This window comes from Pithys albifrons, chromosome 2, assembly GCF_047495875.1.
Source record: "Pithys albifrons albifrons isolate INPA30051 chromosome 2, PitAlb_v1, whole genome shotgun sequence".
Taxonomy (NCBI): domain Eukaryota; kingdom Metazoa; phylum Chordata; class Aves; order Passeriformes; family Thamnophilidae; genus Pithys; species Pithys albifrons.
The window spans coordinates 21,648,487-21,709,434 of NC_092459.1; the positions used below are offsets into that span (position 1 = coordinate 21,648,487).

Sequence of the window (60,948 nt, forward strand, 5' to 3'; positions counted from 1 at the left end):
CTTCATGATCAAAAGAGAAAAAGACCTGGATAAGGCATGATCAAAAGAAATTTAAAAACAATCCCATAATACTTCATTTGAGAATAAATAAATAAATAAATGCAAGTCAGATAAGACTGAACAGACGGCAAATAAAAACAACATATAAATAACAATTAACTTATGACTGTGCTTAAGACCTTTCATGTAGTGCAAAGAATCTACAAAGATAAAAACAGTAGCAAACAGTGGGTTTACTCTTTCTATGAAAATAAAAGCTTTCTGCTTAGAATTGAAAAGATATTTGGTAAAGATGTCTTGTTTCTTGCAATATATATCTATTACAGCTTGATACGCAGAACAATTTTGAGAAAGGAAAACTAACAGAATGGCAGCATCCATGTGGTAGAAATGTCTTTGGATTCAAAATATAAAGGGGAAAAAATGTTGCAATGTCAGTATATTTAGAGTAACATTTTGTACAAAAATATTGATATTAAAATATTATTAAGTGTTTAAGCTCAGCAATTGATTCAGTATTGAATACTATTTCAAAGACTGTGCCTTTGGGATGTATGACAGTGCAGAAGATTTCCAATCTGTAAAGATTTAGGGATACCTTTTCAGTGGGTGATTGTACAGCACTCCATCAAATTTGTAAGTCAGAAAAGTTTATTATGCCTATTATGCATGCCCTAAGGCAATTATAAGGCTTCGAATATTCAGGAATTTATCACTGGAATAGGCCAACTATTAAGTAAATCAACATGAGGTAACAAACTCAATGGCCAGTATTTACTTACTATTTTAAATAATCTCTAATGTGCCCTAGATAATTATCATATTACGACATGTAATTTACCCAATATCAAATAGAGGATCACTTACTCATATAAGTGGTGAAATTAAAAGCTTGGGGAGAAAAATCTCTATTGATTCTGTCTAAAATCAATGGAGCAAATAAAGTTCTCAAGTGAAAAAAGATTAAGCAGTTTAATTAGGGTCCAAATCTGAATCATTCATAAATGGAACCTTCCAATCAGCTATAACAAAAGTTTAGAAAAACTTGGGAAACATAAGTGCTAAGAACATTCTCCTCTGACAGTATAAAATTGGAACTATGGCTGGTGGATGGTTATTACACCTTAGGGTGCAAAACTTTAATTATCATTAGGTTTGAAAAAGAGAGGGAAAAAGCACATATGTTATATCCAGATGGATTAAAGTGGAATGGAAAGTAAATAGTTACTCACACCTTCTAGTCCTGAGCTTCAAAATAAGAACTGGGAAATGCATTTCCTAGGCTGTCCCAAGTGATTTACAGATTTATCATTATTATCTAATATTAGTATTACCACAGAACCCTGAAGGTATGTTTGATTGTTCAAGAGTGTTCAACATCTTCGCAGTTTAAAGGCAAGTAAGGCAGGTAACATTCAGTTAACATAATGCTAAATTACTTATCTACATTTGGCAATTTTTTCTTGCATTTTTAGAGATAAGAACAGTGGATTCGCTTGTTATTCAGCTTCCCTAGTACTCTGCACTTTGCTGGATATAATCTTGCAAAATCTTATCAGTTTCAACTGAAATTTCCTTGGAAAAGTCTTTGTCAAGTTGATTCAGCTCCTCCTGAGGGCAAATACAGGGTAAATTATACTGTGAAACTCAAGGGAAAAGTATTTTGGGGACTTTTTGCTCTGTAAAGATCTGGTACTCAAATGCTTTCACTAAAGTCACATTTCTAAAATGTGCCTTATACAACTTCATGCAAATGTATCTAAAGATGTTCACCTTGGAAAACTTAGGATGTTGCCATTTATACATGCTCTGTAGAAACTTCAGATTTTAACAGCTTTGGGTTGGGTGAGCGTGCTTCAGCCAGTTCAGACTAATGCTTTCTATGCAGGTGATAGTTTGGGTGGCTGTGGGACATGAGGAGTCCAGGATCAAATTCTGTACATCTGTATGTAGAGCATGAGTGCTCTCCCTTGCATTCACTGAGCACTGAGGAACTGTGGGCATTCAAAACAGGAAAAGAAACAAGCTGAACCTAAATGGGTATGAGAGTGTGAATAAGGACCAAAAAAAAAAAAAACACCTGAGGGAAGGCAGTACAAAATTGAAACTAGAAGTGCTGTGGGTAACAACAGTCGCACAACAGTAGAAACCAGAAAGGGAAATCTCAACTGGTTGGGCAAAACCACAGCAAGACAGAGAGAAAAACAAGCCAGGAAACAGGATACAAGTAGAAAGAACTAAAGGGGGTTAGTGAGCAAAATTAGCTGTCAAAGCATTGGGGCATTGAGTTTGGGAAACCACAAGTGGTGAGGCAGTGGGAGCGATCTCAGGAAGAGTGTAGTACTAGAGGGAACCATGGCAAGGCATTTACTGTGCCATGGCTAAAGGAATGCAGGCAGAGGAAGAGCAGGAAGATTAATGAGAAGTAAAGACAGGCCAGAGACTAAGCAAAGAATTGGGGAAAAAGAGAGGATCTGACTGCGCCAGAAGATTCCAAGTGGGATAGATTGTATGGCAAAGTCTGAAGTGAGGAGAATAGCTGGATATTGTCCTTGTGCATCCTAGCACCATGGAAAAGGCAGATGAAGTATTTTGCATAAAACCTACCTAGTCAGTAGAAAAGTCTCTTAGTTATTCAATAAATTACTTAATGAAGATGTCATTTGGCCAGCAGGTAATGCAGTCAAGCATTGAGAGAAAGAATGGCCATTCTTTATGTGGTAATTTCAAAGCTCTAAGCACTGAGAGACTCATATGCTCATATTTTCAATTTGTAAATAAATACTGGACCCCAATACCAAGATGGTGGTCTACAAAATTAAAGTTCACCTTATTCTCTACATCTGGCAGTGAAAAATGACCAGGATGGCTAGAAGAACTTGACGTACTACTTAATCACAAATTACTAAAAGCCATTACTCTGAGGTCGCTAAGGAAAAGATTTTAATTTGAGTTTGATAGGTTTATGGACATGATTACTTTGACATGATCATCAGTAAAAAGAGGAAACAGCCTTAGCAGCAGCTTAAAATATTCTGCACCTTCTGCTTTTAGTAAAATTATACAGAGCTACACTTTTCCATTGAAAAATAACACACCGCTCAAGCTCATGCAGCAATTCAGTAGCAGTCTGTCATTTTTGTGTTTTATACTGGGGATGTATTTATCTTTCAGCATGATACAAAACAAGTTCTACAGAACTGTTCACATTAAAGGATGCCAGAGCATAAAAGTGGCAATGCTGGTTCACATAACAAGAATATAAATAGATAAAATGTATGATATTTCAAAGTATTTTCAGTAGCTTTAAATTTTACCTTTGGTATATAAGTAAGTGGTAAAACATGAAGAAGATAAGGCAATTTTTAGTGCTATAAAATTTATGCAAACTAAATTATTTTCATATATACAAGTGACAGGAGGGAGAGGCAATACCTCACAGATCAAATACATTACCATAATTTTCTACATGCCCTAAGATATCTACACTGACATAGTAATTTCCATTCACTTGGAAAAAAAATGAGAACTGTAGAACTGTTTTGCAAATTTCTCTTTAAGATTTCCTTCAAAAGACTTCATTAGTTTTTCTACTATGTAAAAGAAAATGGAGGTTTTGCATTACTAAGAAATAACATCAGTCTCTGGCCATCTCTATTGGTTTACATCAGTCTGTTTAAATATCCTGGCTTATAGGTTTTCATGTAGGCTGTTAATCTTGCCACTAAATAGCAGACCAAGAAAAAATTGAGAAAGTAAACACAAACTTCCAAATCATAATGTGGACTACATATAGCAAGTAATCAGGAGCCCTTAAATGATCAGATAACAGAAAAAAAATTTGTTCTCTCACCTAATAGTGTCCTAGCAGTTTAGGAGATGCTTGAAGTTACGTAATTTTAAATTGCATCTCCAGTTGTCAAGTTAATGGCATCCTTTTGAATATGGCATTTTACTTAAAGATAGTTTAGCTTTTGGTCTTCATTCAGCTATTGTCACTATTCTAGGGTTTTACCCTTCTTTGTGGCTGCCACTGCAACAAGGGTTGTTTTTAAAAAGTAACATAATTAATTTGCTAAAATGTCTTGAGTAAATATTTTTTAAATATTTGAATGCATTTTTAAAATGAATGCTATTGCATATATTTTCTGAATTACATTTAGGTTACAAAACATATATGTGTGGATAATTACCCTGCTAAGCACTCAATTTACAGTAAGAAAAGGCTGTAATGTTTTGAAAAGCAATTGTTCTATCTTTGCTAAATTACAACCTTAATTGTAACTCTGCAAGTGTTCCTAGGCATCTGTAACAAACATTATGAACAGAATAATACTGATTAGATTTTTTTTCTAGAGATCATATCTTCTTTCTCTAATTCATCTGTCTTGCAGCCCTGACAATTTCCAAAGCAGAGGAGCACCATCTAGTTGTTTCTACATCATAGCTGCTGCCCTTTTCTTTAAAGTATGCACTGGTTTTGACAGTACACCTTTCAAACATTTTTATTTATAATAAGATGTTAAATAATCATAATTGCTTTAGGTACATTTAAGCAGCAATTCCCTTTTTACTGTTTAATATCTATATGAATGCAAGAAGATAACCAGTGAAGAATTTAGCATATTTTATTTGCTTGGCTCTATAGTGTGTGTTTGCAAGTAGGTTTTGGTGGCTAGACAGAGTTTACTTCAGCATTATACATCAGCAGGAATGATCTCAGGAATTCCTTTGCCCTGTTCTCAGAGATATGAGTGAGACCTCCTGCACAGTCAGTTCATCACAGTCCTCAGCAAAGAGGAAAGTAGCAGATCTGTAAGATACAGCTTGCTAGTGTAGGATACACATCAGGCTCTTTGGCCTTTTCTAAAGCAAACTCACCTATCACTCAGGCATGTTTAGTTTTTTCATTTTTAACTGTAGTATTTTTTTACAGCGCTTGGGGGGAACAAAATCAGGATTTTTTTGTCCCAATTTCAGCAGCTTTCCCCTTGTAGAATAGAGGAGAGATATTTTATGCAGACTGCAAGAAATTGCAGAGTCAGGATCTTTGTTGTAATCAGCTCACCTGCAAACTAATACTGCAGAGAATCCAGTAAAAATTTAAAATGGATAATTTTACCTATGAATTCTACTATTTGTCAGCATGTTTCCATGTAGTATAATGCATTAGCAACCAAAAGAAAATAAGTACTTGGCAAAAACTTAAGACCTAAAGAGACCTTTATAAGCCTGCCTATAAAAGAACCTGGCAGGAGAACTAAGAAGGCCATTGTATCATTTTTACAGTTTCCCAAGTGAAAATTATCTTCATACTTAAAAACTTCCTAAGGCTGAATATCCAAAGGCACTTGGAGACCTACATTATATTCTAGACATCAATTTAATAAATCCAGAATGACTGTAATACACAGAAGAAAAACTATCTTGTAACAGGTCTATTTCTTTGCTCTTGGCTGTTAAAAACAAACAAAAAAAAATAAAAGTTGCAAACTAAACAGGCTCAATCATTGGACTGGGATGAATAAAATCCCCTATTCTTGGAGACAGTAAAATACAAGTAAACCAAAGGTGGAAAACTCTGCACAGGTCTATAGACGTAATGAGGGAGTTGCTATGGGACAGCAAGGAAAAGCACAAAGACAAACAACACTCTAACTCATTCAAGGTAGAAGTTTGTCCTAACCTGTTGCATAATTCACTTTTAAAAGTTGGTATCCTGGGAAACAGATTGATGCTATAAATTCAATTCTTTGAATGAACTGTTAGGAGTAGCTTTCCATGATTTCTAACAAGGTCTGATTTAATATAAAATGACCTAAAGCATTGTAACATTAGAAAATAAAATTTAAAGTTAAAATAATCAAAATACATTTTCATGAACTAGTGCTAATGGTAGTGATTTGTTGGCTTTTTTTCTCCAGAAACCAGTAAATTAGAGAAACTGCAGAGACTGACAGAAAAAAACCAGCAAGATGGCATCTCCTTTTCTATTTGGATCCTGGAACTCTCCTGAACTTTCGTAATCTAGATCCTGAAGATTATCCTAACCTGTCAGATAAGTACAAATAAAATAAATAAATAAAGCAAATAAAATAAACACAAATATAAAAGAATTGGTAATTTCACATTTAGAAATGTGAATTTAGAAAAGTTAAAAAACCCAATACACTCCATAGAACTGTATTAGAACCACTGTGCCAATACCTACTGTGCTTCTTAAAGCAAAGTCTGGCAACCCTAAACTAGTTTTAAAAAGCCAGAAAAATAAACAGAGGGAATACTTCAATATCTGTATCAGTCTGACACCCTCACTGGAAGTGAAACTGTGTCAGAATATTAAAACAAAGTCACTGGCAAATCTCCAAGATAACAGCTGTAACATGTCCCGCAAAGTCATACATCATAATAAACAATCTCTATAGAAACAGAGACCATCTAAATGACACCAAAAATGGTTAAGATTCTCTGCTTCTTGGGAAGATCTAGAATGTTAGCCAACACTTGGCTAGGTTGCCCTGGATGATCAGCCCCAGCCATGGTGCTCCAGATCACTATGTGCTTTCTGCATCCAATAAGTCCTGACTTAATCCTATTGAGTAGGGTGTCCTTTTACAAGCAATCTCTTTCACAGACATCTGCAAGATACAGAAAGGCCTTCCTATTGCTTTGTCAATCCTTTTTTGTCTATTGCTCATAAAATAGTTGATTCACTTTACTGGCCCAGATGCTCCTGCCTTTCACCAGCCACACTGACCACATTGTGTCAGTATGGAAAAAAAGAGGTAATTTATGAGACTGGGGAAAGTTGAGAAAGGATCTGAGCCCCAGGAGACCTTTGTCTAGAGAAAAGCAAAATCCAGCATAGTAATGTCCCATTTTATTTCACTCCGAGTCTATTTATAGTGAAAAAATTATCCCATGCATACCCAATGGGGTGTTAATTGGGTATCTAATGTCAAGTTGAGGAATGAATATCAACCTTGTTGTAAGCAAGAAAAGACTACAGTACAGATATCTCAAGGACTCGTAAATGCCACAAATACTAGAAAAACATTCAAGCCCACTCTGTGAGCCTAGGTTCATTCCAGGGTTGTATTTGTTTTGAGAACTGCCACTTCAGAAAAACTATGACAGAAGAGTCATAGTGTTGAGCGATGCCTAGGGCTACAATTTTCTACCTAAACTATGGATACACTCACCACAAGTGTCTCACTTTTTTTTCATATGATGCAGACTGCTGCAAGCTGCTGTTTTCTCTTGAGTCCACAGAAACAGACTGGCCAAGGAGAATGAATGCTCTCGAACTGACCTCCTCACTCCCACACCTTCCTCTTCTAATGCCCCAGTCAGCTGCTGGCTGAGAACCAACGGGCAGGTATCTGCAGATACTGGCATTTCTGCAGCTGCTGTTCCTGGTCCAAAATTAAGTTTCCACTCTATTTTTCCCCCATTTGTTTATCAAGAGGGAAAACGTTGGACAATGGTGAGGTCAAAAGAGCAGTAAGGGCTGTGTTATGATAGTGTGTCAAAGGAAAGTACACTCAGCATTCTGGCAATAGGGGATAGTGTACTTTGTTAGGGAGTAACACTAATATTTGTAGTTGATTTCTGAGTTTGGGTGGCTTTTTTTTTTTAATGATCTGTACAAATCTCTGTTTCCTTACTTATGACTTACCTATTTGTTTCAGGAGAGATTCAGTTTAGACCCAGGGTATACATTCCAGTGAGCAGAGACTGACCTCTTTTCAGGTGAGAGAGAGAAGTGGTGTTGCTGGTGGGCAAGAAGCATCCAGGACATCGTTGCTGGTTCCTGGTATTACCAGCACATGCAATTTAACACTTTTCATTTCCAGTACTAAGGAAAGTCCTACATTCCCTCCTTTGCATAATAGGGATTTAGGCCAGGCTGGATGGGGAGCTCTGAGCAACCTGATCCAGTGGAAGGTGCACTTGCCCACAGCAGAGGTTTGGAACTAGATGATCTTTAAGGTCCCTTCCAACCCAGGCCATTCTACAAGAACTCATTCAGTCACTAAGCAGTGGGTTTGCTTTGTAAATGTGGTTGGCCAATTCATAAGTGGCTGATGATTCCAGTAATGCTTTTTTTTTTTCCCTAAAGATTTTTCTTTTTTTAATGTTTGTCAAAAAGTGTAGTAGCCAACTGTCATTGTCAAATACCTGCTTCTTTCCTAACAACCTTGCCTAGACCTCAGCCATGTTCCTTCCCTGCTACTCCTCTCATTTCTCTTACGGTCTTGCTCTGTCTGCTTTCTTTGTCTCTGTTGCAAATACTGTTGATGAGAGACTAAAGCGTTCTTCTTAAAAATATGTACTACTCCATCCTGTTTACTCCATACCAGACTGACCTCCTGGTCAAATCAGCAGAACTGCACCATTTTATCACAATAAATTATAGTCTCTTGAAACAATGAAACTTGAGTTGAAATGTTTCTGCTGAGTATTACAGGACATAAGGGCACCTAGGAAAAAAGCAATGAACAAACACTAACTAATTAATTCTTCCAGCATTCCTATGCTTCGGGAAGTAGGAGGGATTAAATCAGACTAGGAAAACAAATGCCTTTCCCAACATCTTGAAAATATATGATTGCAGGTTTCTCACATTAAAAAGTAAAGATGTTTACATGAACTCCAAACTACTTTTGGCACCTGTTTATACTCACAAATGAAACCCTTTGGTCATTATCTATGAATCATTTTGGTTACCCTTGAATTTAGTAAATAATGTCTTTATCTCTGTTGGTCAGATAGCCTACTTTCAGGTCAAGACAGCAAGAGCAATGTTCCTATGATACAAAATCATGCTATGGCAAAAATTTAGAGCTGTGTTTCCTTTTTAGTTTCTAGGTGACTTCTGAAACTCAGCTGAGATCAAAAAGTGGTGTAAAAACAGTTTGAAAAAAATGAATAAACTTCTTTCCACACAGCATTTCAGTTTAATCATGTTCCTGATTTTGTAACCAGAAGCATTGATCAGCTTTGATTCATACAAAGATTATCTTCTGGTGTGGTTTTTTTTCTTGTGATGTGATGGATATAACCTAATTGTCTAAAACTCAGTATGCTTGTTTACTAGCAGAAGTTTTTTCTTCATTCTTGCTCCATCCTGCCCCCTTGCCCCCAAAGATGTACATTTCCTGTGTCCAGCAATTAAATATAACTTTTTTAGCAGTACATGCCTGGCTTCATAGTCAGGGTGTACTGATCCTGATGTTATCATCACAGACAGGTCTGGGACTAGAACATGATTTCCTTTTTCTCTCTGAGGCCAGATATTAATAAGGTCCTGAATTCTGTTCTCATACAACATAGGTTCATAGTCTAGAAAAAGCAAGGATCACCACTGAATAATACAAAGGAGAGAGGCCATGCATAAACACCACTGTCAAAAATGAGGCTGTAGTTGATAATATACCATATTTAAAAATGAAGCAGGCTTGAGAAGTTTCTCATTCTCAAGAGCTCCTTCTGCTCCCCTCTACTTTTTCTCAATCAGATTGAGCAACATTGTTCAAAAAATGAGTCTTGGAGAAGATATTACCTTTAACCTGAATACAGCCAACTATGCACCATGAATATCTGACAGCTTACAGACACTAAGAGAGGACAGAAAACAAAAATGGTATTACTGTGTGTGTATGAAAGGGATAACTTTTTAAGCCGGTTTCAGCCTCAAAGATATTTTATCATGGATATACTGTATGAAAATTGTGTGCTCAACTACTTAAGGTCTCTGCATTTAAAACCAAAGCAGGAAATTGTTATTCTTGGTGTTGTGAAATTCAAAATGCCGTTGAAACTTTTTATACTGAGAAGTATGATGAGTCTAATTAAACTGTTGGAAAGCATACATCATCTCAGTAGTATTTTCTCTATGCTTGTAATAAGACAGACACAAACCGGATCCAAAGCGCTTCCCTTACAGGAAGTGAAAAAGACACAGACTTCACTCAAAAGACACAGACCTATTGTTTTCCTGAGCTTTGCTGCTCCTGAAGTTTCTCTCTGTAAGAACACCTTGTCTCTTCCTCAGCCATAAGAGACATTAAAATCCCTTTTATAAGCCAATACATTGCTAGTAAGAACTCCTAGTTCCAACTGGAAGGCGAAGCAGATGAATTCCACATCACTGAGTATATTCCTTGAGCATGAATCCCTTTACAATCCCATTTCAGACTTTATATAGTACTTTTTATTCAAGCAAGTGCAGTGATGCAACTTTTTTCCCAGTAATATATTCAATTCCTTTTTGTCTGACACAATTTTGCTGCTATCTGCAAGTCCTACATGAGAGTGCAAAGAGCTATTTCTTTGCCCCAATGTTCTGCCATTTTTGAAAATGATAGGTGTAGGCCTCATTTTTCCAAACCAATTAACAGTTTGAGATGTTCAATACAAAATTCTCTACATGTCTTGTTTCAGAGGAAGGCAGATGGCATTTTCTAAGATTATCAGCAATTTACCAAGATAAAAGAAGTTAAAATAGGCCATGACCACAAAACGATTTTTTTTATTCAACTGTAATAATTCATGTACATATTTTGCCTCTTGTAAACATTTTCTTGAGTCAGTGAGAAAGGGTAATCAATCATTCACTTCCTTCTAGGTAAGATCAGGTACTTTTTGGCAGCTATCGAACAAGCTGCTGTGCTACAAATTAACAGATAATGACTTCTCTATAGGTCCATACCTTAACAACAAAAATGTTCTGTTTAGTAGCCTAACTGAAAGTTGGGCACCCAAAATTACCATAAAAAGTCTAATCATGGGTCTGGAGCCTACTACTCATGCCCAAAGTGTTTTTATAGCTAGCCACATCCTTGTGAGTCTCGGGCCCTAATTTCCAGTCAACAAAAACTGATGTGAAAACTTCAATTAGTTGAACAGAAATCAGTTTTGGAAATGTTATGTAGTGCTGCTGGGCTTCATGAAAGAACAGATTTTTAACTTTATTGACAGGCATATGGAAATGTAATATACATGTGGCAAATTAACATAATACAGCAAGAACAAGGTAATCCCTTAGTTCACATGGTGTCTAGCTTTGTGTTACACTGTACCAGAACTGCATTATGTGAAAGAATACAGAAAATAAAGTAGTTAGATAACCACCTCAAGATCTCATTCTTGAACTTTGTACAAAACAATCATTGATCTAAAATTTTAGGATGCTTTCTAAAACTCAAATAACAATCTGTAGATTTCTGGTATTTTCCAGTCTGTGGATCTCTATAGCTTTTCCAGTAGATCCATATGTCACTTTAAATTTTCACATCCATTGGGTTATTGCATAACAAATACTGTTCCTATTGCAAATGCCTAGTAAGTGATCTATGTACCTGTAGCTCACTCAACTGCAAAGCATCTTTTTATCTTGTTTTGTTATGTTTTGAACAGTCTGACAGAGTTGCTTACTCTACTGATAGATTCTGTTGTATTCTGATGATCCAAATATATTCCACCTCTGCCTTGATGAAAGAGAAATTAGAATCCAACTTCAAACAACTGAAAAGCAAATGGGTTCATCTGTAGCGTTACCAAGTCTGCCATCTGCCATTTATCTTCTTCCTCATAATCCATTCCTGAATTTTATTCCATTTAATATTAGATGGCCCATATTCATTACTGGCTTTACTAGAATTGCATAAATTAGTTTGATCCCTGATGACCAAAAACATATGATGAGCAATCAAAACAATCAAATGGATTTGTACTACGTGAACATAAAGGGCATTTATCTAACATTTGTCATTTGCTCCTTTGCTGCTTGCCCACAACCTACTTTCATATGTAACAACACTGAGAGCTACACTTAGTTCTTCTGCACTTCTTCCACCAAAACTGCACATAGTAGTGTGGGGGCTACACCACTGCAGTGTTGAGAAGGAAAATGGCCACCTTTGACAGCGATGCTGTGCCTGACACAACCCAGGACAGAGCTGGCCCTTTTGGCTGCCAGGGCACATTACTGACCCCTATTCAACTTGCCATCAAAGCACACCCCCAGATCTCTTTACACTGGGCTACTCTCCAGATCCTTGAGGGAGTTCACATCTCCTTCTAATTTAGTATAATTGTCAAAATTACTTAAAGTACATTTGATTCCTGCATCCAGAGTATTTATGAAAACATTAAGAGCACTGTCCTTAAAACTGAGGCCTGGAGAATCCCACTGGTCACTGGCTGCCAGCCTGATGTAACCCCATTTACTGTAACTTTTAAGTGGATCCATCAGCCAATTGCTTACCCAGCCTATTATGGGCTACTATACTCTATGCTGGACATCATATTCAGAAGGACACTGAGAGAGATGTATCAAAAGCTTTGATAAAATCCCAAACTACCTTATCTACTGGCTTCCCTTGGTCAACTAGACAGATGATCTTGTCACAGAAGGAAATTAAGTTGATCAAGAAGGACTTTCCCCTTGTGAACTTGTGCTGGCTGTGACCAATGACTGTATTGTCTCTGAAGTGATTGTCTAGGTTTGAGGGGAAAAACCAAAATGTTTTACCCACAAGCAGGGGAGGGGGCCTCCTCCTCAATAATCACACCACTCTTTATCAAATTTAAGAAAAGGAATTTTAATACAAGAAGGATAACTGCTATATATATATATATATATGTAAACAGACTAGTGCAACCCACTTCCCCAACACCATAAGAGGAAAAAAAAAAACAACAACAACAAAACCCAGCAGGTTTTCCTCCGGGAGAAAAGGTTATACTTAAGTGTCCTTGTCACAGCCCGCTGGCTGCAGAGTGAGTTTCAGTCCCTCTCCAGCGAAACAGACGAGCAGTGGGCTTTCAGATGGACTCAGTCTCTTTCCCTTGTGTTCCCCGTCCAAGAAGCAGAAAAGGTACGAGCGACCAGCAGCAAATCCAAGGCAGGTAGCAGCACGGCAGGAAAAAGTAATCCGAAGTAGGCAGCGGCAAGACAGCCAGGGAAAACCCCAGCAGTAACCAGCAGGGCAGCCTGCCTCCTTGGAGCCCCCACTCCCCCGTTCCGCCGAGCCAAGACTGAGGAGAATATCCAAAAAAAAAACCAAAAGAGACAAACCTGCCCCCACCCCAGCGATCACAGTTAACTACTTCTTTTGTCAACCGCTGGCCTGGGCAGTTAAGTGGCAGGGGAGAGAATTTACATAATAATCCCAAACTACAACATTATCCACCCCTAAATTCTCTTCCATGCCGATACTCTACATTAAACTTAAATTTTCTTTCAAATAATTAAGTGTTTACAAATACAGTAATATGAGTCGTTTACCCAGAGATAAGTTCCCCTTGAGGTACACATCGTGTCTCTCCATCTTCCTGCATCACCCACCAGGTGGAACCAGATCCTTGAGCAAAGACAACCCCACGAATGGGTTTGCCTTTGCCTGAGGCAGGGTTGATCCAGACTGTTTTCCCTAGCATACCTCTCAGGTGTATTACAGGGACTTTGTCTCCATCTACAGTGTGAAGGGGTTCTGATTGGGCAGGGCCGGCTCGATTGACAGAGCCTCTAGTGTTGACTAGCCATGTAGCCTTTGCTAAGTGTTGATCCCAGTGTTTGAAAGTCCCTCCACCCAACGCCTTTAAAGTGGTTTTCAACAGTCCATTACACCGCTCAACTTTCCCGGCAGCTGGTGCATGGTAGGGGATATGATACACCCACTCAATGCCATGTTCTCTCGCCCAGGTAGCAACTAAGCTGTTTTTGAAATGAGTTCCATTATCTGACTCAATTCGTTCTGGGGTGCCATGTCGCCACAGCACTTGTTTTTCCAGGCCTAGGATGGTGTTCCGAGCAGTGGCGTGAGGCACTGGGTGTGTCTCCAGCCACCCTGTGGTTGCTTCCACCATGGTGAGCACATAGCGCTTGCCTTGGCGGGTCTGTGGCAGTGTGATGTAGTCAACCTGCCAGGCCTCCCCGTACTTATACTTATCCCAGCGTCCACCATACCACAGGGGCTTCACTCTCTTAGCCTGCTTAATGGCAGCACATGTCTCGCAGTCGTGGATAACCTGAGAGATAATGTCCATGGTTAAATCCACCCCTCGGTCTCGTGCCCATTTATAAGTGGCATCTCTGCCCTGATGGCCCGAGGCATCATGGGCCCATCGAGCCAAGAACAGCTCTCCCTTGTGCTGCCAGTCCAGATCTGTCTGTGATACTTTCACTTGCGCAGCTCGGTCTGCCTGTTGGTTGTTGAGATGTTCCTCATTGGCCCGATTTTTGGGCACGTGTGCGTCTACGTGGCGGACTCTCACAATCAGCTTCTCTACTCGGGTGGCAATATCTTGCCATATATCGGCAGCCCAGATGGGTTTCCCTCTGCGTTTCCAATTGGTTTTCTTCCATCGGTCTAACCATCCCCAGAGAGCATTGGCCACCATCCATGAGTCGGTGTAGAGGTAAAGCTTTGGCCATTTCTCTCGTTCAGCAATGTCCAGGGCCAACTGCACGGCTTTAAGCTCTGCAAACTGACTCGACCCACCTTCTCCTTCAGTAGCTTCTGCAACTTGTCGTGTGGGACTCCATACAGCTGCTTTCCATTTGCGATTAGTCCCTACAATGCGACAGGAGCCATCGGTGAAGAGGGCGTAGCGTATTTCCTCTTTTGGCAATTGATTGTATGGTGGAGCTTCTTCCGCACGTGTCACCTGCTCTTCCTCTTCATCTGCTAGACCAAAATTTTCACCTTCAGGCCAGTTTGTGATGATTTCCAGGATCCCAGGGCGATTTGATTTTCCTATACGGGCGCGCTGCGTAATCAGGGCAATCCACTTGCTCCAGGTAGCATCAGTGGCGTGATGTGTAGAGGCAGCCTGTCCTGACAACATCCACTTCAGCACTGGTAGTCGAGGTGCCAGAAACAGCTGTGCTTCTGTGCCAATCACCTCTGAGGCGGCTTGGACTCCTTCATAGGCGGCTAGGATCTCTTTCTCTGTGGGGGTATAGTTGGCTTCAGATCCTCTGTAGCCTCGGCTCCAGAATCCAAGTGGTCGGCCTCGAGTCTCACCAGGCACCTTCTGCCAAAGGCTCCAAGACAGGCCATTATTCCCGGCGGCGGAGTAGAGCATGTTCTGTATGTCTGGTCCTGCCCTGACTGGTCCAAGGGCTACAGCCTGAGCAATCTCATGCTTGATCTGGTCAAAGGCTTGTTGCTGCTCAGGGCCCCAGTGGAAATCATTCTTCTTACGGGTTACCAAGTAGAGAGGGCTTACGATCTGACTGTATGCTGGGATATGCATCCTCCAGAACCCTATGGCACCCAGGAAGGCTTGTGTTTCCTTTTTGCTGGTAGGTGGAGACATTGCTGTGATCTTATTGATGACTTCTGTTGGAATCTGACGGCGTCCATCCTGCCACTTCACTCCCAGGAACTGGATCTCTTGGGCTGGTCCCTTAACCTTACTCCGTTTGATGGCAAAGCCAGCTCCCAAAAGGATCTGGATGATTTTCTCTCCTTTCTGAAAAACCTCTTCTGCTGTGTCCCCCCACACAATGATGTCATCAATGTATTGCAGGTGTTCTGGAGCCTCACCCTTCTCCAGTGCAGTCTGGATCAGTCCATGACAGATGGTGGGACTGTGTTTCCACCCCTGGGGTAGTCGGTTCCAGGTGTACTGCACGCCCCTCCAGGTGAAAGCAAACTGTGGCCTGCACTCTGGTGCCAGAGGAATGGAGAAGAACGCATTAGCAATGTCAATAGTGGCATACCACTTTGCTGCCCTGGACTCCAGTTCATACTGGAGCTCCAGCATGTCCGGCACAGCGGCACTCAGCGGTGGGGTAACTTCATTCAAGCCACGATAGTCCACAGTCAATCTCCATTCTCCATCAGACTTATGCACAGGCCAGATGGGGCTGTTGAAGGGTGAGTGGGTTTTGCTGACCACCCCTTGGCTCTCCAGTTCACGGATCATCTTATGGATGGGAATCACAGCATCACGGTTCGTTCGGTATTGCCGACGGTGCACTGTCGTGGTGGCAATTGGCACTTGCTGTTCCTCAACTTTCAACAGTCCAACAGCAGAAGGACTTTCTGAGAGACCTGGCAATGAGTTCAATTGTTCAATCCCTTCTGTCTGTACAGTGGCTATTCCAAAAGCCCATCTATGCCCCTTTGGGTCCTTGAAATATCCATTCCTGAGGTAGTCAATGCCCAGGATACATGGGGCGGCTGGACCAGTCACAATGGGGTGTTTCTGCCAATCTCTCCCTGTCAAGCTCACTTCAGCTTCTAGCACAGTCAACTCTTGAGATCCCCCTGTCACCCCAGAAATAGAAATAGTTTCTGAGCCCACATGTCCTGATGGCATTAATGTGCATTGAGCGCCAGTATCAACCAAAGCCTTATACTTTTGTGGGTCTGATGTACCAGGCCATCGAATCCACACAGTCCAATAGACACGGTTGTCCCGTGCCTCTACCTGGCTAGAGGCAGGGCCCCTCTAACACTGATCCTGGTCATAGCGGTCAGAACCTTTTCTCGATGAGTACACCTGGGAGGTGCCCTCCTGTGGGTCAGATTCTTGCCCGTGGGAAACTGGGACTGCACTTACTCTCACTGACCTTCTTCCATTCTCCTTCAGTTCTTGTACTCGGGCTGCAAGGGCACGGGTGGGTTTCCCATCCCACCGTCCCATGTCTTCTCCATGTTTGGCCAGGAAGTACCACATCTCAGTTCGTGAGGTCTGTCCACTTCCTCTGGCTGGGGGGCGTCTGGCTCTGACTTCAGAGGTTCTCATTCGCACTGGTGCCACTTGGAGACTTTCCCTAATTTCCTCTCTGATCGCTTTTACCTCTGCAGGCAGCGTCTTGAGACTCTCAACCAATGTCTCTACAGCAGAAATACGGGCCTGCATTGGGCTGTGGGTCATGCTTTCATATATCCGGAGCTTATTTGCTACTGCGCCCACTGTTTCATGGTTCTCTTCCCTATACATGGATGCCAGGAAATCGGTGTATTCAGCTGGCCCCGAGCGTGAAAGGTCCCACCACATATGTGGTGTGCATCTGACCTTGTCAGGGTCATTATTGGCTTGCCCACCTCTTCCAAAAAGCACGTCCATCATTGCCATCTCCCTCAGACGTAAAATTCCTTCTTCCATCGTCTTCCAAGTCTTCCTAATATGATGTTCCTGCAGGATTTCTCTATAAACAAACTTCTCTCTTACACTCGTTAGAAGTCGTGCCCAGAGTGAAAGGGGCTTTGATTCCCTCACGAACACCTGTTCAATAGCCACGTCCTGGGCCAGAGCCCCCAAAAACCTGGCTTCAGCACCATCCAGTTGTAAGGTTTCACCCATAAGGTCCCAAACTCGGATCAACCAAGTCAGGATGGGCTCACCCGGGTGTCGAGCAATGTCTTTCCGCAAACTACGGAGATTATCAAATGACAATGACTCAGTGATGATCTCAGGCTCTGGGTCTGCTTGCTGTGGAGGTGCAGCAGCCCCCTCATCGTCTGCTGGATGGTCTAATTTGGTCTTATATTTCCTTTTCTGAATAGGGGCAACTTCCATAGGCTTGGCCTGTCCTCCTGGTTTAGCCTCATCCTTTTCTCCCTTCACTGTGGCATCAGGGGTTTTATTCTCTCGCTTTTCCCCCTTCACTGGGCTAGGTTTCTGAATGCATTCTGGAAAAACCCTGGCCCTACCTTCAAACATTCTGTAAGCTGCAGGGATACAACCCTGCAGAAAAACCATAAAGAGCAAGATATCTCTGGCATCCAGGGAGAATTTAAACATCTCAAAAGCTGTTGTAGCAGACTTGAATGGGGAATGGACAAAGGGTTGGGAGAAGAGATTCCCCTTTGTTCCTTCCCAAGGGTCCGTACTATTATCACTGAATCCCCAGAGGTAGCAGCTTAGGTTGCGGCAGGAAAACAGCCTGGAGAGCACCACCCACATGACATCCAAAGGCATCGAATTCATGGCACCATAAATCCAGAGTAAGAACTCAATAATAATTGCGGCTATTTGAGTTTTGCTCATTGATTTGTTGATAAGACTTAAACCTGCCGCTCCTTTTGGCATGAATTTGTACCAACAAAAAGCCAATATATTATACAGGATGGTCCTGATGAACCCTAAGCTCAAGACCCACATGGTGCCACAAAATAGCAGTTATCCTTCTTTGTTTACAAGCCCCACACGTTGGGCGCCAAGAAATGTCTAGGTTTGAGGGGAAAAACCAAAATGTTTTACCCACAAGCAGGGGAGGGGGCCTCCTCCTCAATAATCACACCACTCTTTATCAAATTTAAGAAAAGGAATTTTAATACAAGAAGGATAACTGCTATATATATATATATATATGTAAACAGACTAGTGCAACCCACTTCCCCAACACCATAAGAGGAAAAAAAAAAACAACAACAACAAAACCCAGCAGGTTTTCCTCCGGGAGAAAAGGTTATACTTAAGTGTCCTTGTCACAGCCCGCTGGCTGCAGAGTGAGTTTCAGTCCCTCTCCAGCGAAACAGACGAGCAGTGGGCTTTCAGATGGACTCAGTCTCTTTCCCTTGTGTTCCCCGTCCAAGAAGCAGAAAAGGTACGAGCGACCAGCAGCAAATCCAAGGCAGGTAGCAGCACGGCAGGAAAAAGTAATCCGAAGTAGGCAGCGGCAAGACAGCCAGGGAAAACCCCAGCAGTAACCAGCAGGGCAGCCTGCCTCCTTGGAGCCCCCACTCCCCCGTTCCGCCGAGCCAAGACTGAGGAGAATATCCAAAAAAAAAACCAAAAGAGACAAACCTGCCCCCACCCCAGCGATCACAGTTAACTACTTCTTTTGTCAACCGCTGGCCTGGGCAGTTAAGTGGCAGGGGAGAGAATTTACATAATAATCCCAAACTACAACAGTGATTTTCAGTAACTCCCAGGATAACCTTCTCCATAATTTTACCAGAGTCTGAAGTGAGTCTGACAGGCCTGTAAGTACCAGGCTCTTCCTTCTTGTTCTTCTTGAAAAGTGGGGTATTTGGCAGCTTCCAGTTTACTGGGACCTCTCCAGACTCCCAAGACCATTGCAAAATAATAGAGAGGTCCCACAATGACATCAGTCCATTAGGCTTCATAGATTTACACATATCTAGCTGGAACAGCAAGTCTTTAAATTCATCATTTACTGGGAGTTCATCATGCCCAGTCACGGTGTTCCAGGATTGAGCTCCACAGGCCCTAGGGACCATCATTATTGTTGAAAACAGAGACCAAAAAAAGGCATTAACCTCTCCACTTTGTCTACGTACCCATTTATGAGGTGACTGACCCCATGAAGCAACAGACCAGCATTACTTCTGATTCTCTTTTTCTTATTAACACATTTTAGAAGGCCTTCTAGTTGTCCTTCACAAATCTAATCAAGTTGTGGCCACAAGAATTTTTTCTCCCTACACTGGCTAACAGAATCTCTGAACTCCTACCAAGTCATCTGTCCTTGTTTCCAATGTCCATATGCCTTCATCCTCTGCCTAAGTTCTAGAAGAAGATCCCTGCTCATCCAAACCAGTCTCCTGTGCCATTTGATTGACTTCAGATATTTCGGAACTGCTTACCCTGCCTATCCATCCTGAAAAGCCTAACTGTACACTACAGGTATGGGACTCATCCCAGCATGATTTCCTTAGGCCAGTGATGTCATAGCTCTGGGACAGGGCCAAAGCTTCTAGCTCTTTTTTCTTATTCCTCAGGCCGTGCACATTTATATAAGGACATTTCAAATGTGGTCCTGGTTCTGAGCACACCATGGAGCTCACTAGCAGCTCAAACGCTGGCATGCTACCCCCAGATTTATCTCTAGGGAGCCTAGTTTTATCCCTTTCCCCCTTCAAATCAAGCTTAAAGCTCATTCAGTGAGCTCTGCTAAAGCCTATGCAAAGATGCTTTTCACCTTTGAGAACAGTGTACCCCATCTGTTGCCAGCAGGCTCGGTGTCATTAGACCAACCCATGATCAAAACCACCAAGATTCTGCCAGGGACACCAGGCTCAGAGCCAGGTACTGATCTGCTGGCTCTTCCAGTTTCTTCCCTCATCATTTCCCACAAATGTCCTGGAAGGACAGAGGAGAACACTACTTGTGCTCATGATCTCTTAACCAGGCCCTGAAGTCTGTCCTGATTGCCGCTGGACTTATTGCAGCTTCACCGTTGTCTACATGAAAAGTCTGTAACAGATCTCATCACATCTTTAACCCAGTCCTAAGGAAGGCAGAAGACCTACAAGATCAGGTTGCAGGTGGTTTGTTCCACCCTTAGAACACTATCCTGATCTACAGCACAAGTCAGATGAGCTTTGGCTCTTCCTTCAGTAATGCGGCCCTGACCCTGCTTCGCACAGGCACTGCTGCTCTGGATCATGTGTTGACCTAGTTCAGGGAAGCAATCTAGCTAAAAATTCCTAGAATAAAAGGATATATCCAGGTGGAAGAGATCTTGGGAGTTTGACTAGTCAGGTGCAACACTGAACTCAGACAATATTTGCTTGGGTCTTCATGCATTCAGCTCTCAAAACCCTTCAAGAACAGATACTCCACATCCCCTCTGGGCAACCTGCTCCATTGCTTGGCTGCCCAGCTCCCTCAGTCTGTCCTCAAAGGATACATGTTCCAGCCATCCTAATGGCCCTTAACTGATTTTACTCCAGTTTCTCCATGTCTTTCTTGTACAGAAAGAACCCAAAACACACTATATTATTGCTGGGTGTCCTTCCTGTCCAGGTGTATGGCTTTGGACATATCCTTATTGCATTTAATGAGGTTCCCATTCAGCTCCGTTTGAATTGCAGTCTTAAACTCAGGAGTACTGACATTACCCCCCAGATGGAATCATTCACAAACTTAATTGATTTTTTTCTTACAGCACCAAGGCTCTCACAATTTGGAACTTTAGAAACATAAAAATACGTATTCTCAGTCTTTACCTCACCTGATAACTTGTCTCAGATAGAGTCTCAACCTATTTATGGTTTCAAGATTTCCTGAACTAGACATAACTGTAAAATATCTAGCAACCCACCTGAATTCTGTGACCCCTTCTGTCAGTCACAACACCCAGCTGCCAGGAGTTCTACAGTTTAAGTTACTCTTGTATGGAAAAGAACATATTTTGTTATGAATATGCCTTCCACTGATTTCTTTTGATGCCTGTACTTCTTTATTCGGAAGGGAGAGTGAACAGCCTTTCAGTATCACTCTCCAGGTCACTCATTATTCTGTACACCATTTTCACATACCCTCACCCCCACCCACCCCCACTTGGCTGTTTATCAGGCCGTTTTGAGGCCCACTAAATCATATGGAATCTACTGCATGCCTCTGCTCACACTAGTCACACTTCTCTGTACCTGAACTCTACTATGCCCTACTTAACTTGGAAAACAAGTTCTGCTGATGGGATACTGGCAAACTATAGCTACAAGTACAGTAATATTCCTTGATTTGCTGTCTATTCCCAAAGACACAATAACCGAAGGCTCCTTTCCTTCATCCTTAATACAAGTCAGAAGGTCTAGTTGGCAAGTAAAGCACTTTAGATACCTTCAAATGAGCTTTAGCTACTTATGTCAAGGAGATATAAGAAATTCACGCCTATCATTGTTCTCTTTGCTGTTTGCACCGCTTCAGGAGCTGAGTCAGCTGCAGTAAATGTGAATCAGCACCTTTCCTGCCTCAGTTCACAGCCTGAACTCCAAATTTACTCTACCATCACTTTTCCAGAGACTCATGTAAGTTTGGAGCTCACAGCAGAAGATGGAAACCTCTTATATTGCTCCACCTGTAAAACCAGGACCTGTCTGAACACCTGCCTATTTTGGTCTGCCTTGCCAAGAGAAAATAGGATCACAAAGCATTCTGGATACTCATTGTTAATGCTGTCTTCCATAGTGTGGATCTGCATCTCCATAGAGATTTATGAAAAGCAAGCAGCATGTGTTCAGTAGTCCAGTTCCACATGCTTGGGAAAATCACAAACTTCAGAACAGAATTTCAGTACAAAGGAGGTCAGATAAACCGTCTTTCCCACCCCTTCACAGCTGCAGCCATAGCCTGAACTGCAGGCAGTAAAAACTGTTCAGAGGGCAAATGCATAAGCCTTCCATGACAGCATGAACAACACAGACACCTGTTGTTGAGTCATGATCTCAGTTACATGATGGGCTATTATTTTTCAGCATGGTGCTGTGTTTTAATTCCACCATAGCCCTTCAGTGTCATAGTGTGTCAAAGACATTGTCTTACTGGGTGAGTTACAACTTAACAAGGATAAGTCTTTATCCTATTATCAGTGTTTCACAAACTTAAAATAAAGCTGGTGCTGTGTCAGCACATTAGCTGTGGATTTAAAAGCAGTTATTTCTTAAATTACAAGGTAGAAAGAGAAAACAAAATTGGTGTCACTGCCTCAGCTGAAAGGAGAAAATGGCAACTGCTTTTTCACTTCCTGAGAAGGTTTCATCCTTACGTACTTTCTTTATGCCATTTTCTTAGTCATGAATATCACATTGGAAAATGAACAAAATCATGTCATTGATGAGAACATTCAATATTTCTGTAAGACTACATGGTAATAAAATTACACTTTCTTTGTGACAGGAAATAAATGTCCCTCATATTTTTTTCTCGTTCCATGAAATACAAATAGGGAATGAGACCAGCAGTAAAGGGTTTTTGACAATGATAAATATCAGGCAAACGTGTAACTTTTTTTTCAATATTTCTCACAATGGCTATTTTAAAAAAATATTTTTCTTTGTTTGTTTTACAAATATATACTAATAGTCCACATTATATATTAACATAAACAGTGAACACAGAGATAAGAATTTCCTCTTGTTTGTTTAGATTGAACTTCTCTGCAAAACAGAATTGGAAAGTTAAAACATTCCTTTTTAAGCATCAGTCAAAGGAGGAAAACAGGAAAACAAACAAGTTGCTGTTGGCAATCTGAGGAGGCATTTGCTTGTGGAGAAGGAAAGAGACTAGAATGCCTGTAAGGCTACTGAGGCATGACTCCTCTATCTTATTTACAACAGTTCAGCAGAAACTACTGCCAGCATGTATGTCAGATTACTATGTGGTATGAAAAATGGTAACATCAGTTTCTTTCACCAGTATAGCCCCAATTTTGAGCTATATTAGCACCACTTTCAGCTGGTTTCCTGACTTGTAATTCTACTGTGTGTCCTCAAAAGTCAGTTCTAATCAGCTGGAGGTATCCATTTCTGGACCCAAAGTTGTCTTCCTGGTGCTAACTGGTCAAGAACAATTTTGCTGATTTTTATGCCAACTACAACAGGAGAAAGCAAAAGGCATTTAGGGGCAACATATGGCATAGGGAAGTGTTGCAGACCGGGCGCTAGTGAGATCGCACACACCAACATGATGTTCAAGCAAATCCCAAGTTTACTCAAAAACACAGGTATATATGACTTCAAGTGACCCCGCCCCAGGTAGAATGGTCTGACTCCAATTGGTTGAGGCTGGAAACATGTCCTTTTAAGGTGAAAATGAAACTTGTAAGGTGGTCATTCAGACCCACCAAAATCAGGGCTGCAACAGGGAAGGAACAAAAATTGTCGGTTGCATAAATCAGAATTCCTGAGATCATGCTTGCATATACTACTTTTTCATTAGAAAACTGGTTTCTAGACAGAGGTAAAAAAGATTAAGTATATGTTCCTTTAATAAACCATTTGAAATATGTTGCGTTATTACTGCATATGAAGAAGAAGGGATTTTGTCCAAGAAGTCTTAAATGGGGAAGGTAAATAGGCATAAGATGGGTGACAGGAGAGGGAAAACTAAAGAAGATTCTAATGAGTTCCTGAAGGTGCAGTTAAGACCCACTTGTAGCTCCAGTTAAGTCTTAGATACAGTTAAGATTCCATCCTACTTACTATTTTAATTATGAGCTTGGAAATAAAAAACTGTGTGTGCTAACGAAATTTGCAGATGGCCTGAACAGAGGCTTTATTAAAACAGAGGCAGATAGGAATATACAAAAATTTGGATGAGCTCAAATATTGGAATGCAATGAAATTGGAAAATAATAAACAAGCACTTACAATGCCAGAACTCATGAGCTGGAAATATCAGTTATCACAGAATAATTATGTGGTTCTGAGAAAAGGATCATAGGGTGAATTATGTAAAGTGTATGTAGCAGTCCAGTATTAATGGCATGGCACATGGCAGAAACACTCTACAATTTTGTGTGCTATTTAAAAAATCAAAAATTCACACTGAAACAGGCACAGACAAGAACTGTTGGACATACTGAGAAAATGGGGAGTCTACCTTGTCAGAGGAGATTATGATAGTTAACATGGATGATCACAGCTGCTTTCCAGAGATTTCTCCATGAAGGGAACATGCAAGTTTGTACCTCCTCCAGGCACTTCTCCCCACCTCTACATCTGTAGTGGTCAAGTAGCATTGTAGAGATGATAACTGCAATTGTTACACAAGTGTTTGTACACAAACTGACTGATTGGGATTTACTACTTCAGAGGAAGCAATACACTCCAGCTGTTTATCTGGGACATAACTCACACTTCGAGATTTAAGAATGAAAAAAACAACAACAAAACAGAACAAAAGGTTAAAGCTGATGTTTTCCAAACTGCAAACACACTCATGAAGCCAACCAACCAAAGAAAGAAACAAACAAACACCACCCAATAATCAATACACAAAATTAGACTACATTTAATAATAGCAAACCTCTTTATTTGTTCTAGGTATCTTTCATATACTTAATGTCATGTCTTAGGGAGTCATACATAGCCCACCATCTGAACTCTGTCTGAGAAATTAACCTTGTCTCTGTCATGCAGCCTTATAAAATACCATACCAAAGTTCCCTTCCAATTTATGTCAATCAGTTAAGGGCTGGCTGAGAAGGAATCTTTTGAATTGCCAAAGAAACCCCTAAGAATACAGCTCTTTTTTACATTTTACCTAACTTTGGAAAATTACTTGCATTGTTGGTATTTTTTGTTTTGCAAATTGTTTGGATGCCTGGCAAACATTTAGATGTTCACAGGACTATTAATTCTTTTTGATTAGGAGGTCAACTGAAAGGTAACTTTCACCATTCCTTCCTTTCTCAACATAATTTACCTGTAAAACTCTTTCTTCCCAGTGCAGCATTTTATAACCTGTGTGTCCTAGTAAGCACCAACTGTACAGAAATCATGTCAATCTAACAGTTGATGCTCCATTCCTAGCTTTATAGACACCATGAAATTGTATGTCAGAAAGCCAAACAACAAGCCTATTAAGAGGGCACTTACATTAAGTTTATTTAATGTAAGCCCCATTTGTTGTCGTTTTCAGGAGTTCATTGTGGCATGAAAACTAAAACAGCCTCATATATTCAAACTGGCAAAATAGCAGCTGTAAAAATATATTGCTGCTTTCTGTAAGTACTACGGGATGATAAATGCTAAGAAGGACCTGACAGCAAGACAATACTGGCACAAGAACAGACAGCTATTAATTACCCATGGAATTCTGAAGGTCAGTCATCATCTGAGAATTAAGTTCTCGTAAAGCCTGAAGTAACTTTGAGGTCAAAACTTCAATAGTTTAGGACAAAATTGTAAATTTGCAGGATACTTTTGGCATTGTATGTATTTGTTTCTGTAATAAAAAGGTGGGTATCCCAAGCCCAGTGTTCTCATCAGTAATTCTAGTCTTCTCCAATAATGAATTGCAACATCTTCTGGCAACTACTAAACTTCATTTTCTCTACCAGTGTAGAATCAAAGCATACAGGTACAACGGTACATCTCAGTATATTTGCTTTTAGCATCTATAAAACCTGCTACTACCTTTGACTTAAAGGCTCAAATACAGACTGAGGATTTTTCACTGAGTGTTTTCAGCGTACACTTAATGTCCCCTACCTATACTTCTGGAATTGCCTTCAGATTAATCTTCATAGACACTGTACTTAGACTAGACTCCCTTTTCCTTGAGTCATGGTTGAAAACCTTGGTAAAAATATTTCAATATTGCCTAGCAAAGTACTGTGTAACATACTGATAGAAGCACAAAGGTGTAGGAAGATGCCGAAATGAATTCCAAAACCAACACTGGACAAACACTTCTAAAAACTCAAGAGACTCAGTTGAAGCTTTAAAAAGATTTTCTGCCTTACAACTGCCTGGAACTCTTGTCTCTGTCTCCCCTCTCTGTCCCCATGGAACAAAGGGGATAGCAGGGACACCCCTTCTCCCTTCCCTTCCCTCCCTCTGGCCCAGCCCACTTCCTTAGTTACGAAGTTGTCATCAGCCAAGATGGCAGCTCCCATAGCAACCCCCCTTCCCCAGTAACCAAACTCATCCTTACTCAAATGCCAAACAAGCAACAAAAGTACGAGATTTAGATTAGTTACAGCTTTTCCTGTTTTTTACCACCTACACAACCCTCCTACCTATGAACCAGTTCCTTTCCCTATAGTAAAAGATGTTAAAAAGACAGTCTCTCAGTATGGTTTAAAGTCTCCATATGTTCTTAATGTTTTAAAGTCACTTTCTACAGCATATACACTGACACCAAAAGACATACAAACACTAGCTAGTACATATTTCACACACATTCATGTCACATTATTTGAAAGTCAGTGGCAAGAGCTCATCAGAAAACAAGCTGAGCTTGTTTCTCTGCCACTGGGATGCCAGTATTAAATGCCTTCAACCTGCTTTTGAAGCTGGACTGTGACCCTCCAAAATCTGCAGTTCAGTTTTCTTTTAAAAATGAAGAGAATGGGAATAGACAAGGCATAATAAACAGTCTCCAAACAGTCCTCCTGACACCAAAAGACTGCCTGCCAGTACCAGCAGAGAACTACATCCTGACTGGAACTGCTTCTTCAAATGACACTGGTTTAACTGTTATTCCTCAAACAGTGACTGTTGACAACCCGAAAATCTTAGAGGTAACAGTGAAAGCTCCCTTTCCACTCCTTGAGCTTGATGAAGAGACACCTGTTGCCACTTTAACTCCTATCGGTCCTACTACTGACAACACTCTGGACTCAATGCCTTTAGTTCAGCGGTCACAATCCACTTTGCTTGAAAGGCCAATTCTAACCTGTGCTGTGTTTTTTCCCAACACTAACCACTGCAGTCGAGTTAAAGGTCTCTAGATACTGCAACAGATGTGACGATCTTTGCAGAAAAGAACAGGCCAAGGGAATTAGACACCACTCAGCCCTGCATCGACATCAAAGGGGTAGGAGGAGCCTCCACCGTGCCTTCCATCAATGCAGAGGGACCTTCTCGTCGCTTCCACTGGACTGTACCTCCCCAGGGGATGAGAAACAGTCCAGATGACATCCTCCTGGCTCCAGAATCCGAAGAACTCCTCACACAAGTATACATATCTGTGAAAGCTGTGCTCTCTACACATGGCTTTAAAAGCGCACCAGGAAAAGAACTAGTGACTGTGCCAGGGAAATATCTTGGGTTTAAAATTAACACCACCACCATCCAGCCTGACTTACAGTCCCTCTTGTGGTTACAGCTCTATGCAATAATAGGGCAAGTGGACCTGAAAAACAAAGACTTTCTGTTATGGGAATGGGTGTTTTTGTGTTTCCAGTTTTCTACGTCCATTTCTGCCTATTCCGGGATGCTCTCCAGGCTTTGCCATGGAGGCAGACTGCGGCTTTGGGAGCTCTTGGGAAAGGAGTCTGATGTTATTTATGCTACTGTTGAATTAATCCAACTGCAGGTCCACAGCTCTGGTTTTCAGTTAGCTATTGTAGGTTACAGGGATCAATTTTCTGTTCACCTTCCCTCTGTTCCTTTTTTGCAGATGCTAGCCTTCATGCAACCAGAACTAACACACAACTGTTCACCGGTATCACTAACAAACACAAGAAAAACAGCTAATGCAGCTGTCACCCGGTTAAGAGCAGCACACCAGGGAACAGGTTTCTCTCACGTAGCAGAGCTCTCTGCAGTCATAAGCCCTGACTGCCAGAGATTTACTCCTCTACCATCTGAAGGGGTAATCTCTCTTGGCATTAGCCAGTTTGACGTTTGGCAGACAGACACAACACACTATTCTCCATTTGGGAGATTAAAATACATTCAGGCATCCACAGACACGTGTTCTGTTGCTATGATAGTAATAGCACACGCTAGGGAGAAAGCCCGTGATATCAAGAGACATCCTTTGGCAGCAAAATCCATTCTGGGCATCCCCAAAACGATAGAAACAGATAATGGGCCTGCATACACTTCCCAGTCCTTGGGGGAACCCTTCAACAGGTGGGGTATCTCCCACACCGCAGGAATTCCATATTCTCCCACTGGTCAGGCAGTGATGGAGCGTGCTCATGGAACACTTAAAAACATGCAAACTGGGCAGCCGAGCACTGCAGTTAGACTCACACCACAGGATAAATTGGGCGAAGCATTGTGTGTCATTGATCTTCTAAGCAGTTTAGATCAAGACACATTACCCATACAAAAACACTTCATGATCAGCTCCATCATCCTGATTCATCCATCAGTTACATCATCAGCTTTCACCTACATTTCCTCCAATAAAAAATTAAAAGGGAGCAGATGTAGGAAGATGCTGAAATGAATTCCAAAACCACCACTGGACAAACACCTTAAAAAACTCAGAGACTCTGCTGAAGTTTTAAAAAGCAGTTTCTGGTTCTGTTACCCTGCCTGAGTTTCAGTTGTGATGGGTCGTTGTCCACACCCTGCCAGTTGTCTTTGTGTCGCCCAGAGGCCTTTTATTCTGTTGATGGGCAGTGCTCGACCCCACCCAGGTGCTCTGGTGAGGGCTCCTTGGCCCTTCTCCCCTTCTGTTCTGTTATCCCTCGGGGCTGGGGGGGGGGGGGGGGGGGGCAGGCCAGGGCCCCAGCCAGCCCTGCCCCTGTTCCAGTTCTATTGGTTAAGGGACCTTTGACCCTGCCTTTTCAGTTTTCACCCAATCCTGCCAAACATGGGGACCGCCTCCACGACTGGACATTACTTCGTAATAAAGAGAAAATTGTCTGCCTTGCAACTGCCTGGAACTCTTGTCTCTCCCTCCGTTCTCTGCCCCATGGAACAAAGGGGATAGCAGGAAAACCCTTCTCCCTTTCCCTCCACGCAGCACAGATGAGACCCTTTTCCTTAAAACCTATACAAAGGATAGGTAAATGCAAACAAACATTTATATATAGATTGATGGGTCACTTAATACTCGTAGTGAATACAAAAGTGAAAGGAAGTCCATCACAGGTTGCACAAATGAAGAACTTGTGCTCAACATATGCCAAATCAGTGTCCCAGAAATTAAACAAACTAAATCAATGCTAAAATATTATAAAGTAAATTAGATATCTTAAATAGCATTGGCATAGCCATCTGCTTGGTAGACTCCTAGGGGATCACAATTTAAGTTTGAGTCTGTTCATGAAAGTAAGAATGGGCATAATGCACCACACCAAAGCCTTTTTCGGTCAGCACTGTCTCTCCGGTGGGATATTACTGAAATAAAGAACAAAAGAAAAGAAAAATCCAAATTATTCACTGTACGTTCTCAGAGTCCAGCAATATACAATTCAGGGCTTTACTGAGAGAAAGGTGGTTTTGTATACTCTTTACGGTCTTAAAATACCTTTCACAAATCTGCTGAGTTTGCTTCTAGAAACCATGTGGTTTGGAATACACTTCCACAGCTTGATAAAGTGCAATGTGGAAACATCTCTTCCAAGAAGACCCCATCTGCTACTCTCTTGGTGCTCACCAGCTCTCGTTGGGAACGCATCACTCCAGGTCCACCTTCTGCACACACTTATTTTAAGGGTCTCTAGCACATCTGTTGCCCGTTCACAGAAACACAAACTGACAGAGTATCAGTTTATGCGGTGCTTTATTTGCTGGGCCCGGGAAACCTGGGGACTATTGTCCTAAGCCAGGATTCCAACGAGCCATTCTTGAAGACAGCTTTTATACTTTTTCTACAGCGTTATACGTGCACAAAGACACACGGTCTCGTTCATAAATCAGTTACATAGGTTATATGTATACAATTGATGTCCGTCTCCAGGGGTTAAAAATTTACCACGCTCGTCTAACACAGGATTCTGGTTAATTAGGCCCCCATCACCAAACCTTTTACATATGTTGATTCTAATCTTATCTTTAAGCAACAGTTTGTTTTCTTCCTCAGGTTCTAATTACTTCACTAATCGCTTTAATTATTGTCCTGCTGTTCCTAGCAAATTCCCAATAGTTTCTGGGCCCCCACTACTGTTTCAAGTTACCTCACCACAGGCCCAGTTAAACCCCGTAAACCTTAGCATAACTACTTCCACAGTTAGATTTACAAATATATTTGTAACACATCCACCTTCCACCATTCCTTTTCCAAGCCCACAAGTCTTTGTCTAAATAGTGATTTCTGCTGTGGAAATCACTCACTATCCTTGTTTTGCATCTCTGTTGTTTTTCCATGTCTGCTACATTACTTTTCAGATGATAAAAATGAGGCTTGCACATCGAAGATTTCACAACAACCACATTTGTACAGCCATATAGCAACTCCTGAGCTGTATGAGTTGTATAATAAAGCTGTGCAGTATCATTTTACTTGATGTGCTCCTTCTTTCTTATGGTAAATCTCCTTATAGTTACTAATTCCATTACTTATTATATGTTTTATCATTCTTTTCTGTGGAAACCATCAGTATTCTCTCTCTGTCTTCCCTTTGGTATCACATTTACTACGCTTCTGCCTTCTAACACAAAAGCTGATGCCTGCTAGGGTGCACTTACTATAGTTAACAGTACTGTTGCTGTCAAGCAATTTTATAAGCTTTGGTAAATACTGGTTCACAGTGCCCTTTGCTAATCCTTGTTTTGGCAGCTTTTTCACTTCAGACTGCAGTTTGGGCTCCCAGAGAGTTAAGAGACTACTGGTTCTCTGATGCACCTTTCTACGAACTAAAATTCTTCAGGGAGGCCTCCTGAGGACTCCTCACGGTGAACAGTGACACAGAAAATTCATTTAGCTTTTGGCTTCTCAAAACATCCTGGCATCCCCACCTGTATCAGAAACAGCATGGCCAGCAGAACTAGGAAAGCAATTCTTCCCCTGTAGTTGACACTGAGGAGGCCACGCCTCGAGTTCTGTGTCCAGTTCTGGGGACCTCAGTTCAGGAATGCCATTGAGGTGTTGGGGCGTGTCCAGACAAGGGCAATGGAGCTGGGAAGGGTCTGGAGCACAAGTCCTTTGAGGAGTGGCTGAGGGAGCTGGGGGTGTTTAGCCTGGAGAAAAGGAGGCTCAGGGGTGACCTTATTGCTCCCCACAACTACCTGAAAGGAGGATGTAGCAATGTGGGCCTGAGCCTTTTCTCCCAGGCAGCTAGTGACAGGACAGAACAGACTCCTAAGCTACACCAGGGGAGGTTTAGGTTGGATATGAGGAATTAATTTTTCACAGATATGGTGATTAGACATTGGAATGGGCTGCCCGCCCAGGGTGCTGGTGGAGTCACCACCATCCCTGGGAGTGTTTACGGAAAGATTGATGTGCCACTTAATGGCATGGTCTAGCTGACAAGGTGGTATTAGGTCATAGGTGGGACTCGATGATCTCAGAAATCTTTTGCGACCTATGGATCCTGTAGCACTGTTTCCAGCAGCATTTGGCTGTCCGGAGCCTCCCCCGGTGCAGGGCAGGGCCGGAGCTGTGCAGCGCACACACCTATTCCTGAGCAGGACAGTGGGGCACGAACCGCGTTGCAGCCCACGCAGCGGCCCGTACAGCCCCTGCAGAGCAGCCTCACGGGCGCGGCACGGCCGCAGGTGGTTCCGGCCACTCCTCCCGGCGGAGCGCAGGGCGCAGGCGCGGCGGGCCCGCACGGGGGGATGGGTTTGAACCGTGGCGGGCTCCCGAGCCTCTCGTGACTATGGCGCCGATGGAGCCCGTTTTGGAAGGTACCGGCCTGTTCGTCGCGCGGGGCCGCTCCCGGTGCGAGCCCCAACTGCCCCGCACCCCGGCTCCCCGCGGCCGCCGCGCACCCCGGCTCCCCGCGGCCGCCGCGCACCCCGGCTCCCCGCGGCCGCCGCGCACCCCGGCTCCTCGCGGCCGCCGCGCACTCCGCTCCCCGCGGCCACCGCGCACCCCGGCTCCTCGCGGCCGCCGCGCACCCCGCTCCCCGCGGCCGCCGCGCACCCCGGCCCTGTGCGGCTCCGGGCAGCCGGCGGGTGAGGGGCCGCTGTGGGCGCTGCTGTCGCGGTGTTGGGGCGGACGGAGCTCCCCACGGGCTGCTCTGCCCGCCCCGGCGGCCGGGCCCGGCTGTCCCCGGGACTGGCTGGCCGTGCCCTGCACGCCCAGCGCGGGTGCGCGGCCACCGGGGCGGGCAGGGCCGGACGCCCCCCGTCCTCTGTGGGGCTGGCTCCCGGTGCTGCACTACCCGGCGCGCCCTGTGGTCTGCCTGCCCCGGTCAGCTCTGGCTTTCCTTCTGCATCTTTCTACTTTTCCGCTCTGCGCTCTGATGGCCTTTTTCACCTTCTCTGAGGCTTTCTAAGCATAAGCTGGCGCTTACAAGAACCGATTTCAGAGCTCTTTTAGTTCAAAGAAGCTCCAAACGCTTCCTCATTTTCCTTTCAGTGAACTGTACCAAGACTGCAAAGGCTTTTGTTGGAGTATATTTGATTGCCTAAAATTGACTAATTATTGTGAAATATGCCTTTGATTCTGCTGCAGGTGCGTGGAGCTTTCAAGTAGCATTTCTCTAAGTTCCTAGCTCGACCTTTACTGAAGTGTTCCAATCTGTTTTTCTAGGAGAACTATAACTATGAAGATTCTAAAATATTTCCTGTAAGAGGAAGATGCTGTCTTTCCAAATGCAAGTGCAGTGTTTTTCACAATAGAAGAACCAAGGGAAAAAGCAGCCCTGGCAAAAGCTGCCCTAGTCTTGTAGTAGAATGAACACAATTGGAAGTACATTGAAATAGACTTAAGTTCCTATATATATCTGAAGTCATAGTACTGATAATAAGATTTTTCCCAGTGGTTTGGATAAGGAAGTGATTTATGTTCCGTATTTCTTTTCTTTGTCAAAAGTGTTTCTAGCAATTGTAAAACTATTAATCTTCCTGAAAGTGCTTCTACTGTTGGAGCATTATTTTCATTTTTAGAAAGGAAACAGATGACACTACTTAATCAGCAGGAGGTGTGCAGTAACTAAGACAATTAACCAATATTAGCCAAGGACACCCCATTTAAATTGAAACTCTTAATTTTATTCATGAGTTCTGAGATCTGACTGGCCTGTGATTTGTGTAAAATTGTTTTTGGTGAACTGATATTCCTCCAGTTTCTGGAACTTTCCTGATTCATCATTGCAAAGGGAAAGTGGCATGGCCAGTGGAACTGTAGGTCGTTTTAGTGCCTGTCCAAAGTAAAACTAAGGGATTGTTATGAGTCTTATTTGCTCATCCCTCCATGTCACTACTTCTGTGTTTGGTTGTTTAAAGACCTTCTCAACTAAGGCTGATTTCATTCCTTGAAGAGTTTATAAATCTGCTTGATAAAGGAAGCTACTTAAATGTGAATATCTAAAGTTATGTAAGGCAACAGACATGAAACTTTATTAGGCTTATTATATGTATCTAACTTTGGGTGCTTCAATATAAATAAAACATTTGAAATTGGAAACTTTTAAGTATTATTTCTGCAAAGTTTTCTGGGAATTTGGGGAAGGAATAACTATTGTGGTTATTTTGTTCTGTAACTTGTCATCTTGTCCTCAAATTTTTGATTAACCTGAAGATTAGCAGTGATTAAATAATAAGGGTAAGCAATCATATAAAGATAATGCATTGCTTGTTGAGTTGGTAGTAGTGTGTTTTAAATAAGTGAAGTGTAAAGTTGTTTAACAAGTGTCAGACTTCTAGTGAGTTCCATTACAACTAATTTAAGAGACATAAATAGACTTAAAGAAAATTTTTGCTGCTAAAATTTGATACTCAGTTTACTGGAAAGATATATTTAAAACTGAATGAAGTATGTATGAATGCAAAATTTTATTGGAAAGGCAGTTTAACCAGTTTTACCATATTCCATACATTTTTAGTTGTTTATTGTTTTCTCTCTTCTGATCCAGGTGTTTCTGCATTTGTAGAAGTTTGGTCGTCTAACAGAACAGAAAATTACTCAAAAACCTTTGAACAGCAACTTCTTGATATGGGAGCAAAAGTAAGGAGACTATTCCAAGATTGTAATTAAGAGCTTTCTATTTAACTTGTTTGTTCTGCTTGTCATGTATGTTGCTTTTTAGTATGAGTTTTTAGTGGGCAGGAAGGAAGAAAATCACAGACCTGAGAATATTCCAGACACTTCCCTTTTATTGGCGGAGCACACAATAGTAAACTGACTTAGCTGAATGTGTCAGAAAATTACATTCTGTATTAGTTTTTTGCTGGATTGTTGATTGAGACATCTCAAGGTAAGTTCAGCTGAGGAGCTGAAGAGGTCTTGGGTAAGGAAGGAGATGGAGGGGTGAGAGGGACGTATAGGGTGGTGCTTCTCCCTGGTTTGGAGGCAAAGCTGTATCAAGCATCTGTCTCCTTAGGACAGGAGTTGTCAGCTGGATGCTGGCAGAAGTAAGCAACTGTATCTGGAGTCATAACTGACTCCAAAAGAGATTCGTCTGTCCTATATACCTAGATACTTAAATATCATGGAGTTTTGTCGTAAATCAGCTTGCCACCAGAAATTTTTGGAAACTCTGAATAGTTTTCTTAAAGCTAAATACAGACCCAGCATGGGAGCCACATGTGGTGTACTTGAGAGAGCAACAGAAAGCTACAGAGCTATTTTCATTTGGCTGTGCTGAAAAGGTGCTACTGTAAAAAGTGAGTTGTATTGATCTCAGCACATCAACAATCACAACAACTGATCAAGCAGTTACGTGTAGGGTGTTTAGTTTCCACAAAGGTAGTTTTGGTTGTGAAGAGTGGAGTATCTAGAACTGAAATCATTACCACCTAGTTGTCAGTAGAGGGAATTGAGAATTTGATCAGATGTGGTATGTAGCTGCGCTGACTTTAATTTTCTGTCTTTCTCACTTTTTAAAGCACTTCCATGTAATTTTTTTTATTTGTAGCACCTTCAGCCTTTCATCAAAACTAAAAATCGTCTTTATCAATGAGAATTCGTTTAAGGAGAGATTAGCTGTACTCTTTAAACCTGAGTTCCTTGCAGAATAAAACATTTAATGTGTTATTTCTTTGGATAGTGGCATCTGCTTTCTGTAGAGGCTGTTGCATAAGAAATTGTTGTACTGCATAAGTAAAAACGTTGAAAGATCAGTGATACAGCTAGAATTGGGAGCTGGAATGGTAACCTAGAGAAAAGAAATTTGAAAGCACAAAGCTACTCTAGTCCTCTAGCTACATTGGCTTGACAAATGAGACTTGAATTTTGATTGCTTGAGGATTCTTGCAAAGATGGAAAAGATCAAAAGAGTCCTTGACATAATGTTTAGAATAAGCTTTTACGCTAATGGTTTATGCACTAAAAGTAGACCACAGTAGCATTTTCCAGTTATCAGACTTATAGACAAGCTCTCTCTGTACTTCTGCAGGTTTCAAAAACATTAAACAAGCATGTGACCCATGTAGTCTTCAAAGATGGACGTTTGACTACATGGAGAAAAGCACAGAAGATGGGTGTAAAAACAGTTTCTGTACTTTGGGTGGAAAAGTGAGTATCGTGTGTATAATGAACATGGTCTTTTCCAGAAATAATGGGTTTTAGTATTGTTTTATTGAAAAATTTCAGTACAGAACCTTTTTTATTATTGTACTTGAAATAGTGATAAATCTATGAGTAAATTATAACTCGCCTATAACATTGTTCCTATTATAAAGCATGTTATTTGCATAAAAAGATAAAATGCTAACTCTTAAAAACTGAATCTGTGGAAGTAGTTTCGTAGTACTTTTGTTAGCCATTCAGTGTTCTGCTCCTTCCTCTCAGATGGCATGCATAGGTAGTGAAGGCCAGATACTTATGTTGAACAGAATTCTTCCATTTTCATATGAAAAAGCACATTTCATCCAGGGGATTGTACTGTTTCTGTACTTCTGTAGACAGAATATATTCTAGAAAGAAAGAAAAAGATCTATATGTCATCTGGCTTTTCAGACATTTATCTACTTCAGAACAGCACTGCTTGAAGATTCTCTTCTACCATATGGAAGAAGTTAAATTTATAAAAACAAAAAAGTTTGAGAAAAAATTTTGGCTGCACAGCCAGCCCGTGCTAGTCCATAGCTGCTTCTCTGAGTTTACAATGTGCTTGTGAGGCTTAACTTAGATTTCAGATGGAGTGTAAAACACAGTTCATGAATATGCATGTGTTATTTTCCAGCACTCCAATTGATAAATGGATGTGATGATGGAAATTAGAATAGAAGAGGGTCTCGCCTATACCAATTGTAATATGTACAGAAAGATAGCAGTCTAAATGCAAAAGTTTTGTGTTTGTAAAAAAGGGGGCAGAAGGGAGAAAATTTAGGAAAGAGAGGGGGCCAATCTGATCTTTTCAGCCATTTAAAAGTAAGCCAATACAACCAGAAAACATGTGATGCAAGTCCATTAACAAAAAAAGAAATTTATGCAGATAGGATCTTTCTTTTTTTTTAAGCATGTCAGATATAGAAGTTACAGAGACAACCCAGCCAGCATTAACACCAAGGAAAAAAAAAAGTTCCTAAAAATGAGTGTAATGCAAAATTTTATTTATGTGAATATATCTGTGTGGGATCTGGTGCTGAGCGTGTGACAATGATGGTAATTTTTAGTATGAATCCTTAGTTGTAAAATTATGCATATGTAAATATTCTCTTCAGGTGGCTAAGTGTATAAATACATAATTTGAAAGCTTAGTCACCGGAACTATGAATTGTTTGAGGACTTGGATGTGGTACAGCTGAAAGGATCTCAAAAAAGTGCAGGTGAGCAGCATCAGCAATGGAAGAAGAATGAGAGTGCTGTGTAGGGGAGAGTCTAGGACATGTCATACAGAAATACTGTCTCCATAATGGCAGTTCCACCATAGGAATCTCCTTTGCAATGCTAGAAGGTGGTGAGTGAATGAACACTCTAGAAAGCTGAGAGACAATTGAATATGTGACACTGTAGGGGACAGCGAGAAGCTTTGAAATCCAGGTGTGAAATCCTCAAGAAACTTTTGCTGAATACCATCAACAAAGTCAAAAACAAGGGAAAGAATCTGGAGGGAAGACCTAAGCTATTTGGTAGGAAGGAGAAGGCTAGCATCTTTCTGGTATTTTTTTAAACGTTCTAGTATGAGATTCTGACCAAGGCAAGGTCTTTGTATATGGCTAAGAATATGAGGTTTGTTGGAAGTGAGGAAATGGTCTGAAGTTGAGGTATTTTGTTGCAGAGAAGGCCCCGAACTGTGAATTGAGATTGAACTTCTCTATAATCTTCTGCCTTTTGGTTTAAAGTAAATGTCATAACATACAGAAGAACATACAGCTTAGCTTGGTGCATATTGTAGGCAGAGTTTATGGGAATGTCATATCCTTGAGCAAGCAGGAGTGGTAGAAGCTTACATAAGAGATAGTAATGAATATTCTTACTACTCATAGGGTTATGCAAATGAGACACAGGCAGTACAAAATTAATATTAGTCTGTACTAGCATTCAGGGTTTTTTTTCTAGTAAGAGGAAACTAGAGTGCCTGACTTTAAATTATATGCCTAGTATATCAGTGTCTCAGCCATTGGGAGGCAGAAGACAGACTGTTGAACTTTGAGACAGTGTAAAGAGTGTATGCCAGTAAAAGTGATCCTGTGTGAATGGAAGCTTAATTTGAACCTGATAACTGTAAGCAAATAATGCAGAATTCCTATGAGTTGAAGTTTTCGCATTGCTAAAAAAGATAGTTTGATTAACCAGCCACTCCAGTCAGTAGCATGTGGAACATTCCCAGAATGATCAGAAATGCTGTGAAACATCACTTCAGAAACTGTATTAGTGTCAACTTTCTAGAGTAGACTAGGGGTTGGATGACTCCTTTCGGAGTGCAGCGCAAATCAAATTGCTTAGTTATTGTTTGGTCTTAGTTGGTTTGTGGATGGTTGTTCAACTCATACGAGTAATTTTTAGGAGTATGGCCACAATATAAAATAAGAGTTTATACTGGAATACCAAACCCAAGAAGTTCTGTGACAGTGCTTAAATTTAAAAAAGAGTCTACTTCAAACGGAAGAAGTTCTGTTAAGAATTTAAGAAGCTAGGCTTGGGGTTAGGCTTGGGGTTAGGTTTGGGCTTTGGGCTAGGGCTAGAGTTCAGGCTAGGGCTAGGGTTTGGGCTACACCTAGGATGCCGTTAGGGTTAAGGGTTAGGCTTACGCTTAGGCGTAGCTTTAGGCTTAAATTTAGGGTTAGGGTTAGGTTTAGGCTTAGGCTCAGCATTAGGTTTAGGATTAGGCTTAGGTTAGGGCTAGGGTTTGGGCTAGGCTTACGGCGCCTAAGGTTATGGGTAGCCTTAGGGTTAGGCTTAGGGTTTGGGCTGGGGCTAGGGTTTGGGCTAGGGCTAGGGATTGGCCTAGGGTTAGGGTTTGGCCTTAGGGTTAGGGTTTGGGCTAGGGTTTGCGCTAGGCTTAGGGCGCCATTAGGGTTAGGGTTAGTCTTAGGGTTAGGGTTTTGGTTAAGGTTTTGTCTAGGCTTAGGGTGCTGTTAGGGTTAGGGTTTGGGCTAGGCTTAGGGCACCATTAGGGTTAGGGTTAGGCTTAGGGTTTAGGTTTAGGATTGGGGTTGGGGTTGGGGTTTGGGTTAGGGTTGTCTTAGGCTTAGGGTTAGGGTTTGGGCTATTCTTAGGGCACCCTTAGGTTTAGGGTTAGGGACACTTTTGGACCCCCTCTGGATTTTCTTGGAACCCCCCTGGACTATCTTGGACACCGCTTGACCCCCGAACCCCTCTGGACCCTCCGGAAGCCCAACTAGACTCCCTATGATCTTCTTTCTGGTGTCAAGGAGACTATTTAAAGCATGAGTCCTCTTAAGCATATCAGAAAGAAGATAATTATCTCCTTTTGCAACTTATAGGAAACATTTTCATAGCATTGTCCCTTCAGCAGTAGTCAAAAATCAAATAAAACATAAAACTTAATATAATGGAATCACACCATTTTATCATTGTTTCATTTGGAATGTTGCCAGAGACAGCAATGAGAATTACTGAAGTTATACAATAGTTTTCCTACAAGATGTGATAGAAGAGACAATCATGCTTCAGTCTGGAACAGAAATGGGAGTTGAGGGTGAATACAAATGTTCATATAGAGAGGCTGAATGGGAAATGAATGTATCTTTTCCTTCCAATAGCAGATCTAGGAAGCATCACATGAATACACCTGGAGGCAGATTTGGAGAAAACACTAAATGACACATAACAAAACACGCAGTTAGGCTCTAGAACTCCTTGTTGCAAAATCCTAGTCAGCAAAAATGAACATGGGTTTAGAAAATTGCAATTAATTATTTAGTATTATCCAAACACCAATACAGTGTTGCATCTGACCATCTCTAAACCAGAAATCTGTGGAACATTGGCAATTGAAGTTCAAAAAACATTGTAGCTCCAGAGTAAAGGTATATTTAATTTTTTTAAATTATTTTGGTTTGGGTTTTTTTTTGTTTGTTTGTGTTCTTTCTAAGAATGGTAAATATGTCTAATTGTAAAAATAGTGAACAAAATCATGGACTTCCCTCATGCAAACAAATTTTAAGTGTAATGAAAAGGAGTGACAGCTTTGGGATCACTGAGGGAAACCTTTTTACATTTCAATACAAATACCTCAGTGATCAACCTAAAACAAAACACAAAAAGAACCCTGTAAAAGATAGAATTTCTACAGTCTTGCATCCAGATTAAGAACATTTAATACTTCCAAATCAAACCCATAATTCTGCAACTCTGCTTGTATATTCTTTTCTCACAAATAAATGATAAATCATTTACATTCAAATTTGTATGCAAAGTAAAAAATTCTTGTAATATATTTAGTGGCCAAATTTTCTTCTGTTTATCTTCTCCAAATCAATGAAATCAGTGAAATCTCTGACTTAATGCCAGTTTTCATGTAGTCTACATCTATTATCCAGTATTTATTAACGGTCCATCGTGTTGAGTATCTCTTTTAGATGCTCCAGAGAAACTGTAAATTCAGTTTGTTTGATGAATACACTTAGTGGTTTGGCTTTTCTCTTCCTTTAAAACTGAGTAAACTACGGATTAGGTTATAGTTTGTATAGCAGTGCCATCACTAGGTGTCAGTAGAGCCACGCCAGTGGCTGCTGGAAGGAGTTCATACCGCAGCCTTGGGATGTGTGCGAAATAACGAGTGGGAACCTTTCAGAGCAACAATTTAGAAGGCATCATTATCACAAAAAACTGTATCACATATCTGGTGTGTAATACATAGATTTGGGTAATTTTTTTTAGCATTACAGTAGTTACCTTCAAGTTACACACTTTGGAAGGATTTGGTATTTCATTATCACAGGGCTCAGACAGCTCTTTTGTAATAAAGACACAAACAAAACCAAGAGGGAAAAAGCCAACAAATCTGCCCTAATCTATTCTACAGGTGTCAAGAAACTGGAGTACATGTTGATGAATCCTTATTTCCTGCAGTAGACACCAATGAAGGATTTCCACTACTAATCAAAAAAGTATGTGATTTTTTAAAAGTTTTTTAAATAGGCCTAGAACAGTAAGCTTTAAAGTTTGAACGTGACTTTCTTGAGCTGTTTATTTTCAGAACATTCTGTAAACTGTACTTACCCATCTGACTAGAATTTTAAAGATAAGGCTATTGCTTTGATCATGTGGTGTCTTATCTGAAGAAAATATACTAATTGGGGAGTTTTCGTATTGGTGAATAAAAAAATGAAGATGTTTCATTGAGTTACAACAATCTCTAAAATACTAGTATTTTAGAAAGATACCTTTAAAGCTTTAGCTTTGCTGCAAGCAATAAAGATCTGTTAGGTTTTTCTTACTTCATATTAAAGTTGACTTTGAAAAATGTTAACTTCTGCAATTATCTGTGACTCTCAAGCATAAACACCAATAATAACTACTGTGACTTAAGTGGTAGACAAATAGGAAGTGTAGTTAATTCTGGCAGGTTTATACTATATAATTAATAATTTTGTGTGTCTTGCAGCACAAATGTATGCAGCCAAAAGATTTTATTGAAAAAACTCCAGAAAATGATCGAAAGCTGCAGAGAAGACTGGACCAGATGGCTAAAGATTTAACTCTACAAAAGACAGCAATTAATGCTGGTAGGAGCTATTTTCAGCTAAGATTTGAATATCTGAAGTTATTTCTTTAAAGCACTTGATGGAGTTTTGGTTTTTGGTGATCAGTTTTTTTTTAAGCCTCATGCATTTCGTCATGAGAAATGAAATTGCGTTTTGCAGAGTTCTTTGCAAGTCTGTGGTGTTAAGGCATCTGCAATGATGATAGATATAAGGAAACTATTTTTTGTTACATTCTTTTGAAAAAACTTTGAAACTTCTTCTGAAGCTGTTATAGTCTTTAAATATTAATATATAAATACAATTTCTTTGTGTCAAAACAGATGTACCAGTTTTACTGTTTGAAGACAATGGTTCACTTGTATACAGCCCTGTTACTGAGGTAAAAGATCAGTGCAATGCAAACGAAAGAAGAATAAAGGATATGAAGGAAAAAAGAGAAAATCTTTCTCCTACTGGTAAGAAGTTAAATTTTACTTTTCTGTGAACATGCACAAATGGCTACTGTGGTTCTTGCTGACTTTTTTACACTTGTCACGCTCTCACCTTCAGAGTTTTTTAATCTCTTACTTCATTGGATGTCTTCCCTTCTTCCCAAGTTTTTAGTAGGTACTGAGCAACAGGATTTAAAAATTAAATAAATTTGAATAACCTAATTGAATAAATTTGTTTCAAAATGCACATCCAAGTGAATTAAATCTAGATTACAGTTTTAAAATGTGTTTTTAAGTGTTTGCATTACCTTAGTGAGGAAACATTAAGGTCTAATTCATTATGTTTTGTCAGTTATTATAAAAACTGTTCAATGTGGAACATCTTTGTTCTATAAATTTGTATCACCCATTTTTTGGTTTGCAGAACAAATGGAAGACTGCTTGAACTCAAGTTATGATTACCTTTGTGGAACTGAGAAATTACAGAAACAGGAAACAGAGGTCGTAGAACACGCCTGTGATACTTGGACTGGTTCTGTCGTGTTCACGAGCGCATCAGGGAATTCTCCATCACAGGGCAATGAGCAGGGGAGCTTAACACCAAAACCGCATACCAGAAAAAGTTTACCAGAGAAACAGATTATACAGCACACTTCAGATGAAAACAAACAATTAAGGTTTCCAAAGAGAAATCAGAAGAATGAAAAGAGCAGGACTAACTCAATTGCAAATGAAAGTTCTCTTTTCAAGGGCTTTGGTCATACTACTCCTTCCAAAAAATTAGTGCAGTTAAGTACTGTTCCTGCTTTAACTGCCAGTCTCTCCAATTCACCTATGAATAGTGAAGACTTAAATATATATTCACTAGATAAAAGCTACCCTATTGACAAAAATGAAAAGAAGAGGAAGAAACTAAAACCATTACCTAGTTTGAAGCTGGCTACCTCAGAACTGGATGCATCAGAGTCTAAAGGGTTCTTGCAAGCAGTTACTACATATAGCAAGTCTCACTGTGCTGAAGAGGCTTCTTATGAAGACTTCTTTTCATCATCTAATTTAAATGAAAATGAAGTACAGATACAAGTACCAAAGGAATCACAGAATCATCCTGAAGTTTCTTGCAAAGACTCTTTAACGAGCATGGATTTCTGTGATCTGAGTTTCTGTAAGCCACATAATACTACAAAAAAAAAAAGGAAAACATCTATTTCGGTGAATAATTTTCCAGTAAAGAGAAAATTCAAATCAGCTAAACATCCTGGAAGCTTGCCATTAAATACAGCAGATGGTAAAAAAGATGACACAGCGGAAGGTCTAGATTCTGGTGATGTGAATAGGCTGCCTGAGAATGCTCATGAAAAATCCTACAGAAAAAATGTGAATGACTGTGCTCATACCACTGGTAAGTTACTACATAGAACTGGAAAATCAAAAGATAGCATACTGCATTAGATGTACTCATGCAACTAAATTGCAAAATGAACTGCCATTCCAAAAGGAAAAATATTTCAGAAATAACACCAAAAGAGGAAAATGCTGCGGTACTGACTTTATTTCTCAGTAAAATAAATGAGTACATAGGATCCAAAAGAACACTCTTTTGTTTTCCCATACATTAAATACACAAAGAAGTCATAAGAGACAGGAAACTGCTTACTATGTAACAAAAATAATGTTGAGCCTTCTTTTCTTCTAATGTTCAGTATTCTGAAAACTTTCTGCTGCTATTCAAAATCTGTTTGGGAAATCAAGATCTTTGTTATGGTGCTGTTTTAAAGTAGCTCCTCATCTTAGGTTATCTCTTGTGGGTTGAAATGGCAAAATGCCAAATGCCCAATACAGAGTCAAAACTTCCCTTCCCCTCTCGCTGAGAAAAGGGAGAAAGATAAAAACCCCTCAAAACAGGTTAAACTTAAACTAACTATATATATTTATACAGAAATGAGAAAAAAAAAGGAAACTACAATATAGCACACACACAAGTTAGAAATAACAAGAAATAACTCCCCACTCCCCATTGAACACAAATCCCACCATTCTAACTACCAAATCATTCTAGAGAAGTCAATCCCCCAGAGACAGACCCAAGCAGAGAGAAGGACTAAGAACAAACATTTTACTTCCCTAAGACAACATAATGGTGAGCCGGTGCTGGGCTTGGGCCTCCTGTTCCTCCTGGGATGGCACGGTGCATCCTTCTGGGACCACAGCCATGAAGGAACTGACCAAGGCACTCCCACACCAGCTCCTACACTTCGAGATGATGTTGGAATATGGAATGGAATACTATTGGCCTGTAGTCAGCTGTCAGCTGGCCCAGTCTAGCTTAAGTCAGCTGATACTCTCAGGCCTAGTCTGAAATCTAAAGCCTAAATTTAGGCCTACCCAGCTAAACCCTTGTTAGAAATATTTTAATTTCACAAGTAAAAATTTCTACTAAAATTGCAGTTAAAACCATAAAATCCCTGATGGGGAAAAAAATATATGAGTCAGCAATTTCTAACTTGTGCAGTGGTGAAGATGGAATAAGACATGCAAGAGCTGCAATGTAAGCATCTTTTAAATCATGGCCTTTTTATATGGAACTGATCTTAGTTTTTAATAATAATTCTAAGAGTATTTTTTATATTTAAGCATTATCAGGCTGGTTTAGCCTCAGGTATTTAAGTGAAAATGTATACTAAAATACTGAATCTCAGGAACTTCTCTGGAAAATGCTCCTAATTTTTATTGAGGTAATCATTTTCCATTTTTGATATTTTGAGCTCTGTCAAGCTTTACATGTGGTTGAATATTTGTAAAAAATCTGTAGCAGTGCATTAATGAATTATATGAAATTAATTCCTAACTTAAAGGGCACTGGAGATGGAAGCTACACTGAATGCTGTCATGGGATGTGGTAGTCTGTTCTTAATGTAAAATCACATTGTGCAGTTGTAATGCTGATAACAGAGTTACAAAATCCAGTATAACTGTTGAATGGTGACTGCCTATATCTGTGAGTAATAAGTTGCTGAACTGTGATCTGCTATTTTGGGTTCACTACATCTGTATTTTAATACCTGGAGTACATCATTATAGGACAGTTTAAAAAACAGAGGATGCAGATGTGTTATAAATGTACCACCCATAAATGACAGCTTTCTTCTCCAAGTGATAGAGGAGCCAACAAGCAGAAGTGCTATGCTGGACCTTGTCCTCACCAACAGGGAAAGGCTGATGGGGAATGTGAAACTCAAGGACAGCCTGTCTGCAGTGACCATGAAATGATGGAGTTCAAGATCCTTAGGGCAGTAAGGAGTGTGCACAGCAAGCTCACTACCCTGGACTTCAGGACAGCAGACTTTAGCCTCTTCAGGGATCTGTTTGGTAACGTCTCTAAACTGGGAACACATGGATTTGTTGTATGGATCACTCATTGGATAACAAAATGGGCTGTATGGTCACACTTTTAAGAGTTGCAATCAATGTATGGTTGGCCAATTCCAAGTGGAATCAGTGACGAGTGGCATTCCTCAGGAGTCAGTGCTGTTTAACATTGTTGTCAGTGATGTGGACAGTGGGATCAAGTGCATTCTTAGCAAGTTTGCTGATGGCACTGAGCTGTGTGGTGTGATTGACAATTCTGGAAAAAAGGGATGCCAGCCAGAGGGGCCTTGACAGGCTTGAGAGGTGAGCATGCACAAACCTCATGAAATTCAAAAGGGGCAAGCGCAAGGTCCTGCGCTTGGATCAGGACAATCCCAAGCAAAGTAGAGGCTTGGTGTAGAATGGATTGTAGCTAGCCCTGGGGAGAAGGACTTGGAGGTGTTTGGACAAAAAGCTCAGTATGCCTTGGCAATGTGCACTTGACCAGAAGGCCAGCCATGCTCTGGGCTGCATCAAAAGAAATGCGACCAGCAGATAAAGGGAGGTGATTCTCCACCTGTACTCTGCTCTTGTGAGACCCCCACCTGGAGTGCTGCATCCAGCTCTGGAGCCCCAGCACAAGAAAGATGTTGAGCTATTGGAATGAGTCCAGAGGGTGCCCCAAAGATGATCAGAGGGCTGGAGCACTTCTGAGTGCTGAGAGAGCTGGGGATGTTCAGCCTGGAGAAGAGAAAACTGGGAGAACCACAGAACAGCCTTCCAGTACCTTAAGGGGACTAAGCTGGAGAGGGGCTTTTCATGGGGTCATGTATTGATAGAACAAAGGGAAATGTTCTTAAGCTGAGAGTAGGTTTAGACTAGATACTGGGAAGAAACTCTTCACTGTAAGGGTGGTGAGACACTGGAACAGGTTGCCTGGAGACGTTGTGGACTCCTCATCCCTGGAAATGCTCAAGACCAGATTGGATGGATCTCTGAGTAAGCTGGTCTAGTGAAAGGTGTCCCTGCCTATTGCAGGGGAGTTGAAACGAGGTGAACTTTGAGGTCCCTTCCAAACCATTCTATGATTATGAAATACATGAACCTACTCTATGTATACTTTGCCATGTGGCAATGTACTAGAAGATGATCCTTAAATTATGTATTTCCTAATGTTAATCAACTGTCAGTTTAACAATCATGGAATCAAATATGGAAGGAGAAAAATCACTAAATCACAGATGTTATGAGTTGGAAAGTACCTACAAAGATCATTAAGTCCAACTCCTGGTCCTGCACAGGAGAGCTCCAAGAATCACACCATGTCCCTTGAGAGCATTGTCCAAACACTTCTTGAACTCTGTCAAGCTTATTTACTATGTTTAACTTAGATATACCAGTTAATTTTAGAATTAATTCTAACCTTTAAATTCTAGTGATTAAATTATGATCAATATTCTAGCATGTCATGCTTTTATTTTGCTGGGCAAGTTTAAAATAACAAGTTTTGGAGGAGTGAAAAAAAGAAGAGTATTGAGCAAACAAAAGTTATCCAGTATTTATAATTTTTATCTTTCTTTGTTGGAAAGGTCTGTAAGTCTCCATTTGTGTTTCTAGTGATTTTAATAGTATTTGGGATTTATCAGTGATGGCCATTTTTCCAAGTATAATATATTTAGCTTCATGTATCTGTTACGTAATCAAGTTTGACAGCTCAAATGAGCTCACTTAAAAATGGAAGTAGTCAATCATGAAAGAGGAGTTGTATATTCCTTAATAATGCAAGTTCTGTGGAAAAAAATTGAAATTCTTGTTTTAAATTTATTACTGTGACTCTGTGTGATGGAATAATTGATGTTTGTTAAATATATGTTAAATATTTCCTTTTTTTATTAAATGTAAGTTGACTGTTGTCCCTATTAATAAATAGTAAATCGATTGCTTTTCTGTATATTGAACATTATTTGAAATCTGGTAAATGCAGTATAACAATTTAAAAGCCAAAGAATTCTTTTCACTCATTTTATATGTATACATACAGTTTGGAGTAATATATACAGTTAAAGACATATAAAATTTCATTATATCTGTATATGTTTTAAATACCAAACATTTTTCTTGCCCATTTTTTTAGTTGTGATTTTATTTCAGTGGCATTTTTCCCAGTGCCTTTAATGATAAGATTTGATAAGCTTCCTTTCCACAGACTACTTGAAACATTTGGTTTTAAAGTAGAAGTGTAATATGCAGACTAATGTGAAACTTAACTTCTCAAGTCCTAATGCTTATGTGGTAGCAAACTTCAGGTTCCTGTGTTGGGCCCATTCAAGGCTGCCCAGCAGTTCAGCATCAGAGATATAAATATGGCTACTTACTTTCAGTTTAGTCCAAGTCATGTAACTCCTCATCTGAAAGCTGAAGTCATAATGGACAAGGAATGCAATAGTATGCTCATTTAAGCTTTTATCATACTAAAATCATTTAGAAAGTTGAACTCATACTTAGCATTATTTCCAGTCTTAAAAATACACTTAAGGCTTAGCTGAGTGAGTTTTAGATATTTAATGGTCAATGCGGGAGGCAAATATTATCTAAGACCAAAAGACATAAATTAGGACCCATTGTAGCGTAATTATTGTAATTCAATGTTAAGGTGGGAAATCTGGAATATCATTCCGTTATTTGGTGCAAGAAGTCAGTCATCTAGGCACTTAATGCTGCCAAAATAATGTCTATGCCTTAAAAGCAAGCACGTGAAAACTTCCTTAGACTTGATGTGCCTTTTGGTTTTTTCAGTTTTGGAAGAAGACAGGCTCACTAAAAGTACTGTATGATGTCTTCTACTGACATTTTATTGAGTCTTTTTGAAAAACAAATGAGGCATGAAGAAGAAAACTATTTCTTCCATGGTTGCTTGTTTTGCTTATCTTCACAAAAAGTTTGATTGTAACTAATTACTAAAAATGTTTCTGAATAGAGGATTGAGGATTATTTTGATGTGATCAAATTTACAAAGCATGATAACACAATCAAAGAAACTTATTTGACAGGAGATGAATTTAGTCTTCTTTAACTGCTAATTAAACTTTCTTGAACTGGTCTCATATATGAGATGAAAAATTAACACGTCCTAGAGTAGACTATATTGAATTACATTTGGCAAAAATTCTCTCCTTAAATTTTGAGCAACTAAAACTTAATTGATGTAAAGGTATATCGAAGTTTTTCATCATATGCCAGCAACCTAATTCCTCGAAGGATTCAGAAGTTTATTATTTAGTTCTTATAAAAGTTGTCATGACAGTGTTGAAGAATTAAATATATGTTAATTAACAATGCAGGTAATGAAAATTACTGCTTTTTGGCAGCCACATTGGAGTTCACTCTTATGGATGGTACATTTTTATAAATAATAGGGCTGATAGGCCTTCATGTGCGTGCGACCCTTGCCTGCTAACAGCTTGCTAGATTTGCTTGAAAAGTGTTTGAAAACATGTTGCAATGACCTTCAGGTCATTGTAGATAAACAGAGTGTGTACTGAAAGCATTGATGTTTCAATAAGAAAGGGAAAATGTAGCCACTGCTGCTTCAGACTCAAATATCTCTATTGGAGAGAAATTGCAAATTTGGTAATGAGTAGAAAGCTATTTAGCTAATTCTTTACTTGTAGTTAATATATGGTTTTCAGAATATTGGCAACTGGGACTTTTGCAGCTAGTTCTTTTACGAAAACAGATCCTGAAAGATGAAGTCAGATGCTTGAGTGTCCTTTTTCTCTAACTGAAGTAGAATGAAAAATAACTGGAACAAATTATTAAAGAGTATCTTAACTGTACATAATGCTGTACTATGATAAAATAATTGATTGCAGTTTCATAAGATTGCATTTTTCATTTCAAGTTTCTAAATTTGGTTTCTAGGTGATGAAAATGAAGTTTCAGAGTGTCATGTTACTGATGGCTCTTGCAAAGTTCTTAATGAATGAACGAATAAGCACGATGGGGGATTAAGAAAATTTGGACACCTCCAAAGGTCAGTATAACTGGACATTTGTTTTCCTGGAGAAATCAGTGAGAGCTTTTGTATGTAAGAAAAATAAATGCATTCTCCATGCACTATCAATTTAAAAACTTTACTGAATCTCACCTTTCTTGAACTGTTACGTTAATGGTCTGCTCAGCTTTTTGGTAACTTGCGGTGGCAGAGTCCATGCCAAGCTGACATCATAATGGATTTTGATAAGCCAGCTCAAACTGTTTTAGCTGAAAAGCCACTAAAGTAACCTGAAAGGATGCCTGTCCCTTTTGGAGGTGTTACTAAATGTGTCAGTGGTTTTTATTTGTTTTATACTGGGTCATCGCCAGTGGAGTTTCTGCAGGATTATGTTTTATGCAAGATTTTCCTTTAGGTTTCAGTAAAACTGAATTTCTTAGTATTTGAGCACAGTTTGGCAGTAGAAAAGGGAGAGATGATTAGGTCAGCACTGAGTCTTTTTTTAGATCTTTTTCCTTTGTAGAAGTTATTTTTTTTAAGTAAATATTAAACTGATCAGGAAAAATATTAGTTCTTTTCATCACTAAGTAGCAAGTCATACAACTAAAATGAATGCCGAGTTGTTTTGAGAAAGGAAGTCCTAAAGCACTAAAGGATGTCTGAAGTTATAAATTAGATGAAATAAATTAGGTGTTTCATTGGTAGCTGTTGGTGGAGTTTCAAAGAGACTGTTCACAGATCTTTGTCATCTTTTATGTAAAAATTGTAAGCAGGTGCAATTACTGGGCTATTTGACCTTTTAAACTCCTGAAGGTGAGATTCATTTCCATAGACCAGTGACCTTCTCTGCATTAAAATTGTTATTCGACTCATCTGCATCTTATTACTTGTTACTCTTCTTATATATTTGTTCCCGTTACTTTCCTAACTATATAAATATGGTTTTTTTGTAAAATTAATAACTAAGTACTTTGCAGAATGTATAAATCACTTCACTCCAGATCTGTGTCCTATCAAAGCATTTAAGATAGTCTACTCTTTAGGCTAAAGTATCTCTCCAGAACAGTTTCATTTCCTGGCACAGAAATCTGACTAAAGATGCTGAATGTAATTTCACAAACCACAGTCAATGTCTCTTTCTAAGACTACCTGCAGAAATGGTGCATGGACATTGTCAATTTGTTAATACTGATTCATTCTCTTGTGCAGTTATGCTACAAGAGCATTTACATCAGTGCTAGTTGTGACTCATTTCTCTTAAGATCTCAACATAACTGTTATAGACTGAAGAGACACAAAACCCAATAAAGTTCTTTATTATTGTTACCCTTTTCAGGCCTGAACTCGCAGTCAGGGCTGGTATTTTTAAATGGTTCTGCTTGGTGTCTGCTTGCACAGAATGGTCTATGAGTTATTTAACAGTAGTAAAGCTAAACAGGCTCTGGAAAAAATTCCTATTTAGTGTTTTGAGGTTGCTTCTTTCCATTTCAGCTGGGTGATGATAAAATTTCACCCAAATATCAATAAAATAGCAGTACATACTTTGATTCATGTCATGAATTCTTTTAAAAATTAATTTTAAAGGTTTCCATTGTCAGTTTAACTATGCGGATTCATATAGAGAGAATTTTGGGAGAGGGTGGAGATTTGATTGAAAAGTAAAAAGAACTTCACAAAAAGATGCTGTGTGATCAACCAGAGAGTCTGGCAACCACACTGTTGTACCGAAAAGTTTTGATTTTAAGAAGACATTTGAACAAAATTAGACTGTGGAAATTTTTGTAAATAGTTAAGTTGCAAAACTTTTCTGGTACCAATCAAAATATGTTCTTGATATAAAAACAGCCAAACTTTATACAATTTCTATTTAATACTTTTTTTCCAATGGCTACAGCTTAAACATTGCAATGCTTTGCTAACTTTCGACAATGTGAAAGTGAAGCTAGAAAACATTACTTTGTTTCTTTTGTCAAAAGAAAAAAGTATGTGAAACAGCACAAATATTTTTAAAAATACTGTTTTACTGAATCGTGAATTATTATGAACTATTTTATGTTTATTTAAATCTTAAAAGAACGTTCATGTTAAAAATACAAGTGCAAAAGAAATGCCGTTTCCTAGATATTTTAATGTACAAACATTTCCACAAATGTGACTATGTTAATCTTCAGACAGACCATATTGCTGGAAATCTGTTTTAAGTGTAATCTGTTAAATTCATTATTTTGCTTCCCAAATTAAGGATAACTATATAAATTGCAGTTAAGTTTTTGTCATAGAAAAAGAGTCTGAAATCTAGTGCCTCTTTTAAAATATTTTAGATGTTTTGAGAATGTAATTCCTGGTCAGTGTCTAAACTGGAACTTTTTATGTGTGTTGCTTACAGCTCACTCGCTGTGCTGTATATGCTGCAGTGAACAGTACAATTCTAACTCATTCAGTATAGTGAATGCATATCAGTAGGCATTTGGAGTTCACTATGTGATGGTAAATGTTAAAAAAGACATGGAAAAATATCTTTAGGAAATGTTGACTAGGTGTAAATATTAACATTATTTACTTCCATGGTTATTTCTGTTTATCATTTGTAGTTAATATAAATCAAGCTGTAGACTTTGTATTTCTCTGCTATTGTGTTACTCATTTGTTTTCTTCAAAACTTCATGCAGGTTGTTTTCTATTTTTTTTTAATGAAGTAAAAATCAGGAATTGCTTTGTTCAGATTCTTGTATATAACAATTTTAGATTACAAATATTCATAGTTTCTTTTTTTATCTGCACTCTTTATATAGGTATGCTTATTGTACTCTTAACGTGGAAGACTTCTAATCAAATTTATCTAAAATTGTACTATCAACAAACAAAAGCCATGAAGACAGCAATTTATAATGGCAGCTGCAGACATGTTCAAGGAAGATAAATAAGATTTTCCAGAATCTTTAGTGTCTTCAGGAACAAGCTTTTTGGATTTAAAACAACACTGCCAGCCCAAAACCAGGACTTCTGGTGTGTTCAGAGGCAATGCATAAAGATAAATTTATAAAATTGACTCTTAGTTTCGAGACAAAGCAACACTTAATTGAGGATAGGTTCAGATTCGTCTCATACAGAGTTGTTAAGGATAAACACTGTCAATTATTGTCTGCGAATGTCAGCAGGAGACTTCCCTGATCTAGAAATTTAGGGTGATGATACTGTATTTTATGGATAAAACAAACCCTTTATGCATTGTGATGCATTTTTCAATTATTCCTGAAACTGGATACATAGTTCTTTGTTGCTTTGCATAGGAAGAACAAAGTAAACTAACTAAAATTCATCATAAAGCCAAAAATCTGTTCAAACATTATTTACAGTAGTGGTAAACTGTTGGTATGAAGTTGAGTGCTCATTCCATTCCTTATTTTCACAAAATGATTTACGTTTATCACAGTGCCTGTTTTGTACTTTAAAAAGATCAGAGGCTCATTATTAATAGCCAGTTAACTGCCATTTTTATTCCAATAAAAAATTTGCTTCATAGCTTTAGCAGGATATGAGAGGTGATGGATGTCTTTTAAAGCATCTAACAGTATCACATCACTAGAAATTCAATTGAAATTTGACAATTAAAAACCCACTTAAAATACTGTTTTCTGAGCAAATAGAAGCACATAAAAAAACCTAGTTAAACATCATGAGGTGTAATTAAAACTATGTTTTCACAAAGAAGACAGTATGGCCTTAAATGGAATTCCTTCAGTTTTGTTTTTAAACATTCATCTTGGCTTGTATTTCTGTAGCCCTTGGATTTGGGTGAAGGTACATTTATCAACACTGAACTTAAGAGATATTTTTGAGAGGAGAAAATTTTTGCGAAGAGTTTGAGCTCACCCTGTGAGGCAGCCCATTGTAAGATCCTGTTATTGCAATCCTTTTTTTTACATTACTTTATTTATGGCAAAACAAATTTTAATATCCTGAAAATTCCATGACTAGAAAGCATGAAGCACTTTGCCAGACCTCCAGGAAAGTAACTATATTTTATATGTATGTTAATAGATTACAGATAGTGTCAGATTAGGGGGCAACATTATTTTATGTTTTACTTCCAGTTTTGACTTGTAGTTGCTTTGAATAGGTACATATTTCAAATACTGATGCTTGAAATGTTACTGACTTTGAGCTGCACATGAATAGAACAGTGACTTAGACAAGACAGAAGCAGGCACACTTGCTTACAGGTAACAATGAAGAAACTGGAACTACCTACACATTTTTGGTCTGGGGAAAGTGCTTGATGTAATGGGGGTGGTGGCCAAATGGTCATTGAAAGTTCTTCAAATTGATTGCTTCTGGATACAGTGATGAGACGAGTGACTGAAGGTACAAATTTTGAGAACATGGAACAATGGAGAAACTCTTAATGGTATTGACCAAATAAATGTCTGGTGGTGTGATTTTATGCATATCTGATGAAATCCTAGAGCATTTATTTACAAGATGAATCATCTTGCATAAAGTAATTCTTGAAGTGTCTGACCAACACCAGCTGATGACAACTAAATAGCTGAACTTCTTCGACATAAGTTGAAAAAAGAAGTTGTTGGAAACAAGCTTTTGAGCAGACTACATTGTGGGACAAGTACTTTGAAACTGTCGTTGATAAAAGATCTAATGTTATACATCACTGCAGAAAATTTCCTGCCTTGGAATGTCTGAAATATGCCCCTTAATTAGCATAAGATAATAAACAATAAAGTTTATTTTTACTGACGAGACACAGATTATGCACTGCTATATCCAAAATATCGCTGTGGTTAAACAAATGCTACTTGTTTCTCCCAAATGTCCAGGTTTTGAAAGAATATTAGCATTTGAGGACAAAATATCATTATCAAAATTTAAAGGTAGATTGTTTTGTTTTCTTTCTTTTGATATAAACTAAAGAAAAAAATGTCAAAATACTTCATATTGATCTAATGGACTTAAAAAATACTGAATGCTGTAAGAGTAAGGCTTAGGAAAAACTAAATTGAGTATGAGCAAGGTTGATACGAGATGGCTAGAATCATCTAAAAATATTTTAAGTAAATATTTGGAAAGCAGAGTCTCAAAATAATGTGACTTAGTCACGTGACTTAGTACTTCCTGGTCATGCTTAAGCTTTTTAGAGGATAGTACTGTAAAGGATGCTTATGTATCCCATGATTTGAGGCAGTTTTATAAGTAGTGCTGTATGATTAATCTTACAACTACTTTTACTCACAGGCAGTTAAATGCCTCCCTGACATCCGATCCCGTCAGATCTCGGAAGCTAAGCAGGGTCAGCCCCGGATTAGTACTTGGATGGGAGACCTCCTGGGAAATGCCGGGTGCTGTAGGTTCTAGTCCTGAGGACTTCACTGGCACCGTCCAAGCTTGCTTGGCCGTGGCAGATGAACCTCAGGACTTAAACGGTGGGGCCAGTTCTGCGCACGCTGAGCCTCACCTAAAATCCACTGCGCAGGCTGGAAGGGCACACCCACGTGGGGACAGCCCTTCCCCAATCTTCATTCGTGAAGCCGAGCCACACACACACACTTTTACTCAACTTTTGCAAAGCAGTTTTGGTTCTGGACTTTGTCCATCTGGAGGATTTGTCCCCCACATTCATCCCACATCAAGCTGAGGGCTTCCAGAGTGAAGTCATACTTCGGCATCTGCTGCTACACCTTACAGTGCATGCTTTGGACCATGTCCTAATGTCAACAGCTTTGTTATCACCCCTTAGGGATGCTACCATTCCAGCCAGGAATATGTCCTGAGATGAATCTAGCGGGCTGGTTCATGGCCTTGGATTCCTAGAAATCATTCTCTGTACAAAAGGTTTCATGTTGGCCATTCTGGACAACCTACTGAAGTGCTGTGGTCTGTTTTGTAAATTTAAAGAAGTGTCTTTTCAAGTTACTATCTTTCTATGGCAAAAGGCATAACCTCGTTTCAATGCCAGCTCAGAGTGTTTCCTGTTGTCCCAAGGACACTTGGAGCTGGTGTTCACATTCTTGTACGTGTTGTTGTTTGGAACACTGGAAACATGCTGTGACCATGATACAGGAGGTGGTTGACTGTAGTTTTTCATCTTAGCAGGCAGAGTAGTAAAGATCCAGTAACTGAATTTCCGAAGTTTTCATATGAAATTGTCACTAAATTTCTGCTTGCTCAACAATTTAACATAGTAGGGGTTTTTTAGAACTTTTCTCAAGAAATAGTGGCTTAAGTAAATGGAGAGAATTAAGGAAAAAAAAATCACTGGTTTGGGTTTTTTTCCTAGAAGATTGGTAGGTATCATGATTTTTGCTTCAGAGACTATTTATGAGGTCTTATATAAAGTCAGAACATATTTGTTATTATTACTTTTAGGCAAGTAGAAAATTGCTCAAGATCTATCTGCAGTGAACAGTAGATAGAGATAAGCACTGAGAAGAAAATCCTGGAATCCCAGGTTACTTGAAGTACATCTGTATCATTTCCATCCTTTTATTTAAAAGTCCATGGCATTCTTGGATTTCATGGTGGAAGGGAGGCTTAAATGGAAGAAACAGATACAACTCTTTCTGACTCAGAGCATGAGGGGAACACTAGATAAACGGTGCAAGAAGTGAGAGCATGGAGTTCATGCTTGCAGCATACATACCTCATTGCTGAACATGTGTATGTATGTATATATGCTGTTCTTCTGCAGTTCTGGGGTTCAGTGTTATATAACTGTGAGGTCATAACCATCATGCCAGAAAACCAATCCACTGGACTGCAACTGGTTTGGCAGAGAATCAGTATAAAACTGAAACTGTTTTCCCTTTTGGCCTCCGAAACTACCAGGAGGAAAAGCTGCTGCTTAGATCCTCTTTTTTTTTTTCCTTTTTCAAATTTATCTCTTGGAAAAATGAATGCCCTATATAAACCTACTGGTGTCTGGCATGACTCTATAAGTTGGAAATTCTTTAGCTGATGGAACTGCTTTCTAAATTATAGTCTCACAGCTCTTGAAAATAGTTGAAAATCTGAACAAAAGACTTCCTAAACTCCATTTCATCACCATTGACATGTCTTCATTAAGGTATGTTTTTTATGTTTTAACAAATAACACCATTCTTTTCCACATTGAACTTGAACATTTTATAGATTAGTGGTATAATTTTTGTAGAGCTGAATTATGAGCTTACTAACAAGTCTGTGTGGAACAGAAATATAAATATGCAATCATCTAAATAGGAAAAAAATCTTGCAACACATTACATACGCACTACAAAAATCTTTTTGCCAAAGATTTGTGTGCAAGTATGATTACTTCATAATCCTTCAAGATCCTTTGCACCTTAAATCCTGAAACAAGTATTTTTCAGTTGTTTACCATATTGTCTAGAGGGTGCACAGCTTTAACTCAGATTGTTTACTATTATCAACAAGTGGGTTACAATCTTGTCAGCAAAGTATTTACTGAAGTTTACAATTTTGTATCTTAACACAAAGTTAAAATAAATCCTGGCTTGACTCTTTTGAGCTGAAAATCTGTCCAGGATTATCTTCACCTCAAATTCCACTCATTGCTGCAGCATTGGCAATCTCCAGAAGACTTCAACTATCCAAATAAACCTCACACTGCTAATAATTGTGGAAACCCAGTATGTAACAGTTGGGGTGATGCAAAATTATTCTCTCCTGCTTAAAATGGTTCCACCCCTGCAGTCTGTGCAATGGAAATGTGTCTCTTTGTGCCTCAGTTGCTTCTGCCCAATGACCCATTGTTAGCAGAGTTAACGAGCCGCTGATGTCTGCAATGAAGCAGCTGAGGCAAACATCCTTTCTAATGAACCTTCCATAATGGGTGGCAACCACCATTACCGAAAATTGAATGGATAGCTGATGAGGTCTTAAAAATTAAACGATTAATTTTGCTGAAGCTACTCTACTGTTGGCCAGTACCACTGGGCTTGTTTTTTTGTCTTGCAGTTAGGACATAGGGTATCATCTGAAGCTTTAGGAAGTGCTTCTAATGGGTCATAAGTCAGCTGTCCAAAGAGATTGTTCATTTTATTGGATCATTGTAAAAGCTTAAACACTCTTAATTGTCTGAACAGATGAAACAGATTCAGTCATACACAATACTTAATTTTTATTGAAATTATTCACAGAAGGGTACAAACTAGTTTTGTTAACCTTGGTGAATCCTGGGGCTTGGGGGAAGAAGTTCATGTTGATTAAAATTTCAGCAGTGCGTGACTTTCTCACTGGTCATTTGGAAAGGTGAGTATACATTGGGTATTATTTGGTACTAATGACAGAATTCATTAAGTTTTTTCTTTAAAATATTTCTGATTGCCTATATGAGTTTTCTGTGTAACATAGTGCCCTGTGATAGCCTCTGTTCTGCTTTCTCACATCTTGGGACGTTTTTGGGGTGAGCAAGTGGCCTTCCTTCATCCAAGCTTTCATCTTCTGTTAGTATCTAAACTGTAAAGTTGCTTTCTCCCTACTCCTTAGCATCCCACTTCTTGAGATTTGCTTCTGTCACATTGGTATTCTCCCTGTCTCTTTCACTTATATTAGAAAAAAGTTCTTCACCCAGAGAGTGGTTGGGCACTGGAACAGGCTCCCCAGGGAAGTGGTCACAGCACCAAGGCTGACAGAGTTCAGGAAGCATTTGGGTTATGCTTTCAGGCAAATGGTGGGATTCTTGGGACTGTCCAGTGCAGGGCTAAGAGTTGGACTTGATGATCCTTATGGGTGCCTTCCAACTGAAGATATTCTGTGATTCAGTAATTCCTCAGGTTTCTCATAATAAGGTCTAGAGATTAAACTTTCCTAGTGGAAAACAGTTGAGAATTGGACAGCTGCTTTTCCTGAGCAGTGCTGACCAGGAAGCCAACTCCTAACTTGTACCTGTTGGAAAGGGTTGGGCTTCCAATCAGTGTGATAATCACCACTGTATGTGCTTATAGAAATGATAGTAAACTTTTCAAGTTATATTGATTGACGTGGGTTTTGTTTTTTTCTTTTTACAGTGAAAGGATTAGAAAGGATCATCTGCTCTCCCCTTAACCTTTGGCTATCTTAGTAGAAAAAGTCAGCCTCCAGTTTTGCTAATGATCACAGCCAGTTAAATTTGTCCCTTTAAGCTGCAGAATGCTGTAAAAGCTATCCCTTGCTGCAGAGGTTCTGTATCCCCTGTGGTTGACTTTTTTCTGAAGTGTAGTTCTTACCTATGATTGCTTGCATGTGGAAAACTGAAAATATCTGTAAGTTGTAAATTCTGACACTGCTAGTCTGAGAAGTCTGAAGCTACTCATCAGCTTTCATCTTGCAAACAGAAGTTCTGGGGGTTGCTACATCTGTGGCTACAGGATTTCTCATTTTTTCTAATATTTTGCAGTGAAGAAAAAATTATACCTGGGCACCTGTTACATCATCTTATTTTTTTATTTCTAATAGCCTGCTTTGTTTTTTCATCTTTCCCCATGACAGTATTTGATTTAGTTAGAATGGGTGCATTTTGTCATATCTTTCTAGGACCAAAGCAGAGGAACTATATTTGGTCAGGAAACTGCAGCTGAAATTGACTTTTGCAGCTAGAGGAAACGAGAAAAATATCAGTATCAAAGGACTGATAAGAGGAGAAAGGCTAGCCAGAAAGTAAATTACAGCTTGAAATAATCACTGTTTAAAACTACTGAACGATAATCATTCATTACAATTACCAGTTATTTTCAGCTATGAGCCACAATTACTTGAATAAATTAATGTAGTACAATTTATAGATTATTTCTAAAAGTAGCATTAAAATTTTGGATCCTCATTACAACCTTCCTGGATAAAACCAGAGAGAAATTCACCTGATTCTTGATTATCCCCATGCTGGACATGGCTCTGTCTTTTGGCTCCTGTATTAGTAGGACTGAAGATTGTTACTTCTGAAATACTGCTGTAAAGATCAAAAGTGAGTATAAGTTCTAAACCAATTTCAGAATCATCTGATGGACCAACAATAGCCAGAGAAGAAAGGCATTTCAAAAGTAGAAACCGCGTAGCATAATAATTCTCTCCCTTACACTTCGTTTGCACAGGCATGCACTGCTTTCCCCTGCCTCCCTCCTGCCCTCCAAAAAGTCCTTTATTGGCTGAACTGCAGAGAGTGTCTTGTTGAGCCCTAAAGGTGAAGGTCTTTCTTTCCTCCATGAAAGCATACAGCTGAGATTGAGCGTACTCTGAGGCTTTATTCTTCCAGAACTTCAGTCACTTTAGGCACAAGAGGAGCGTTTGGACTAAGTAATACACAATGCAAAAGTGCTAGTTATTGGTTGAAATCTTTTCCTGGAAAATGTCTGAGGCCTGGGTTCTTGACCCAAAGACGAAATGAGATCTAATATAGTTAAGATGGAATTCAACAAGTCACAGATGTAAAATTATTAATATCAAGTTAATTCTTTCAGTGAATTCACTTTATTCTGGAAAAACATTTTATGGTCTCATTTTCATTCGTCATTTATGAAACAGAAGTCGACATGCATAGGGAGGCAAAATTTGAGTTCACCTTTTTGAAAAGCACGTTGTACAAAATAGGACCTTTTTCTTCTTGTCCTTCAGCTCCAAGAGACACCTGCTCAAAAGGAAGAAAATACATTTTGGTGTTTGGATACCTCTTTTTCTGGGGTTGGTCAGTTAACATACAGGAAGTATCACATTGTCTTTCAAGTACTGGGGAGATTTACAAATGCCATTTCCTTTTAGCTACTGAAATGCATGTTTTATGTTCCAGGTGACTTAGAAAAACCTTTCTTTGTTGGCACACTCTAAAGAAGTACTTAATGCAACTGTTCTTCTAGCAAATATGTAAAGGAGAGCTGAAGCATGTTGTTTATAAAAAAACCTATATTCCAGACCTCAAAAATAATTCAGAAAGAAGTGTGTTCTGAATCAGAGTACAGATATGCAATTCTTCAGGATTCAGAGATTAATGGTAAATAAAAAGACCAGTTAATACCACCTTTTCCAGTGTTTTATTAATTATAATCCGGCTACAAACATGCATTAGAACTCACAGTGATGCTCACCAGATGTCTTTTTGCTAGTTAGAAAAGAAAATTCTAACTGGTTTTTTTCTTTTTTTTTCCCTTCAATAAAAGCAAAATGAAAAATAAGACACAAAGAGCACAGAAGAAAAATTGCATAATGGGGAGGGAGAAGCAATTAACTTGAAAAATGTAGAACTGAAAATTAGAACATACTTTGGCTAAGTCTTCCACTTGGTAACTGTAATTAAAGAGGACTGCTTGTCTTATTGAAGCAATAAAACAAAATATTGTCTGCTTAGCAAATGACCTCTAACTTGCAAAAACACACAGTTCTGAATGCAAATGAAATAATGGGTTGGAAGAAATTAAATTTATTCCAATTTCTACATTTTGTGAGTGTCCCTCTGCATTCTTGAGTCTTTGAATCACTTTTAAGTGCACTGACAGGACATTTATTCAGAATACTTGCTGTACGATCTTGTATGTGATGTATTGTAGCATAAAAGCTGCAATTCATACCCTGACTTTGCAGAGTAAGGTCAGGACAGGCCGCAGGTTTCCTGATTTTTGTTGATCCAATCTTTCACATACCTATATACAAGGTATTAAGGAACTGTTAACAAACATTTCTGCCCTGAAGCTGAAGAAGCAGCTGTAGGATTTCAAGCTGCTCTGATCTTGGTTTATGTTAATGCTTTTTTTTTAACGCAAGTTTGGAGAAAGTAGTGGTGATTAGTAACAGTTTCATAAGATTTATAAAAAATTACAAGGAAGGATTTTTTTTTCAG

At 39.6% G+C, this 60,948-nt stretch overlaps 1 protein-coding gene across 2 annotated transcripts; it reads left to right on the forward strand.

Moving 5' to 3' along the window:
* Positions 1 to 31,899: 31,899 nt before the first annotated feature.
* Positions 31,900 to 53,890, forward strand: MCPH1 (microcephalin 1). 2 transcript variants are annotated; one of them, XM_071548454.1, is made up of 9 exons: positions 31,900 to 31,979; positions 34,154 to 34,245; positions 35,636 to 35,754; positions 40,676 to 40,760; positions 41,258 to 41,378; positions 41,678 to 41,812; positions 42,213 to 43,190; positions 49,058 to 49,169; positions 51,923 to 53,890. In XM_071548454.1, the coding sequence occupies exons 1-8, from the start codon at positions 31,952 to 31,954 to the stop codon at positions 49,120 to 49,122; spliced, it is 1,623 nt and encodes a 540-aa protein (XP_071404555.1). In that variant the 5' UTR covers positions 31,900 to 31,951; the 3' UTR covers positions 49,123 to 49,169; positions 51,923 to 53,890. The 2 variants fall into 2 exon arrangements, with proteins under 2 accessions (XP_071404555.1, XP_071404554.1); XM_071548453.1 differs by lacking the exons at positions 49,058 to 49,169; positions 51,923 to 53,890 and adding an exon at positions 44,943 to 47,122.
* Positions 53,891 to 60,948: the final 7,058 nt, after the last annotated feature.

Bases quoted from the DNA above. Each gene is read 5' to 3' on its own strand.
- MCPH1 (XM_071548453.1), top strand. From the start codon at position 31,952: ATGGCGCCGATGGAGCCCGTTTTGGAAG. The intron at 31,980-34,153 runs GTACCGGCCTGT...CTTCTGATCCAG, and splicing joins GATGGAGCCCGTTTTGGAAG to GTGTTTCTGCATTTGTAGAA. The intron at 41,379-41,677 runs GTAGGAGCTATT...GTGTCAAAACAG, and splicing joins AAAGACAGCAATTAATGCTG to ATGTACCAGTTTTACTGTTT.